At 35.2% G+C, this 61,406-nt stretch overlaps 2 protein-coding genes and 1 pseudogene across 2 annotated transcripts; all 3 read right to left on the minus strand.

Moving 5' to 3' along the window:
- Window positions 1–33,278: 33,278 nt before the first annotated feature.
- Window positions 33,279–33,981, minus strand: LOC145039706 (uncharacterized). Its single transcript, XM_078987728.1, has 2 exons — window positions 33,582–33,981; window positions 33,279–33,460 (listed from the first exon to the last, which is right to left on the minus strand). Exons 1-2 carry the CDS (start codon window positions 33,979–33,981, stop codon window positions 33,279–33,281), a joined length of 582 nt encoding a protein of 193 aa, XP_078843854.1.
- Window positions 33,982–34,092: 111 nt separating this feature from the next.
- On the minus strand, window positions 34,093–34,542 carry LOC145039707 (uncharacterized). The gene has a single exon (XM_078987729.1). The coding sequence runs from the start codon at window positions 34,540–34,542 to the stop codon at window positions 34,093–34,095; it is 450 nt and encodes a 149-aa protein (XP_078843855.1).
- Window positions 34,543–58,971: 24,429 nt separating this feature from the next.
- On the minus strand, window positions 58,972–60,196 carry LOC145039708 (uncharacterized; annotated as a pseudogene).
- Between the last annotated feature and the right edge of the window lie 1,210 nt (window positions 60,197–61,406).

A 61,406-nucleotide genomic window follows, 5' to 3' on the forward strand; every position in this document is an offset into this window, starting at 1 on the left:
AGAAAAGGACTGGGGATATTAATTAGGCAAAGTGGTGTGAGATGTGTAGGAAGAAACACTTCAGAAGATGCACTAATGAAGTGACTTGCTTCAACTATGGAAAGATTAGTCACTACACTAGTAACTGCACCCAGAGTGTGTGCTACAAACATAAAGAAGCAGTGCATCTCAAGAATGACTGTGTAACATCCACAAAATTCATGAAAAATTCAAACTTTTCATACAATTGCACAATCCATCATTGCTTACAAAAATAGTTTTCAAAATATGTTTATTATCAGATTTTTCCTAAAATAATAAAACAAAACATGAGGAGGTTCACGATCACGCATTTGCCTTCCCGCAATCATCTGAGGTACCTGAAACGTATCCCAAAACTGAAAGCCTACAACTTAGTGAGTTCCCCTAAAATATCAACACGATACAAAACCAAAATAATATCAATAAACATGCATACAGAGCCTTCAGTCTGACCGGAACGCCCCGTCGCCTTACAGTTTACCTGGACCGCTCACAGAACCTTCAGCATGACTGGTACGCCACATCGAACCTTCAGCCTATCCGAACCATTCTTTAGGCCTTCAGCATGATTAGTATGCTCCCCTGGCCTTCAGTCTATCCAGGGCGCCCTGGGTCTGTTGGCCTTCATCACAAAGTAGGACCGCCTCAACCCAACCACACATACACTGTGTCGAAACAGACATATAACAAAGAAGCATACAAATAACAAGTTAATAACAAATAGACAGTTCTTACAGAACACTACGCACGCAATCATCCTATCTACAAGGATACAATTCTAATAGAACACAACAGTACTCGATCAAATGATAAGCTAGGATAACAATCCAAAGGGTCGGCCTTGGTGCCTTCGACCATGAGTATAGTGAGGAAACTCACCTCACACTTTTGAATTACAATGAAAGTCTCCGAGTGCTTTCTCACTAAAATCCCCGCACTATCATAACAAAATAAACATCCATTTAATAATTAGATTACAATCCATGACTAATAATCAATACTTAGTGTAAATGGCCACTTTACCCTTTCCGTAGTTGGGCTAAGAGACAGGCCTAAATTTCGATCCAAAAAGGCCCAAACATAAATAATCAGTCAAGGCCCATAATTGGCCCAATTTTCCAAATTGGGCCCAAACTCCTTCTTAGGCCTTATCATAAGTTCCAACTCTTCACTTATCCCAACACACTCATACTCAGATAGTCCAATAAGGGCCCAAGCATTCAAGCCTAAAAGGTAGCCCAAAACTTGAATCCCAAACTCTTAAACCCAATAGACTGAGTACGCGGGGCATACCCAACTGTACGTCCAACATACTCCACATTGACCCTGAATCACGCCAATGACTACCTACGCCCAACGTATGCGGTGGCCATGCAAGACTTCGATTAAGAACTAATCCCATTCAGTCTAACGTGTAAATTTCAGATCCAAGTCTAAAGAGGAGTTACAAACCATAAAGTTTCAAACTATATGGTTTTGCATGTCTTAATAAGGCCCAACACCAAGATTCTAGTTTGTCTTAACCATTAAAGACCTTTACCACTAGCTTCATGCACCAAATGAGCCAAGATAGCATTTTTATGACTTATTGCACCTTATTTCTTTAGAAAGGACAGATCGTTTGGTCTTAGAGTAGCTCATACTCATTAACACCAAGAAAAGGGGACTAAGAAAACATAATTTCCACATGACAAGATCTAAAAGAAAACAAGGCAAGATTAAAGCTTTATACCTTCTGGAGCTTCTCAAGAAGGTAAGAATCTCAGATCCACAAGTTGATCCCTCACCAAGTCCTCTCCAAGTATCTTCTTCTTCCTCTTACACACCAAGAACACACCAAAAAGTAGGGAGGCAGGGAGTGAAGGATGATGTCAATCACCAACTCTTCATCAAAGTTAACATTCAACTTGAGAAGACGATCAACATATCTCTGCATCTTTTGCAGATGAGCAGTAAGGGACTCTCCACTACCCATTCGGGTAGTCATCATCAAAGTGATGATCTCCTACCTCTATTACCTCTCACTTTGGTGGTACCGGTCCAACAAGTCTTGATGTATCTCATAGGGATACATGTCCTCATAGGACTTTTGGAGTTTGAAAGTCATTGTCTCCAGCATGATATAATGGACTTTCGTGGCATCATACTTGTGGGCCTCAAAGGCAGCGATTTCTTTGGGAGTAGCAGTGTTCATGTCGATCTCCTTCAGCTCCTTATCTAGGACATACTCCTTGTCCTCATAAAGGGTGACCATTCTAATGTTAAGGATCCAATCGTTGAAATTGTTTCCGCCGAATATCACCCTCCCACACAAGTTCATGTGTGAGAAAGAGCTGGAGGACCTCGAGCCAGAAGCGTTGTTGTTGTTCATGTTCGACATCTGAAAAGGAAAAGAACAAAGTTGATTAGAAATGAATCCCTAATTAAACACCCAAAATGAGAAATTAGGGCTAGGATTCAACAACATTATTTACATATTAGAAAATGGATTTCGTAATCTAACATGCAAATAACTTGAAGATAAGTGAATGACGATTCACTAATTCTCCACCATGAAAAACGAAAAGAAATTAAGTTTTAAATGTATTGAAAACTCCAAGATTCTTTTGAGATTCATTGAACCTTTCAATGGCATGTTTAAATCTCGATATGCCCCTCAAGTTTATGATTGGGATGTCGAGGATCACAAAGCGGGTGTGAATAACCATGCAAATGTACATGGAGCCCTCATTGTTATAGTCACGTTAACCACACATGCTCCATCGAACTATGACAAACAATGAGTCACCCTTTGCCACCTTTTCTTAGACCCAATTAGTGTGCCTGTTAACAACACACGCTCCACTAATGTCTTAGCAAGGGTACAGCGTGTAATTTCATAGGATTGCATCAATACACTTTGCCTAAAGTAAATAAGATTGGGAATTATTTTTAAAAAACGTTTAGTTACTTTAATAATTCATTATACTTATTAATGAGAAAGGGTTACCCTATCCTACCCGTTCGGCTAACGACCCTCCACCAATCAAGGAAGCGGTGGGTGAGAGTGGACACCCATTAAATGGCCATTTTATAGGCCATAACCTTATACCCCCTTAGAGATTGGTTTCGTGAATGAGGCCTACTAACGACAAGACTAGCATTTTAGGTTATACATATATATAAATATTAATCTTATAATATTATAAAGTATAAGGTTGAATTTTAAACTTGTAAAATTCTAGGGTTTGAAATTTAAATAGTTCAAATTAAACATTTTAATCACAAAATTTAAATTTCAAAACTTGAGGACAAGTTTTGAACTTTTCAAAACACAAGGATCAAATAGCAAATAATTTTGAATTAAACAATTAATTTAATAATTATCTAAATTTGACCTAATCTATTTTATTTACAAGATAATTCATCAAATAAATTAAATAATCAAATATTATCACATAATTAATTTATTATTTAAATAAATGGTAATTATCTTTTAATTTTGTAAGGATAATCATAGCAAATATAAAAAAATTCGGATTTTAAAATTCAAAAACAATGTTGGTAATTATCTAAATACAAAAATAGCCAAAAATCTGAATTTTGAGCCATCTGATCCACAGACTCACTCACGTCGTGAATTACAGAGAGTCACGTCGTGAGTTTTTGATTTTTCAAAAACGATTTTCAAATCAAGCAATGAACGAATATGATAGCATAAAATACAATTGAAACCAATCAAGCTCTGAAACCACTGATGGGTTTGAGTCATAAGAACATTCCTATGTGTACATGCAAACCCTAAACACTTGGATCTAGGTTTCACTATTGAACATGCAATTCATCCAAGATTTGGAACCCTAGATCTAGCATACATATTACAAAATCAATGTAACTAATGAGATCTGGATGATTACCTTTTGAATATCTCTTGATCTTCTTCTTCCTTGAGTTTAGAGTCACAAGTGTAACTCCTCTAATGGCTTACAAACACCAACTAGAAAGAAGGTAGAATATGAGAGAGGGAGGAGGCACTTAAAATCGTCTCTAGGGTTCTAGGAGAAGCAAGTGGCAGTTTTTTGTAACCTAGGGGTCCTATTTATACTGTGAGCAACTAGGGTTTCAGTCAAAACCCTAATGGATAGCTTAAACATTAAGCAACCCATGGATCCTTCTGGAATAAGTCCATGGACGAATATATGATGGGTTCCCATCATAATTTCGTTCACCCCTTAGTCCATTAGGTTTCCCAGCCCAAAAATACAACTATCAAACATTTGACAGTTTCAGCCTCTTTATTCAATTAATCTCTTTTAATCACCAAATTAATTCCTAATTAATTTATGACTAATATTAATTAAATAATATCATTTCTCCTTTAATATATTATTCCTATAACATATTAATAAATCATAATATCTTCTCTCTCCCTATAAATCACCCTGTCAAGTTGCTACGGTGAAGGCAACCCAAAAGGACCATACACAACTGGGTCAGGTACTTACCAAATATAGTTACGGGCTTAGACACTAATCCAAAAAATCTCATACAAGAGGCACTCCTAGGCTATCACGCATCATACATCAGGAAATTCTATCAAGAAATTCCTAAAGATCCCTAGCCTATCACTAACATGTTGTTCTATGATAAACATCATACCAACAAAATCAAGAACTCAGCTCAGATAACAAGTATGGGTATTTTGGGAACCACTCTCCTCTTCAGGCTCTACCTGACTATACATACCGCATCTTCCTGTAAAACCAAAGTTAGATCAAGGTCCACGTTCCCAATCCCAAGCCAACAATCAAAAAAGAACATGAAAAGATACCAAACCTATGTCCTTAATCCAACCCTTTTATTATAAATTATTTATCAAAAACCTTTTGCAAAAACTCTCAGATCCTAGTTTGAGACTAGTGTTCCTCCAATTCGCTCAAACTAGGGCTATGATACCAACTTGTAACGTCCCGTTTTCACAATCAAAAATTTTCATTTTATTTAAGTAAATCTTCCCAATTATAAATTCGTTATGGAGAAAATCGTTTATTCCAAATACATTTATAAAAATCAGAGTAATATTAAAGCACAAAATCTTCATTGTTGTTGATGAATGTGTAATATCACTCCTTCACTTTCCCATGATGATCGATGATACGTGAAACAATAAAAAACTAGGTAAGCACAAATCTTAGTGAGTTTCCCCCAAAATATCCCATATGATAACATACAAGCATACATAACGGCGTTCTTCGGTCCTTCGGCCTAATCGGACCGCCTCGCAGACCTTCAATCTATCTGGAATGGAATACTAGGGTTTGTTGGCTTACCACCACAACCCAACTGCTCCTCCTGAGTCTCTGTGCCTTTGTCTTATATCTGGCCCGCACCTAGTATCTTATCCTACAACACAAAGAAGGACTGCCTCAACCCATCACTATCATATGTCGGCATATAAACAATCAGGATTAAGTAGGCACATACTAACAGGAAAACCACAATCATACAACTCACTACCGTCTACTAGTCCTCACACCACAAAGTGTCTTGCTACCAACTATCCTCCATGAAATGCATAACCATAAGTAACCATAAGTGGGATAGCCACCTAAACATACGATACAACTCTAGAGCCACAACCAAACAAGGAACATGTAAAAAAGCCTAGATCAAGATCAAGCTATCCTACATGACCATATATAGTCCCTAGGGCACTCCACCAGATAATAACCAACAAGTACATATAATGTACAAATCTACAAATCACTACCGCATAGCAACATCATATATACCAGGATACAGATCTAACAGATCACTACAACATACCAACATCCTATATACTAGGATACAGATCTAATAGATCACTATAGCATAGCAACATCCTATATACCAGGATAAAAGTCTAAAGGATCACTACATCATAGCAACATACTAAATACCAACAATTCAAGGGATACATAATTGTATATACTCAGAAGTGAGATAGACACCCGGACAAGTGGTCCTACTCTAGAACCACAACCAAACAAGGAACGGGTAAAAGAGCCTAGATCAAGAGTCCTTAGTCTATTGTACATGATTGTATATACAGTCCCTAAGGCATCCCTCTAATCACAAATAACCAAAACTAGTGGTCCGACGTTAGTGCCTTCGACCCATGGGTACAGTGGGGGGATACTCACCTGAAATGAAGAACCCGAGAACACTATGATACGCTCCCTACTACACTGCTTGCTCCTCCGGATCCACCAACATTAGAGCCCTATAAAATCTTAATCGCCAATCAAAACCCTCTAGTTTGACCTAAAGTCAAACTTGGTCAAAAAGTCAATGGTCAATGGAGTCAACAAAAGTCAAAGTCCATGGTTGGTTAAGTACGCCCTGCGTACTCAACTTATCCGTATACATGGGATGGCTTACTACGCCCAGTATCTTACGCCCAACGTACTCTAGTTGGTTCCATACTTTTCCATTAACCACTTAATCCCTTAAGGACTTTTCACCCAAACTTAGATGTAGCCTCCAAACATTGTCTTAAGTCATAAAGTTTCCACCATTATGACTCTCCATGGATAGGGAAGATCCAAAAGCTAAAATCCTAACTTATTAATCCATTAAAACATCACAACTCTTACATGGAAGGGATGGAAGGACCAACATCACATTTTTATGGTTCCTAATAGCTCTATAGTGGATAAAGTTTCCAACTTTATCCATTAGAATGGTCACAACAAACAAGATCTAGTCTTTAAGTCATAAACGGACCAAAAGTGAATCATTTTCAACTTAATCCATTAAGTCCAAGTATCCAACCTTCATATCTGAATCAATATGATCTTTAGATGGATAAAGTTTCCAAGTTTATTCATAACAAGGTCACAAACTTTAAAGATCTAAGCTTTATGCACTTAAAGTGACCAAAAGCTCATAACACCTAAAATTAGCTAGATCTAACAATTTCATCATCAAGATTCAAACTTTATACCTCCAGAAGAAAAATCAAGGTGAACAAGGTCTAGATCTACAAGCTCCAATGCAACCAATGGTTCTTTAATGAGTTCATTCTTCTCCAAGATGCACCAAAAACACTTCAAAGCACTTAAAAACACCTTCTTTTTGCTCACAAGGCTCAAACTACTGTTAGGGTTTCAAGAGAGTGTGTTGGAGAAGTGGAGGCTGAGAATGGAGTGGGTTTGGAGAAGTTAAGGAGCTTAAATAGGGCTCAAACAACAAAAATAGGGTTTGGGCACTGATCGTGTACGCCCAACGTACTAGGGATGCCCTAGTACGCCCAGCGTACGCGGCTAGCCCAAAAATCGTCATAATTTCAAACAGTCGTAACTTCTTCGCTCCAACTCCATTTTCAATGTTCTTTATATCCACAGAAAGGTGTTGAATAGCTCTACAATATTATATAAATATATTGGGCTAAAAAATTCTCGAACAAAAGTTCATATTTCATGCAAGAACCCTACCTATGACTTTTTCCTTTTTTTACCCTTCGACCCAAAACACAATTCAAGGGTTAGATCTCTCGACCATAATTATCTCCTTCTACAAGGTCTAATATTTACCTCTTTAAGGCCCAAAACTTTTACACAATCGGCTTCTGGCCCGCGACCCTGAAATACACTACTAAGTTATTTTTGTATTTTCGATACAATTTAAACATTTATAAAATCATGCTCAAATTGAGGGGTGTATTAATTTATAGCTGCTTTTATTCTTTTGTATAATAAAGGGACCCTATTGTAACATTGGTTTATATATATATATATATATATATATATATATATATATATATATATATATATAATACAGACTCCCGTAATTAAGATGACTTTTCGACATTTAACACTTTTTTTTTCATATCTACTCTCGTTTACTATATTTCTTTAGACGGGTGGGAGCGGGCAATGCACAAACGCGTTTTTCTGACATGACAAGCAAAACACGACATTATAATGCTTGCTACACCGCCACGGGGTGACGTTTTTAGGTGTTACGTTAAGGGTTGTTATGGTGGTAACGGGAGGAAACGACTGAATTTGGTTAGGAACGGTCACATTTTTGACCGTTTGCAAAGGGTCACAAACATAAAAAATAATAATAATAATAAATCATTATTTATATGTAATATAAATACACAATATTTATCTCAATTTTAGCTACAAACTCAACAAATTCATTCAACAATTCACATTTCTTTCAATTTCATTTCCTTTTCTAGTACTCTATTTAATTAAGCAATGCATCATTTTGATCTATTTCATCTATACAATCATGATATTGACGAGGATGATATATTTTATGGGTATGATGTATCGATATGCTACGCAGATGCTATCGCCAGAGCCAGCTCCACTACTGACCTGACGTGCGTCGTTAAACAAAGATCGTGAAGAGGACATAGATGTCTAGTACACGATTATTTTGGAGATAATTGTGTCTACCAAAATAGCGATTTTAAAAGAAAGTTTCGTTTGTGGAAAAATGTGTTTCAATGGATAGCCAATGCAATGGAAAACATGTACCATAATTACACTTGTTTTAGAAATTAAATATATGTTCTTTAGATTATTAAATAACTATTTTGAAAAATAAATATACGTTTAGGTATGAATATTTCAAATCAAGCTTATTGGTTTGGGGGAGTCGCTCGATTCTATTGATGACTATATGAGAATGTCAGAGCGAAATGCACGAGAAAGTTTGTATAATTTGACGAGAGTTGTTATCGAAACCTTCGGTGATAAATACTTGCGTAAACCTTCATTGAATGACATGCAACAATTATATGCGGCGCATGAAGAACGACATGGTTTTCCAGGTATGCTTTGAATCATTGATTGTACAAAGTGGATATGGAGAAATTTTCATGTGGCGTGGAAAAGCCAATACACAAGTGGCTATCTTGGATCATCTTCGTTAGTATTAAAGGCTGTTGCGTCACAAGACTTATGGATTTGACATGGTTTTTTTTTCGGAGTTGTGGGTTCTAACAACGACATAAACGTTCTTGATCAGTTACCAATATTTCAGGACCTTTTGACAGGAAAGGCACCAGATGCTTCTTTCACAATAAATGGTCACGGGTATAAGTTCGGGTATTACCTCACGGATGGAATATATCTTCCATATTCTACGTTTGTGAAGGCGTTAAGACAAGAAGGAGCATGTAAGGACGTGGAATGTGCTTTCGAAGTTCTGAAAACAAAATGACACATAGTTGAACATATGACACGATCATATGAGTTGGACACTCTACGAGATATTATGTATGCATGTATCATAATGCATAACATGGTGATTGAAGATAAATAACGAAAATTATGGAGTATTCACCTACGGAACCTAGACACATTCAATTTCAATCAAGGACAACAAAATACTTACATAGAGACGTTGACGTTCAAGACCAACGAAAACACAAGCAACTTCAAGAAGACTTGACAAGTAATATCTACGACGGTACCGAAGATGAATAATTTAGGTCAAAAAATGTAATTTTTCTCGTCTTTTTTTTTTGTTTTTAGGTTTTTAAATGTTTTTATCCTTTGTTGTAATTTTTTTATGTTGTTTTTAATTTAGGATTTATTAAAATTTTATTTTTACTTTTTAAATGTAATTTTTAATTTATGATTTAGTTTATATGATAATTATAAATATTATGACATAAATAAGAAATAACAAATTGGAAATATAGAAATTAAAAACATAAAAAAAAAATTAAAAAATAAAATAGAAAATAGGGTGGAGGGGGGGAGAGAGGGTGTTATCAAATGTTATTTGGTGTTTTCATTTTTGGATATTATAACACATCTATGAGTAGAATGAGGATAATATGTTGTATCCAACCACGTTTATTTTTTGATAGAATTCCATAAAAACATGAAGCAATAATTTGAAATTTCATAATTACTAATCAGATTTTAGGTTTGGTATTTAAATTTCGAATAGAAAATATTTATGGAAATCCAAAATTCCAATTACAAAATGTATGTTTTATAGAAAAAAAGCTATTTAAAATATAAAGTAAAATTAGTCTGGAACGAATGAAAAATTTATTTCTTGGTTATTATGATAATTTTTATTAATGTTGTCAGGTTCCCTTTATTCTTTATGTGTATTATTGGTCAAATGGTTTTCAACCCAACCACATCTAATAAAACTTATAGTAAATTGTACGAATTGTCCTTGTAGTTGGGTAATCTATGCTTTTTGGTTTCTAAGTTCTTTTTTAACTGAAAAATCCCACAAACATTATTTTTATGCATCTTTAGTCTCCATAATACATAAAAAAAACTATTTTACCCTTAATCTATATATATTTTTAGTTTTATATTATTTATTTATAGCTTTTAAATTAAAAAAAAAAAAAAACCAATCGGTCACCATTAATTAAACCCAACATTCCACCCATACGTTATGCCTTCAAAGATTCACCCACCACACCAAAATCATAACTGTTCAACAATAACCATCAATCACCACTAGTCACCGCCTCTAAATCATTTTCAAAGCTTAAATAACCTTAAACCTAAAACCAAAATGCATATATGAAAAATCTGAAATCAAACCTCAAAGTTGAAATCAAAACCACGTGTGAAATCAAACATCAAAAACATATCTAAAATCAAATATCATATTCAAAACTAAGGATGAGCATAGACAGCTACCCGTCTCATTTGACGAGAACCAGAATCGGGATCGGAACCGGCAGTTCCTAGAAAGTTAGAACCGGAACCGGGATCGCTCTAGGCAGTTCTTAATTGTTTGGAACCAGTCCCGGAACCGGCGGTTCCGGTTCCAGGAGCGGGTAACCCGGTTACATTAATTTTGTTAACTTTTGTCGATAAAAACGCAATTTAGTTGGATCCAAATCAAATCAATTCAGACCAAAGATGGATAAAATCGGATCAATATATTCTAAACCGTTTTAAGTAACATGCATATTTATATGAAATAATGTGTGTGTATACACACACACACATACACACACACACACACACATATATATATATATATATATATATATATATATATATATATAAACCGGGTCCGACGGATACCCAACGGGTAGTGGTTCCAAAAAAATGAGAACCGGATCCGGAACCACTTAAGGCGGTTCCATAACTTTAGGAACCGGAACCGCTTTAGGCGGTTCCAGTTCCAAAACCGGCAGTTCCGAGGCGGTTCTAGTTCCAAAAGCGGGTACTTGGTTCTGATGCTCATCCCTATTCAAAACCTTAAGAAACTTAAAAAACAAACCTAGATTCTAAACCCACATGTGAATCCCCTACTGAAATCAAATCCAGATGTTTATGCCTAATTGAATTCGTGATTAGAAATCCAAAAACATCAGGTGAAGAAATAGAAATCAAAATCCAGTCATCCTAGGTTGATCTTCTGCGAAGAAATCAAAACGGGGTTTCTGAAGGATCAATGGTTTCTGGATTACACCGATTTCTGAATAATGTTTGAATAATTAGAGGAATACATCGATGGTGGTGTGGTGGCTCCAATTCACATCATCGACGGTGGTGTTGCTCCAATTCATAATTTTTTGCAAAGTTTGTTGTGCTCGAGTGGGTTGATGTGTCGCTGGTGGTAAATGAACGAGGTTTTCGTTTAGTGTGGTGGAGATTTCTCTTGCCGACGATGTTATGTTGAGTAGCGGTGATACATGGTTTGATCAAGTGTTGATCGATCTACCATTTTCTTTTCTTCCTATTTCCAGTTTACTTCTTGTAGCCACCACAATCACTAGTTACCACCCCTTTCTCTAAATTGAACGGGGAAGAGAGAAGTGAGGAAGAGAGGAAGAAACCTTACATGGTCGTCGGTGGGGTGGGGTCCCTACCGGGAATTAACAACGGTCATCGGAGAAGTGATGAGTTTTAGGAATGTGATAACGAAAAAAAAGAGGGTGGATGAGGATGAAATGGGGATTGGTGGTGGTGGTGATAGGGGAGGTTTTTTGTTTTTTTTTTTAATTAAAAATAATAAATAAATAATCAAAAATCAACAAAAAAACTTATTAAGAGTAAAATATACATTTAATGTTTGATAGGGATTAAATGTGTAACAAAAATATATTTTAGGGACTTTTCAAGTTAAAAAAAATCTTAATAACAAAATATGAAGATTACCCAAAACCACAGGGACCATTCATGTAATTTACCCTAAAACTTACAATGATTGTGCGACAAGTTCAAATTAAAATCGAAACTGTATGTTTTTGTCATCTTCAATAGAAAATATATTTAATATATTTTTCAATGGCCAATTAATTCATAAAGTCCATGATGAATGCTCCTATTTATTCATATATTTTTTTATTTCTTCAAAATAATGAAAGAGATTCTCTCTTTAACCGACAAAAACATAACATTAATTACACCTCATATATTTCGAATTTACTTATGATGATTGTCGTAAAATTCGGTCAGCCGATGTCTATTTAGAACTCGTTAGTTTACTAAGACGATTTATGGGAATTTGTTAAATACAAACCAATTCTGTTAAATTCAACTCAACTCGATTAAACATTCAAACTCAGATCTCGGATAATTGGTGAAATTTTGATCGACTCAAGAACTTAGTCAAAGGATGAAAATTGATTTGTATTTGCTTCCAAATTTGATGAGACTATTGTGGTGAGACCGAGATTTGTCAACAATAGATTTGAAAAGATCTCTAATTGGGATAGGGATGAGTTGGAAAATACGTTTTCTACGGAGGAGATCAAGAATGCTATTTGGAGTTGTGGCAACGATAAAAGACAGGATCAGATGATTTTGCCTTTAAATTTTTTAAAGTTTTTTTGGGAGGTAATTAAAGTTGGTGCTTTTAGATATGTGAAAGATTTCAAAGTTTGGCTGAAGATTATTAAAGGTTGCAACACTTCATTTATTTCTTTAATTCATAAAAAGTCTGATCCATTATATTTAAAAGATTATAGGCCGTTTAATCTCATTGATTGTATGTATAAGATTCTCTCCAAGATGCTTGTTTTGCGTCTCAAAAAAGTGTTGGGTAAGATGATTAGTCAAGAGTAATCAACTTATATGGAAGAAATGAGTATTCTTGATGTTCTACTTGTAATTAATGATTTTCATGGGCCAAGAAAGTCGAAAAAAATTAGTTCATATTTTAAAGTTTATTTTGACAAAGCGTTTGACTCTTTCAATTAGAAGTATTTGGACTCTATTATGGATCAAATGGACCTTGGTAGCAAGTGGAGAAATCAGATAAAAAGGTGTCTTTCATCCGGTCGGGGTGAACGTTGGTGGGTACCGAAAGTGAACGGCGGGGTGTATTTGATGAATGATGCTAGTAAAAGACTAACCACAAAAGAAATTGAAACCATAGGGACCATTATTGTAGATTATAATAACTAGTTAACGGATGATCTGTTAAAAACTAACGAAAGCGACTTAATAGACATGTAAGTTGTAAGTTTAATGATCTACTGAGCAAAAAAAATACTTTAGTGACCAAATAGGATAAATAACGATAGTTGATTGAGCTACAATGATATTTACCATTTCTTCTTATCATTGTGATGGAGGGTGATTGTGATGGAAGGGCTTAGTATCTCTAAAAGAAGCTTGTGATCGACATATATTTCAAGGTATTTTCTTACCTCATAACATGCCTTATTTATCACATCTCATGTATGTGGATGATGTCACGTTTGTCGGAGAATGGACAGAAGTCAACTTTATTAACTTGAATAGGATTCTTAGGTGCTTTTATATTGCTTCCATCTTGAGAGTTAATCTTAGAAAGAGTAAAGTTTTTGCTATTGGAGTTAATAAATTGAGGATCAAGCAACTTGCAGGTATCTTGCATTGTGATCCCGCATAGTTCCTTTTCACTTATCTTGGTCTTCCTATTGGTGCAAACACGAAACTTGAAAAAAAATGGAATCCAGTTGTTGAAAATTTCAAGTCTAAGTTGTCCGTGTGGAAATTGAAGAACCTTTCTTTTTGGAGGTAGACTTGCTCTCGTTAAAGCTGTTTTAGGTAGTCTTCCTCTTTATTATTTTGCACAATTCAAGGCTCCCAAGAAAATTATTGATTTATTGGAAAGTATAAGAAGAAAGTTCCTTTAGGGTGGTGTGGAAAACCAAAGGAAAATCCATTGGGTTGCATGGGACGTTGTGACTAAGCCTAAGCAAAAAAGTGGTCTTGGGTTCGAGAGTCTTAGATCATTAAATATTGCACTCCTTGCAAATTGGTGGTGGCAATTAAAAGTGGATACAAACTCTCTTTGGTCTTGGTGTATTAAAGCTTTTCATAATGTTAGTTGTATAGATGGGAAGCCTTTTGCTAAGTGTAGCATTCCGGGTACATGGTTGTCAATTTATCAAATTAATCAAGAGCTTGACGATTGGGGCATTTCTCTGGATGATTTATTTTTTAGAAAAGCGGGGGATGGAAATAATATTAATTTTTGGAAAGATATATGTTGCGGAGATTGCACATTAAAGGATTCCTTTCTGAAATTATACATGGCCGAAGTTGATAAAAATTGTATGGTTTGTGACAGGTTAAATGTTAATGATGTAGTTGGTTTTTCGAGGGTTATGGGAGCGAAATCTGCGAAAAGGTTGGGTGACTGTCTCAATGGTCTTGTTAGGGCCCTCAACAACATCAAGCTTTCGCCTATGATTCTTGGTTGTGGAAAGCTGACGATCCTGGGATTTTTTCCGTTTGTTCTTTGCAATTATTTATAGCAGACAAGCAGGAGGATGTAATCTCGGCTTGAGGTTTGTGGTAACGAGGAGGAAAATGCCAATCATATATTTTTCAATTGCTTATTTGCTGATCAAATTTGGATCTGGTTCAATACTTAGAGTGGTGTGATTGGCTATATCCCAAGCAATAAAGTTGAGCTTGTTGATGCCTTGAATGTGTCGATGCAAAGGAAGAACAAAAAAAAGCTCCTTTTAGCTTTAATCTATTCGATGGTGTGGATTATTTGGAAGGCTCGAAATAATTTGATTTTCAAAAAGAAAAGATGGTCTGCTCTCAAAGTGGCGGATAATATATGGTTGGTTGCATTCAACTGGATTAAAGACAGATCTCCGTTTAATTATGTTTCGTGGTTTGATTAGTGTAGTTCCCCCTTTATGGCTTGTAACTTATAATGTCTTGCCTTTGTACTCATTTTTTCTAGAGCCTTGGTAGTTGTTTTAATACATCTACCATTAAAAAAAAGTAAGAATGTTAAGCTTGATATGTTAATTATTTTATTTTATCTAACATTCTAACCATAAAATTAATAGAAATCATAAAATTAATAGAAATATGTCAGATAAGCGTTCAATATATACTCCCTCCTCCCCCCCCCCCCCCCCCCCCCCCCATTCTGCAACCAACATTTCATTATTTTCAAAAGTAAATTGTTTATTATTTAAAATGTTTTGAAAATTTTGACAACCGAACTCTCGATTTAGTCACTTAACTTTTGATGATACTCAATCAGCCATTGAGTCTCATTTTTTTTTATTTGCACCTTGTGACCCTCTACTTAAGGTCATTCAAACAAAGACTAAGCGATGTGATTTTGTGTACTATATTCTTCTCGGTGAAACATTAACGCATGGCTTAATTAAACATTAATCTATGGTTGTACAACTAGTGGTCATTTGCAAATTTACGTTGATCAGTTTAATGAACCACTGTTTGACTATATAAGGGACAAAGCTTTACCAGAAGTAGAAGAAATGTCATTCTCATCTAATGAAGAATATCAAGAGAAAATTGATGAATCCCAACAAAATTCTAAATGATAAAATTTTAAATAAACTGATTCTTAGTAATGAGCCAAAGGAGGAACTTGATGAATCCCAAAATGCAAGTCCCCTTAAACCTACTAAGAAGCCTTATTTTCGTATCCATGGTCCTACCCAACGTGGGCTTCAGATTAGCAAAGGAACCCGACTAATAGGGAGATGATGGTCGTAAGGTCAATTCGAACAAAATTTGAGAGTTCAATGACATTTAACATCATCATAGCTTAAGTGACTAAAACGACACACAATTAAGATTTTGATGGTCATTTACGCAAAAACTCCTATTTGAAACTTGTTTAACATTCGAACATGTATATTTTATTGTTATTCCCCTATTTGTTTATGAACTTAATCTCTTTATGATATTTTCGTATATAAAATTTTCTGAAAATTATTTGCTTTACAATTTACCTTAGATGAGTACTATCTGTCTAGGTCGAGTACTCTTTCATCCCTAATCCACCAACCTAGTAAAACATATCTAGTTTTGCACAGAAAATCTATTTTAGTATTTCATTTTTTCTATTGGTCAAACTAATTCATAGTATCGACCATGAATGATCCTAATTACTCATAGTTTATTATTTTTAAGATAAAGAAATAGATTCTTTTTATAACAAACAACAATAAAGCTAGGAACACTAATTATACTTTATATGGTTCAAATCTTACTTATAGTATTAACAAAATTACACGATTGATCCTTATAGTTGCCAAAACTCGTTTGGTAAGGATAACTATAAAAACATCTACGAGCTCAGTACCAATGGTTTGTAAACATTGTCCGTCTAAAATTACTATTTTACCTATAGTTTATTGCTTTTATTAATTTTGATTTCTATTTTCATATTTAATATACATTTTTGAACTAATTTAAATTAAAGCCTATAAATAAATAAACCTTACCCCCTCCAACGTTACCATAAAACTCATTTTATTTCTCTCTAAAGAAGCGGCCATGCCACCGCTACCGCATTCAACTCCATGGTGTCACTAGCACCACCTTCAGTAGTTGCTTAAAAACCAGCCACAACCACCATCATTGTCGTAAAAATCAAAAGCTCAATGAAGGGATATATTGATGTCCAAAATGAAAATCTTATACAAAGATCTTGAGTTGTTGATTGTGTTTGTACCTGGAAACGAAAACCCTAAAGGAACACAAACACACAAAATCATAAATAAATGTTTAGATTAAGATTGAAATTTTGAAATTCACTTTTAGATTCTAGCCTAGAAAAAAAAACCCTTGATATTTAGATTCGAAATCTAAAACTGATTTCTAGAGTCAGATTCTAGGGTTCTATAAATGAAAGCCACTCACTAAAATTGATTTCAGATTTAGATTCAGACCCCAAAAAATACATTGATTGTATGTGTGTGTGTGTGTTGAGGAATAAAACCAAAAACAAGAGAGAAAGTCTAACACATATACTTTTTAAAATCTTTTAAAATACCATGGTTATATATTTATCATGACATTAAGCTATGATTTGTAACGTCCTTGTTTTCATAGGAAGTACACCCGAAAATTTTCATTTCTCTTGTAAAATTTACAACAAATTTTGGTGTACATTGGTACTCTAGAATACAAGTAGTTATCACTAAGGATTGTACTGGCCTCTAGTACAGGATTGAGATGGAGGTCACAATAATCTACCTGCAAAATAAATCATCATAACAACATAAGTCTCACGACTTAGTGAATAACAACTACAATAACATAATCATATAGATCATATAAATCACGTAATCATATAGATCATATAAATCACGTAAATCGTAAATATACAAAGTAATTCATTATCTCACAAATGTAGCAATTAATTTATATCAATTAGTGGTATTCTCATAGCCAACTTCTAATTAATAATCTATCACTCAATCATAATCTACCTCTCAATCGATGATCTATCTCTCAAACAATAATCTGTCTCTTAGTCAATAATCTATGTCTCAATCAATAATCTATCTCTCTCAAGCAATAATCTGTCTCTTTTAATGTTAATGTAACATTATGAAATAAGGTACATTTTATATTTTCTTGAATCTTTATCTAAAGTGTCATATTTGGTCCCTCATAGAAAAAGACTTGCAAAAGTGGTTGTATGCGGGGCGTACATATAAGTACGTGCATCGTACTCATGCAGCATGCATGGATGCGGATGGCCAGCTAGTACGATGGGCGTACATATAGTACGCTGGGCATATTAGCCCAGATGTTAAACCCTAACGTTAAGGATTTCCCATAAGCCATAATCTCGTGTGAGTTGCTTGTGTGTGTGTGTTATTGCAAGTTTTGAGTGTTATTGGCTTTTGTAGTAGAAGAAGGAGGTTAGAAAAGAAGAAGAATGTGCTAGCAACCTTGAAGATCTAGCAACTTCCCACCTTTGTGCATCATTTTCAGTTATAAAGTCTATACCTTGACAAGTGTTCTTCTAGATCTATTTGGTTTAAAATTTATGAGCTAAAAGTCCCCAAGTTCAGACCTTTATGAGTTTAGGACTCTCCAAAGGGTTTAAGTTGTCCTTTCATGCATATTAGGACATTCAGATTCATAAAAATGCTTGCTTGATCTTCCCCCTTGGCTCATGCATGAGTAAAGTAGGTTATAATGGATGAAGTGATGTTTGCATCCTTTCCTTTCCATGAAATAAATTAAAGCCAACAACTTTATGGATTAAGAGGTCTTAAATTAGTCAGATTTGTGGTTGGGTTGCTTGTCTTAAAGGATTAAGACACCAACTTAATGGAATTAGAGGCTAATGAAGTACGTTGGGCGTACTCCTAGCTACACGCAGTGTAGCCTTATCCTTCCCTCATGAGTGTTGACCCTGTTGTATGCCCAACGTAAGGAGTTGTACACTCAGCATACGTGCTGAGTGTTGACTTTTGTTGACTTTGACCCTTGGTCAATTTTTAGGGTTTTCGGACCATGAGAAGGGTAAAATGGTCCTTTTGACCTTTGAAGGTTTAGCTGTAGGATTTGGACTCGCAAGGGAGGGTTTTTTTTACCTTAATTATTAATTAGGGTTAAGTATTTTGGTGACTAGGCGGAGTCTAGATCCGGCAGTTCGGGTGCTAGGTTTTCGTGTCGTCGGTATCAGGTGAGTCTCCTCACTTACTCTTACATATATGGTAGGATAGTTGTATTTATAATGACCAGTCGGGTCTAGTTGTGATGACTATGTTATGTTATTTATACGTGATTGGGGTTGCTGATAGCCAATCGAGGTTGTTGATAACCCAATGGGCGTGCTGTTAGCTCATCGGGACTGTTGATAGTCCTCAGGGTTGCTAATAACCCATAGTTGTTTTTGTATGTTGTGTTGTATGTGGTATCTTGGGGAACTCACTAAGATTTGTGCTTATAGTTGTTGATTTATATGTGGCAGCCTGGCAGGTAGTTCTCACGACCGCAGGAAGGCAAAGGTCTGATTGTACACGCACACACTGGGGGATTTACTACCGGGACATATTTATGAACTCTGATAATTATGATACTGGTTATTTTGGGATAATTATGAATTTGATAACCTGGTTGTGAAAGTCTGATTTTGGTAATTTAAAAATTAAAAATTTGGTCTAAAATTTGAGGTGTTAAAGTTAATAAATCTCTCTATCCAGAATTATCCATCTTAATCATAATCAATATCTCAGTAATGATCTATCTCTCTCCTAATCATAATCGAACTCTCAATCATGATCTATCTCAATTATAATCTATATACCAATCGTGATTGATCTATCAATTATAATATGTCTACCAATATGATCAATTTCTCACTCGTGATCTCGATAAAATCTATCCCTTAGTAAAATATGTTTCTCAATAATAATCCAACTCCCAATCAAGATCTATTCTCAATTCTAATCTATTTCTCGATAATGATCTAATTTGTAGTAAAGAATAGTTTTTCAATAATAATAAATTATTTAGATCTCTATATAACTCACATATCGTATATCACAAATGTCATAGATATGGCATACATCAGAAATCTAATACAAACAAATAATAAAAAATTATCAATTTATCAATGTGATCTATCTCTCGGTTATAATATATCCTAATCAAAAGCTATGTCATCAAGTATCTATCTCATTTATAAATTATCTTCCAATTAATAATCCATCTCTCAATTTAGATTAATATTTCAATCAAATATTAATATCTCAGAATAATTAATCTTTCAAATATCATTCAGTTACTTAATAACAATTGAGCATATAAATCATGTGATGTGTATAACAGATAACATATCAATAGGTGTGAGAGTAGTGTTACTCACCTGGTCGGGTCAGCCAACAAGAAAATTTCCAGTCTCGATTCCAATCATTTGTTTCCTATCAGCTTGTCGCATTATAACACATATTCATCAAATAACAAGTTCCTTAGAACATGTCTCAACTCAATACTAGCTATACTCTATGACCTCTTTTCACAATAAAAATTAAATATCGTAAATATGATTTAACGGGTGAAAAATACCTCAATGTATCCCGTAACTTGTCCCTGTATCACCCGTACAACAGTATATCTCCACCATAATAATTCCCCGAGAACATCTCCCGAGCAACATCTTCGATCGAAGATGTCAGAATCTCTTAATCAACACAAGAACTCACACACACACACACACACACACACACACATATATATATATATATATATATATATATATATATATATATATATAATCTAGATGTACTGTGCCACACTAATGTACGCGACGCAACTTGGTGACACTGTGTTGCCCGATTTCGCCACGTGCCACTCTCTTCCATCACATATATCGGTGACTTGTCTTAGTTCCGAGGCGTTGTGAACACTATGCGAAGACGCGGTAGCCAAAATTTGGCCGTTAACTTTGAGTTCCATTGAATTTCTCGAAATAGCAACGTACTTTCATATCAAATTCAAGCAGTCATAACTCTCTCATACGAATCCCATTTTCGATGGTCTTTATATCAATGCATTCGTATTTAAAGAATATATGACTTTCTCAACTCCATTTTTCTAAATAACACTTATCCATTTAAAGTAACTCTATGCTTTATCTCACTTAGTCGTCTCACATCAATTTACATCTTTCAAAATAATACCTATTATGAAAAACTAGGTGTTACAAATCTTCCCTCCTTCAAAAGATTTAATCCTCGGAATTTATTGAAGTCTTGTATCTCTAATCTAAAGTATGGTATCTATTTTCATATTGTATATTTCGTCATACTCTCTTACTCTACTCTCATCTGATCTAATCTTATGCTCTTATTCCCATCACATCTAACACTCGTTTCATGTTCTATTTTCATCTCTTCTCATATGTTCTCATAGCATTTCTTTATTCTTTCTCAAACTCTTTCTCTATTACTTTTCTCTTAAAAGAATTATCATATAACTCATTATGCTCGATGTTATCTTGTAACATTCGACTTAATGGGTATGTTCCTTTTAACCCTTATGTGTAAAATTCATTTCAGTATTGGTCCCTAGCTAAGTATGTTGGGTGTAATCTATGAGTACGTTGGGTGTACTGAATCGAAGAATGGATGCGGAGGTACCGACGTACGCTGGGCATACGTGGGAGTATGTAGGGCGTACGCTAAGAAAGGGTAAAACCTAATTTTTAGGGTTTGTGCCCTATTTAAACAACTTAGGTTTCCATGGTTACATCTTCTGGTCAACCTCCACTCCTCCAAACCTTAAGAACGATATCCCAATCTTCATTGAGTGTCTGTGTGATCTTTTGTGGTGTTTTTGTGCCCATTGAAGGAAGTGAAGCTTGGTGGTGAGGCTTTAGTCGACTTGGAGCTTGAAGATCCAACATCTTCATCAACTTTGTAAGCGATTTGAGGTATAAAGCTCCTAACTTGATGGTTTCTTCTGCTATATCTATTTTAGTGCTTTGTTTTTGCATTTTTGGGTCCTTTAAGCCTTGTTTAGGAGTATGGGCTACTCCAACAACTTGTCATGACATATATCTAGGCTTTTCTGAGGTCCCTTGTACATAAAAATGATAACTTGATGGGTTTAGTTCAACCATGCAAGGTTTCTGTTATTCTTAATGGAGTTAAGATGCTAGAATTAGACTTTGGGGTGTTTTTAGCCATGCAAAGGCTTAAAGTCTTCGAATTTATGGGTCAGGACCTTAATATGATGTTAGTTTGTGGGTTAGAGGATAAGTTCTTATGTGTTTAAGATGTTTGACCATGGAATTGAAATCAGGTCAGTACGAGGGGCGTACTCCTTTGTAAGTTGAGCGTAGTGGGTGCGAGCCCCATCTCTGGAATCAATCGTGTATGTAGGGCGGACGATCCTAGTATGCTGAGAGTATGCTACTCAGTGGACTGAAGGAGTTTAGGCTTGGTTTATTTTGGGCTATGTTTTGATTAGGCTTGGATCCTTAACTTCTATGGATCATTTCTGGACTTTGGGTTATTGTTGGTTATTGGGCCTTCTTGGATTGGGCCATCATGGGATTTCGGTACCATTTAGGATTTTGGGGTATATTGGGCTTTAGGGTTGGGCCTTGGTTATTGGGCTAAGTGAGGAAAGGGTAAAATAGTCTTTTACCCTGGGAGTTGGACTGATCAATGAGATTCATAGCTTTGGTTTATGGCCCAACTTATTAATTGGGTTTTATTGGATTGGTTAGCGCGAGGATTTTTCGGATCAATGGTCGGAGCTTTTATCTGAGATATTCAGCAGCTTGAGGTGAGTTTCCTCACTGTGTTCGGTGGGTCGAAGGCACCAATGATGACCCATGGTTTATTATTATTAGGATGCTAGTTGTCTGCATGACTCTGCATGTATCATATCTAATATGTATACCGAGCAGGGCCCAATGCCAGGTGGGGCCTGATAACTATCTTCTATGCTATTTATCTTTGTGATTCTTGCATGTGTTTATGTGTTTGTATGTATACCGAGTGGGGAACGATTCCAGTCAGGGCCTGATGAATGTGATGTGGCGGGCCCCAACTCATATTACTGATAGACCTATTCTGAGCAGGTCCCGATGTCGGGCAGTGCACGATGACGGACGGGGCCCATTATGTGTTTGATATGTATGGTATGTGGTATTTGGGTGAATTCACTAAGTTTTGTGTTTACAGTTTATAGTTTATGTTTCAGGTATTTCCGGATCCAATGGAAGAGCTTGGGGTGATCGCATCACACACACCACATCGTTCCACATTTTATTTGACTCTGATGTACATTGATGTTTTGGTTACACTTTGATTCTATTATGGTTATGTGAACATGTTTGAAAGATGGTTTTATTAATCTAAAAATTAAAATTTTTGCTCTTGATTTTTGGGACGTTACATATCTTATCTTACTTAAAATGCCTTACCGCATCTTATATTTATCTCAATTCGTTATCATGTTCTCAATATAAGCGCATTATACTTTTGCACCTTAAACATATGTATCAAGGTTAACATGTTAGTTATCAAATTGCTTTTTTCTAAAATAATAGTGGATTGCCTTTACACTTAAAAAGATCTACATCTCATTTTTAAATTCTCTCTTAATCATTAACATTTTTCTTAAATATTTTAATCAATCAGTATTCCTACTATCATTCAGAATTATAATCACCCTCCTCATATTTGGTAGTGTTTCACGTATCACCATCCAATTTTGGTTATTTTCGTCTTATCATTTTCTCAGTTATCATCTTGTACTCGACTTACGCCACACTTTTTAAGCTATGAGCATGTCACTAGTATTCAAATATATGAACTAGAAACTCATCAAGTACCTCACATAGTGGATATTGACTAAGCCCTTAGTAGGCCAATCCACGGTAAATCACATCTCAAATACTATCACTCATTTCTCAATAACTTTACTAGTCTACAAATTACTCAAATTAATCTTATTAATCTCTACAATACTATCAATGTAGTTAATCCACTCAGATATCTATAAACCACTCAAATCGCTTGGATTAATCACTCAGATTTCTCTGATCAATCACTTAAATCAATTACTGGTTCAAATTAATTGCTCATATTACTCAAATTAATGATCAATTAATTAATTCAATTTCTCCTATCACTTAGATCAATCACTCAAATTAGTCAAGATCAATTATTCAAATTAATCAAATCAATTATTTAGATTATTCAAATTAATATTATTCACTCAGTTTAATCACTCATATCTATTGATTACTCAAATCAATTTCTCATATCAATTACTCGTGATCAAATTCAACTACTTGGATCAATATCAATCGCTTATATCAATATTAATCACTATGTTTAATGACAATCAATCACTTGGATCGTTCACTTAAATTAATTGGATCAATCACTCAGATTACTATTACTCACTCAATTCAATTACTCAAATCACTTGGATTAATATTATCTACTCAAATTGATTTCTCAAATCAATATCATTTACTTAAATCAATCATAACAAATCTCATATTGGGACTAGGTCTCGTCACCTATCGGAGACTCAATCACAAATATCGTCTACTCGAGTAAACTGAATCGCCTCTAATGGGTTACATGAAGTAATGTAATCACCTCTCATAGATCAATCATGTAAGTCTATCAATCGTCTACATCAAATAATCATGTAAGTCTATGATCTCGATCAGAATTCTCATTTATCTTGATCTTTTACATATTGAGATCTAATCTCCTCTCTTTGATCTTATGTAAATTTTATATTCTCAATAAAAGGTTCTCATCCTCAATCTCATTCTCTCTCTCTCTCTCTCTCTATATATATATATATATATATATATATATATATATATATATATATATATATATATATATATACACCTCCTTTTCTTTTTTCTTTCTTTCTTTCTTTCTCTCTCTCTCTCTCTCTCTCTCTCTCTCTCTCTCCATCTCTATCTCTATCTCTATCTCTATCATAACTAATCCAATCTCCTTCTATATATTAATCTCAATCATGCTGTCTCGACTAAGGAGTGATATTATCAGTTCTACTCACACTCTTATACTCTATCTTATCTCTTGACATCTCATTTTTCTTTTAATCTCATCTCTTTAATCTAATCATCTCTTATCTTAATCTAAAGCTCTCATTTTAATTTCTCATATCATCAACTTAGGAGTTATATCATTACTCCAATTCATACTCTCGCTTTCTATATACTCTTGATATTTTATTCTTTTGATGCCACTCAATTTACATCTACATCTACTCTCACTCGTTTTCCATTTACACACCGCGCCATGGTAAACTTCTTGTCATGTTGCAGTCTATCGTCATAAACAATCATATAACAATGTACTTTCACTCAACACTATGGAAAACCCTCGTGATGTCGAGGTAGTTCTAAGTAGATTACCTTATTGACCCATTCTCGTAACCGTGCCATGGTTATACTCCAATTGCACCGTGTTCTGCACATCTTAAGTATAACATCCTACTTTAACTCTACGTCACAGATAATCACTGCCCGCATTTAGTTAGCAAAGTACATTGCTAATTATCGATCTAACTGCATCGCGCATCTCTAATCACTACGTCGCGTATCTCTAGTCGTTGAGCCACATATTTTTCTATTGGTCTCGCAATCATACATCACAACTCTCTCTCTCTCTCTCTCTCTATATATATATATATATATATATATATATATATGTGTGTGTGTGTGTGTATGTATGTATGTATATATATATTTCAAAATACCTTCAATTAATATATCTAACTCATAGTTATCAGGTCAGATCAATTATCACCTCAACTCTATGGTTTAAGATTAGGAATTAACTATAAGAACCTAATTCACTTAAACGATGGCTCTGGTACCAACTTGTAATGCCCAAGTTTTCATACCAAGTATACCCTAAAAATTTCATTTCTCTTTTAAAATTTACAACAATTTTTAGGGTGTACTTGGTATGAAAACCTGAGCGTTACTTGAACAAACTATGTTTTTTTACAAAACTTTCTGATATTTATCAGAGTTTATAAACATTTGGTGTTACAAAACTAATAACACAACCATAGTAAAAAGAAAAAAGGTATACAAATCAAAGACTATGCTAAGTCTTCCATAAACATTCATTGATAATGCCCTTTTAGCCGTTAGCTTCTAAACATTTAAAAATAAAATATATAAGTCAAAATACGCGTGAGACACATGGGTTCAGATGCAGCAAGATAAATTTGAAATATACTTTTAGAACATTTTATAATCCTTGTTGACTCACAATCAGCTCCGTACTAGTCACGAGACAGCTAATCTCATTGGGTCGATAATGAGTCTATACCCCTTGGCACCTACTTCGTGATGGGAGGTATCGTCCAGGTAGTGTCTCTTTTGTCCTGTTATGGAGACTTTTCTAACTAAACCACTAACAATGCCCTTTAAAAAATAAACATATTGCACACTAAATTTTTCATAACTAAACCATTAGCAATTCCCTTTAAAACAATAAAAACATGGCATGCTAAAAACTTCCATGTTAAAACTACTAGCATTTCCTCTATTTAAATCATGAAACTTGAGGACATAAAGATTCAAGTTTTAAAACACTTGACATTCAACATACTCATATAGAAAAATTTGTTTTGTTATATACCCATAAATATCCACATGCATTCATCTTATTAGTTAGTGAAGAATAAAGGGTTGTTTTTTTTTCAATCACTTTTGACCACTTCTAGGTGCACCACACAAAACACATACAACACTTGGGCTTTCGTAGCTTTTTTGCTTTTTAAAAGATTCTGACTTAAAAATTGTTGTGTGTATTGTGTGGCGAAACACTGAACCTCTTCTTCAAACCACCCCTCCATCTTACTTTAGGTTATATTATTCAACATAAATTTGTTTTAATTTTTTCAACAACATGTTTATTATTATAATAATATTATGAAGAAAATTATAAATAATTCAAGTATGCTTTACATAATTTCAAAACCTTTTGGTAAAATTTCATATAGATACTTTTTCGTGTTACATTGTCTATAACCAAATATTAATAAATTATAAAGTTAATCAATAATATTACCAAATCTGATGAAGCTAATCGAAGAAATAATCACAGTCTTGGAAAATTTAACAAAATGAATACGTTATTCCCTAAATTAACAATTCCATTTATTATTATTTAACAATTATTATGTTTAATTATTTTTTATAGTAGTCTTTAAAAATCATATCATCTGAGTGATGTTTATTTTCGATTTGCATATGATTAAAGCAAAATAAAGTTTTGACTTACAAGTTTTTTTTTTTTAACTATTGTATGGTTAAGTTCAGTTTATTTTAGTAGCCTGCATACGTTAAAAAACAAACAAACTTCTTATTGCAGTCTGTATACATTTGGTCTACCTCTTCTATTGTAGAGGGTTGTATATATGATCTACAAGCTAAAGACATTTTAGTTTCGAAAACCAAACATCACCTAACGATAACCCTTGTCCTTTGATTGGGGCATTTTGACCAAAATACCTTCAATTCCTATTCAATCAAGAAAAAAAGTTCTTACTGACATGCCTTAACCCCTTAAGAGCTTAATTATATTTCATACACAATATAATCATTCACTTGATTATTATACTCCATGAATATTGCTTATATATGACATAATTAATTGAGTTCTTAACTCAATTTCTAGTTTCCACCCTTTTCATCAATTAAGGTTTATAACCCCTAATATTCATTTCAAAGATTTATCCATGAAATCTTCAAATAAATCTTAGAATCATAGTTGATACAATTACTATTACATCATAGTAAAGCTTTATAGCATTTAAACAATCTTCTAGAAATTCTTACACATTCCATCATGGATGAATTAAAGAGCCTCGAGAAGAAGAAAAATGATGATACCCTAACTCGCCTTCTAGATGGTAAAGCTCTTGATTTTCCTTCACGATTCTCTTGGTAGAAGCCTCAATCATGGATCCTCATCCGAAATCGCCTCTTATATATGTGAATAAGGATTGAAAGAATGACCCTCAACTCTTTTAATCGTGACATTGAATAGCAGCATACGCATAGCATACATGTCTTGTACGCGTTGTGTTCTTCATTTAACGTAATGTGTAGCATTCATGCATATCTTATTTTAGCATCTTACTTTCAACACATCACGTTTTACCTACTCATATGCGGCGTGTTGTCATTGTACATTGCCTATTTCGGAAATGGAAATGTATATCACTGTTCTACATCAAAACTTACTCAACACATCACATATCTACCCCAATACGCATCGTGTAACCTGTCGTTTGGCCGTTTGGCAAATTCCATTACTGCATCAATTCCCCAGCTTTACACTAACTGTTACCCATCTTTGCACTATCATAATTCCATCATGTTAACTCTAAAATCATGAACTATATATCAACACAAAAATGGTAAAGAGCTTAACAGTTTCATTAAGACACTTTTGACTAACATGAAGTTGGTATTAAAAATCATAGAATTTCCCATTTTACCCTTATAATTAAAACACACATCTCCATTGCTAAATTCACTTAATTCCATATTGCACCTTAACACAAAGGCTATTATAACTTACATTAACACACTTTAAGGACTCAAGAATTCAAAATTCATAATAATCATAAATTTACCAAATTATCCTTACGATCAAATGGTCTATTAACATAGACCATGATGCTTATTACTCACCCATTTAACATTACTAGTACATGAAACTTTATGGTCGTTATACAGATAGTGGGTGTGTATGTGTGTGTGTGTTCATGAGTATGTGTATATGTATGTTAAAAGAACAAACCTATGATCGGTGTTGATCGTAGAATCGAATCTTAAGACCGTTACTATTTGTTATTATTTTTTTAAAAAAAAAAACTCTAATATTTTTTTTGAACTAACTAAGTGCATTGAATATGAACCCTAGAAACCCTTTTGATTTTTTTTTTTATTGTTACATGATGTATTGAAAATGTATTTTTCATGTTTTTAAGTAATTATTGTTAACTACATGATTAACTAATGGATGGATTTTTTTTTTTTAGTTTTAAAATTCTTTTGATAGTATCTTATGACATCGAATCAATATTTTGAAACGATTTTACAAAGTAGAAAACAACACTATATGTGATCTGATCTTGACAACCTTGAATAATATCTTATAAAACAAAAAATTAAATCATTTTTAGAAGAAAGAAACTATATTATAATGAATATTTTCTGTTTAACAAAGAGAATATCATAATATGAAGTTGAAATAATACGATAAGCTAGAAAAAATATATTAAAATAATAAGATAATATTAAAATGAAATTAAAAATGTTATTTTAATTTTTTTTATAAATTTTTTGATCATATTTGTGGAAAGGCTCTCATGTTCGGTTGGTGACCGGTTTACCGAAATTGAAATATACAAATAATTATAATTTTTTTGAACTTAATTGTTAAAAAAATATTCGAGTTTAATTGAATACAAAGTCATAAACTAATTAAAATATTCAAAACATGCGATTTAAAGACAATATCTTTTTAAGATATAAAACTAAATAATAGATATAAAGTTAAAAAACAAATATCAAGAAAATCATATACATACTTAACTTAATTTATTTTTTAATAGAAAAATTATGATATTGTGATTTTTCTTTTCATTTAAACTTATAACATCCCACTGAAATTGGTTAAGAAGTTACAAATAATTATAATAACTTTGATCGAAATTGTAACACCTGATTCCCAGTATGCATTTAATTTAAAGTATTTCTGTATTTTCTCTAGGACTCGACGAGTTGGAGGCCCAACTCATCGAGTAGGGTCGTGATCCGCAGACATTTTAAGTGACCTACTCGACGAGTCAGGAGATGGACTCGGTGAGTAGGTGCTGTTTGACGGAAACCCTAAATCCGAGGGTTTGCACCCAATATAAACGCCTTATTGCAGCCTCCATTGTCCCTTATGCTCTCAAAACACCTCTTATTGAAACCCTAACCACTTTGAGTGATCTAAGGCCATTTTTGGTGCATTTTGGTGGATTGTGAAGCTTGAAAAGAGGAAGGAAGCTTGGGAGTTTGAGTTGGGGCTTAGATATCCAGAGATCTTGTTCTATTTCAAGCTCATTCAAGGTAAAATGCCCCTGTCTTGGTCTTCCATGTGTGTACTTATCCTTAGGGATTGGATTTTGAGTATCTTTAGGGCTCTTTAAGCCATTTTCAGAATTGTGAAAGGGCATTTGGGGTTTTAACTTCAGATCTGGGCCATTGGAGGGGTCTCATGGCATAAAGGTGCTAACTTTATGGCCATGAGAGCTCCATGCATCTTATAGAGCACCTTTTATGGCTTTTTGAGCCAAAGACCCCATGCATGTGTACCAAGTTTGGAACTTTACATATACAATGGAAATTAGGAGTCCAGATCTATGGTTTTGGTGTGTTAAGACCCATTTAAATCGACTGCATAGTAATGGTCAATGATGGACTTGCCGAGTTGCTCTTGGGACTTGGCGAGTCGAGGCGTAATGACCACCAAATCCATTCTACGAATGGACCAGTTGTTAGGGAGGAAAGTCCCGTAGCTGTTTAGATGCGAAAAGGACCTGAGAATCATGGGACTCGACGAGTGTATGAATAGACTCGGCGATTCCAAGGCAATCTCCCAATCTTTGAAGATGGACTCGAAGAGTTGTTCTACAACTCGATGAGTCATAGTTTGGACATGTTCTTATGAGGGAGATGAACTCGCCGAGTTGAAGGAAGAACTCGGCGAGTTGGATGGACAGCCCCGATGGTTTAAATAAAGGAAAACTCGGAGAGTTCTCGCTAGATTCGACGAGTGGTGTCGAGGTTGTATCAGATTTGTGGTCAATGGACTTGACGAGTTGGCAGGTCAACTGGATGTTAACTTTGACTGGTTAAGGCATTGACCCTGGTTAGGGTTGCATGTTTTGTTTGATGACTTGAGAATTGTTGTGTAGGGATTGAGGAGTCGTGGAGATTCGGTCTTCGCGCAGAGGACGGTTCAGACACTACACGACATCGAGGTGAGTTACCTTCCAGTAGGGGTGGGTGTAAGGCCACAATGCCGACCCACCAATAGGGGTATTGAGTAGATAATTATCTTTGTGATAATTATCTTGGTTTGGTTATGTGAATTTAGTCATGAGATCTGCCTACGTGATATGATATATGTGTCAGTAGTAGTGACAGGGAATAGTCTTTTCCTGGCATAGGTCGTTAGGACCAAGGGGTAGGTTAGTACCCGATATGCTTGACATTATGTTTATATCTTGCTACTGTATGCTAGTGGTAGGGGTGAAATAGTCCCCATTTACCGGTTGAAAGATACCGATGACGGTTACCAATTGAAAGATACCAATGACAGTTACCGGTTGAAAGACACCGATGGTAGTTACCGATTAAAAGATACTGATTGCGGTTACCGGTTGAAAGATACCGATGATAGATACCGGTTGAAAGATACCGATAGCAGTTACCGGTTGAAAGATGCTGACGATATTATATGGTATGCGGTATGATGAGGGAACTCACTAAGCTTTGTGCTTACGGTTTTTTATTTGGTTTCAGGTACCTCTTCGTCGAAGGGGAAGGAGCCGGCGGTGTAGCAGCGCATCACACACACGCACACACATGGTTTCCGCATTGGGTTTCTGGGATCGTACTATGATTTTATTACTTTCGATGATATGGTTTTCAGACACGTTGTTATGACTTTTATAAATTGATATGACATTGGTAATGTTTGTTAAACTATGTTATGAATTACTTAATTAAAAATGAAATTTTTTAACTTTGATTTTTGGGATGTTACAGATATAAGTTATACATTACATTAAACTATTTTTAACCGATTTTAGTGAATATTAAGTTGTTTTGGAGACGGTTTGTGTAATGGTAAATATTTATAACATGTTAATTGATGTTAGTGGATACATAATGGATTAAATAAAAGTTTCATATTATTAGTAGCTTTTTTGTTTTTAAATGAATATGTAATAATTTTTAACTAGTTACAAATAATTATAATAATCTTCCATCAATATAAGTTATACATCACATTGGACTTTTTTAACCTATTTTAGTGAATATTAAGAGTAATTTCAACCATTCCACTAAAAAATATCACTAAATTTGTGTATTTTTAACACTATTTTTTTTCTACTCTAATCATACATTAAAAATTTACACTAAAAACATATTTTCATGTTATAATATAATATAGAACAATTATTAAAGCTCTAAAAGTTATAAAACTAACCAAAATAGTATTAAACAATTCCAAAAGATGTTTTGGTGTGATGAATAGTATTACACCAAATATAAAGACCACTATTTATTCATATCATTTTTGTGTTGAGTTTAGTGGTTTATTAGAACATATTTTCACACCAAAACATTATTTTTGTGTATCAATTGGAGTTGGTCTAACTTGTTTTGGAGACGGTTGTGTAATTGTAAATATTTATAATATGTTAATTGATTTTAGTGGATAATATCATAATAGATTAAATAAAACTTTCATGTTATTAGTAGCTTTTCTTAAAATGAATATATAACAAATTTACAACAAAAGATTGAAAATATAATAAATTCTTAAATGTTTGTTTACGTTAAAACTGTGAGATGTGAAACTTAATTCTATCTTCATTATCTTCTACCATAAAATTTGCATGATGAGAATTGAAAAAGTTCCCTTTTAGAAAAACCACTGAGGATAAAAAGTGTAAGGAGTTGGTTTGTTATTTTTTTTATCTTTATCGATCCTTGTGTAAAATTATAATGGTCAGAGTACTCTGAAGCATTAATGCTATAGGTGTAAAAACCAAGAGGAGCAGGTTTTGGAGTTTTGCAAACTTTTTTGCAGGTCTAGTAGCATGGGGGCACTTTAGGGTTTTCCCGATATTCCATAGACCTTCCACTTCCCACAACGGTAATATTTTAGAAAATAATAAATGAGGCTACCCAAGTTATTTTACTGTGGTTATTTTTACGGCGTCATAATAGCAACTCTGCAAAGCCATTTTAAAGCTAGCCGTTGAATTCAAATATTCAAAAGTCTATGACGCCAATTTTATATACATAAAATTATATAAAGAGTTCCAATGATTTATTAAGGCTACAAGAAGTGAGAGGTGTTAAGGGATGCTAAGAATGCTACGCACCATTCCCCTACCTTGTGCTAAAGAAGATGATAAGGTTATCCGTTATACCTATTACATACCATATATGTGGTAGGTGCCACATCAGCACCACAATCATCTACTACTAACATGAGATACCTACCACTAACACACCACTCCACATCATTATTCTTATTTATTTTTAATTCAAAAATACAATAAAATTACATTTTTTATAATTAAAAAGCATTCATTTTTTTTAAACTAGTGTCTCATTAATTATAAAAATAAAATTACAACTTCAAACTACATTACTTAGTTAATTTCGAAAAAAAAATTACATTAATTAAAAAAAACAAAGAAACATACATATAAAAAAACCTAATCGTCGTTCATGCTATGTTGGTACAAATGTTCTGCAACATCTTCTCGAATATTGAAATACGTTTCACTGTTATGAATTTTAACAACTCGCTCTAAAAACACATTCATTCCCGGTACGAACTCCTCAATTGGAACGACAACGTCGTTCGGATCATACGTGCAAATCACTCGATCTTCATCTTCAATAACATATTATGCATTATAATACATGTTAGGACAATTTCATTTAATTCTTTCTTTATCCCAGAGTCGTGTAGCATATTTTACTACATGCCATGCTTGCTTAAGGACTCCAAATGCCCTCTCGATATCCTTTCTTGCCGATTCCTGTTTTTTTGTAAAAAAACTTTGCCTTTTCACTTCGAGGAACCGAGTAGCCCTTCATCAATGTAGAATAATCCGGGTATATCCCATCACCAAGGTAGTAACCGTATTTGTACGCGTGCTCGTTCACCGTGAACATCATATCAGGTGCTTTGCCGGTCCAAATATCGTTGAAAAGTGGAGACCGACCAAGAACATTAACATCGTTGTTAGACCTCGCTACTCCAAAAAAGGCATGCCATATCCACAAATCTTGAGATGCAATAGCTTCTAGGATGATAGTTGGTTCACCTATATCTCCTCGAGTGAACTGACAACGCCATGCAGTTGGACATTTTTCCCAAACCACATGTGTACAATCTAGACTGCCAAGCATACCCGGAAATCCATGCCTCTCTTCATGAGCTGAGTATAATCTCTCAATATCACGTTGAGTAGGTTTGCGCAAATATTCTTCGTGAAAAACCTCATAAACACATGCAGAAAACTAATCCACACATTCAACAGCGGTCCTCTCGGATACTTTCAAGTATTCGTCAGATGCATCGAATGCTATATCGTATCCCAAATACCTAAGAGCAGCCACACATTTTTGTATACTACTAAAACCCATTCTTCCTCTAGCGTCAGGTTTTTGTTTGAAATAATCATAACGAGATTCTAAAGCATTACTAATACGTAAAAATATAGCCTTATTCAAACGGAAACGACGTTCGAAGGAGTTGTCATTATAAAGACAATTATCGGCAAAGTAATCATGTACCAATAAGTCGTGTGCGACTTGACGATCACGATTGACGACTGCCCTTATACGAGTTGCATTCGAAATTTCTTTGTCGTGAATGTGTTGCACAACGTTGAAGAATGTGTCGACGAATTTTACGTTGTCATCCGAGTCAAAAGCTTTTAGAAATTCAATATGTTCTGTGGAATCCATGTATATGTGTTTTGTGGTTGTATAGAATGAAGATTAGAATGAGGTGTAAGTTTTGGTGAAAATAGAAGGTTTATTTATATAGTGAATTGAGTTTGAAAAAAAAGAAAAAAAAATAGTCGTCGGGAGCACAGAAGAGCACGACCACGCCCCACCACGAAATGTCGGGGTGGTGTGCACGAAAAATTTTCGCGGCCAGCTAGACCACGTACTGCTTCGTGGTATGTATACCACAAGGTCTAAGAAAAAGTTATGAGTGTGGGATAATGACTTAAAAGGGTAATGTATACATTTAGTCATTGAGGTTTTTTTTTTCGTCCACATTTACCCATTTAAGTTGTTAAACTGTACACATTCAATCCTTATGACCGGTTGCTTCAGGTTAGACGAAAAAAAATGATTTAATAAGGTAATATATTTTTCATTTTGTACACATTTAGTCCTTAATATTTTTGTACATATTTAGTCCTTAACATTTTTTTGTTTCAAATAAGTCATTTTTTGTATTCATTCAGTACTTATGAATGATTTGTTTATGTTTTTCTCATTACATCTTACGTGAGACAATCATTGATAAGTTTTTTGGGGTTGTTGATGTTTATGTCCAACATGATCTCGACTACTTGGTTGCGTAGGTCTAGTGGTTTGGCTTAGGTCTTGTATTTTGAATGTCGTAACTTCTTCATACGACATCAGATTTTAACGATTTTTATATCCACGTGTTCATTTTTCATTAAGATTACTCCCGTTAAAATATAATATATTTTTACTTACGATTTTATAAAAAAAAAACATCTAAACATGCATTCTTAAAAAACGTATGGATAGGGGAAACGCCGTAATACATAATTGGTGTTGCTGAGATGAAATACGTGTTGGTAATACATGAACACTAGCTATAAACGAAAAAAAATCGAAAATTCGAGATCGTATGGATATAAAGATCGTTCGCATGGATATAAAGCTTGTTAAAATCCGAGATCTTATGAAGAAGTTATGATATTCAGAATACATGACATAAGCAACCAAGTAGTTGAGACCGTGATGGACATAAGCATCAAAAATCCCAAACACTTCATTAATGAATTTCCTATGCAAGATTTCGTGAGAAAAAACCTAAAAAAATCATTCATAAGTATTTAATAAGTACAAAAACAAAAAATAACTTATTTGCAAAAAAAATATATATTAAAGACTAAATGTGTACAAAGTGTGAAATATATTACTCTATTAAATCATTTTTACCGACTAACCTGAAGTAACCAGTCATAAGGACTGAATGTGTACAGTTTAACAAGTTGAAGGAGTAAATTTGGATAAAAAAAGAGTCAATGACTAAATGTGTACAAATCGAAAATTACATTACCATTTTAAGTCATTATCCCTTATGAGTGTAGCTAGAGAAGAGGAAAGAGAAAGTATGAAGGAGTGTTGTGATTGGTTCATTTGTATTTCTTTATATATTTTAATTTTTTTTTCTCTAAAATCAAACCTATTAAATTGTTATACTACCACTCGTTACCTTTTTTGTGCTAGACATGCTAAGCTTATTTGATATTAAAAAAATCTAAAAAAATCAATGTAGCAATGTGTTAAAAGTGTTACCACTATCTCCGGTCTAAATGTCACAGATTCAGTCTTTATTAATTATTAAACATAATCTTTATGGTTTTTAAAACTTGCATCGCTGGTCCTGATCAATATAAAAAAACTTCTTTACCCTTATTATTTCTTTTACCTTTAGTTTTGTTTAAATACAATTTATAGAAAAAAAACTCCACACAACCCTACTCCTACCGGGTACCCCCATCCCACTCGATTTTTCAATTAGAAAAAACTTAGAGATGTCAACGGGGGAAAACGGGACGAGGGTTGCATCCCCCGCCCCCACCCCCGAAAAACGAAATCTTAATTAATTTTAAAAAGGAGTAAAATTGTCGAAATGATATAAAAGAACAATGTAACATCCCAAAATTTAAGACCAAAAATTTTATTTTTAATTTAATAATTCATAAAGCGGATTATTGAAAACATCATGAAGTTATCTCATATCATAAAAACCCATACGTTATATGTCTAAAAACATGTCATAATATAATAATGTCAGAGTACAAAATCCTAAGAACGTCATAGTGCGGAAAATCGTGTGTGCGATGCGATATTATCTTGTCGGCTCCTTTCCCTTCAAAGAAGGACTTGAAACAAAAACCGAAACTGTAATCACAAAGCTTAGTAAGTTCCCCCATCATACCACATACCATACAATAATCATACTGTCTAGCATATCCGGGTACTAGACTACCCCTTCGGTCTCTTTCAACAAGTAACTTCCTAGTATATTAGGGTGTTGGCCTACCCCTTTGGTCTTTTCGACCGGTACCCCGCCTAGCATATCAGGGTGCTGGTAACCCTTTCGGTCCTTTCGACCGGCATCGGGGACTATTTCACCCTGTACTTCTACCATATAACATTCTAGCTCATAAACACATAAGTCAGTCATATACTTCCTAGCTTATCCAGGTGTTGGCATACCCCTTTGGCCCTATCGACCGGTACTAGGGTCTATCCTATACCTCCTACCACTATCACATAATATCATAACATAGTAGCACATAAAGCATAACAAATAATGACATACCAGATAATTATCACAAAGACAATCATCTTTAGTATAACTCTTACTAGTGGGCTGACATTGGTGCCTTCGACCCACTTCTACTGGAAGGTAACTCACCTCAAATGGCGTGTAGTAGCTGAACTGTCCTTGGCTCTGGGATCAACTCCTCTCAAAATCATACACATAAAAATCTCCTTTAATTACCCTTTCATACTCATAACCCCTTTAAGGGTCAACTCTGGTTAATGGTGTAACATCCCCAATTTCACGATCAGAAAACACCGATTTTCTTTTATGCTTTTAAAATAAAATCAGAGTAATTTTTCAAAAAGTATTGTGAAATTTGTCCCCAAAACAAAATATGATAAAAATATTTATCAAAGCATTACTTAAAGAAATGTATTTTCATTTCATTACAAAACTCGGGGTTTCCATATCGATACACACCAAAAGCATAAACTATACAATATAGGCATTTCAACAGTTATTTACATCTATTGGCCTATAATCCAGAATCTCTCTTCATCATCCAACTATGCCCTTGTTCCACTACCTATAATACAGAAAGCTGAGTGGTTCAGACTTAGGAGTCTGGTGAGCATATATGGTTTTCAACCCATAAATAATAAATTTATTAATTTCATCAAATAACAATAAATTTATTAATTTTATCAACCAACAATAACCCTGATTATCGGTTCCCGTTATCCTCACTTTACGTTCCTAAATACCTATCACAAGGGACCTAGCCTAAGGATCATCATCGGGATGGACACTACTGCTAAAGGGATTCCTTAGCCATACATGTCCTTAAGGCAACCATGAGTGTCACACCCCAAAACCTGAACGACGGAAACGTTCTGGGGCAGAGGATGTCATGTACAGTATCACAACAAAGCATAATAGTAAACAAGCAACAACATCATCCATTGCATTAATAATATAATTTAATACAAATGTGTTCTGTATATTTTATAAGACACAAAAATATAAATCAAAATAAGAGATGAGTCTTGAATATGATCCATCTTCTTTGAAATTTGGCATCGGTACCTATCTACTGATGATATGAGAATACAAGTTATTTTGAAAGAGTTTATCAGCTTTAAAGCTGGTGAGTTCATAAGCATTTTAGTGTCATTATTTGTATGAAAATGTTTGTAAGTGTTTGATGTATAAGTTTGTAAAAGTTTGTAGTTAATGTTTGTATCTCCTAGACCGTTGGACTACTATTGATGAGATCTTCGATTCTCATTTAGATCGTTTCGGCTAGAAATCACTCGATCTCATATTCGAACTTCGGGCTACATACTCCTAATGCTGAAACTTTGAAAAATCATAACTTCCTCATACGAAGTCAGATTTAGATGTTCTTTTTATGCACACTCTTGGGTTAATGTATTCTACGACTTTCATTTAGATCGATAAGGCCAAATATCTCTCTAACTTAAATTCACTATTTACATCGCGTTGTGTCGTGCCGGTTCTGTTGCGAAACTTCGACTGGTCATAATTTCTTCGTTATAACTCGGATTTCGGCATTCTTTATATGTACAGAATCCTTGTAACATATACTATAACTTAGTTAAGATTAATCCTTATAAATAATCTTCCATCAAAAAGTCATTTTTGATGCTTATCGTCTCTAAATTTACTAGCCCGGATACACAGGCGTTACAATTATCTCCCCCTTAGGATAATTACGTCCTGGAATCATCAACGAAATAGGACTTGTATAATGATTCCATACGTTATCTCTTCATCCTAGGTAATAACTATAAGTTCTATGTTTCCTCGAAATAGTATCTAACTCTTGGACTTCTTGATAGCAGGTAGTGCTTAATCCTGCATCCGCTCTTCGTACTATGTTGGACTTTCAATCGTAACCTTTGAGTTAAAAAATAAATCCTTACTGAAGACTCCTTCTTCTTCTTAGAACAAGTACTTTACTTTATCTATAACTGACCGATGGGTCGTCTTCCAATGACCTCTCATCGTATGATGCAAATCTTAGACTCAAGTCTCTTAGAGTCAAATTCTAGAATGGAATATACCTCCTTCATATTCTAATGTGATATAATCACATTTTTACATATAACATTTCTAGCTACAAGCTTCCTTAACAACGAGCGCGATGTTATCGATCACATTGATTTCAATCTTCTGACTTGAGTCCGATGCTACCTCGGACTTGGTTCTATGAACCACGTAACAAACTCGTCGTAGTCGGACTCAATTTGATATGACCGCTAGGGACAAAATATCAATCATATTTTTAGTCATTACCAAAACAATGGTAACGACATTCTTAAAAAAAACAAACTCAATTACAAGCTTCTTGGTCACCTTGTGACTTTCGGTGATCCAAGTGTCAGTCTTGTGCTTCCGGTAGTATAAATCTCTACTACTATTCACACCTACTCATAATCGTCGCAAGTATTATCTCGCAGTTAACCAGGTCACCATACAAAAATTACACAATCATTTAACCATCAGATAACAAAACCAGGGTTTATATTATATCTTGAAACGACTACATAAAAGTTCAAGTTCACCCTATACTATGCCTCTAATAGGCTACATCATAAGTTACTATTCGTACTGCTACAACATAACTTGATCCTTGGATATAAAATCCTCATCCTTGTTTCACTTCGTCGTGGATCATGTGGAATGACCTTGGCTGTGGCGATGCGTTTTTCTTTGCAGCTTCGTCCTTCTTTGGGCAGTTCTTCTAAATATGCCCACCATCTTGGCATTCGTAACACTTGCTATCGTCGAACGTACAATCTTTGGAATAGTGATCGGTCCTACCAGACTTATATCATGTCACTTCTCCATCGCATCTTCCGAAGTGCTTCTTCTTGCACTTCTTGCACCATCTTGCTTCACTTCCTCTTTCTCCTCCTGACTTTAGAAATTTTCTCTCCTTGTTGGATCTTGAAGATCCTTCAAACTTTCTTTTCTCACCCACTACAGCCTTCTTCAGATTCTTTTCCTTTATCAGGGTCTCGACATTCTTAGCAGCCCAGATGGCGGCTTTCAGAGTGGTCGCTTGCTTGACTATCGGACCAAAGTCCGCTGGTAGTCCATTCCCAAACTTGTTGACCTTGGAAAGTTCAGTTGGAATTAGGTATGGAATAAACTTCATTTTCTCCGTAAAGCTTGTAGCGTATTCAGTGACGCTCAATTTTCCCTTCTTTAGATTCTGGAACTCATTGTTGATTTCCAGAAGATCCTGCTCAGAGCAGTATTGCATTTCTAGTTGCACCACAAACTCTTCCCAAGACATCTTGCTAGCTTCCCCCTTGGGCATTGAACCAACCAGTAACTTCCACCAGCTCAGTACTCCAGATTTTAATAGAGGAATTGCAAGAGCGGTCTTCTGTCCATTGCTACACTCGCAACTTTTAAACATTGTCTCCATCTCAGAGATACAGTCCATGACTTGCACCGGTGTCAGGCTCCCAGAAAGACACGGTGGTTTGGTTGCCATGAAATCCTTGTACTTGCATCCATGTCCGTCATTTCCTCCATCCTGATTGTTTCTTCTATCTATCGGTGGGTTGGCTTGACCAACGGTCCCACTATAGTTCCCTCCTTCTAACTGCCCATCATTCAACTCAGGTTGTTCAACTGGTATTGAGGGTTCACTCCTGTTGTTCAGCAATAATAGTCTCATTTTCTCCTTTTGTTCAACCATCATGGCTTTAATCAAGGTTCGCACTCTAGCCATTGTGATTGGTTCAGGTGTTGTTGCTACAATAGCAACTCGCTCAACCACATGTGGTTGATTCTTGTTTTCGTTCACGTTTCCAGCTCCACTCATGGTTCTTGCCATTATGATCTATACACCGAATAAGGTCATTTTAGATCTTCATTCACGGTAGATATTCAAATCATCCTTATCACTCCGAAACGTTTACATGCTAGTTCTAATATCGTAGTCGTATGCTTAGAATCCTAAACACATAAGGTTCCTAGATCCGGTCGGCGGCAGACCATAAATCCAAACAAACAATTTCATATATGGTCAACATATATCATTTAGCACATAAAAGCATTTTAGGTATCTTTCCTAAAATATAATAGTGATCGTGCCTAAAATATGGCAAATACTCACCTCACAATCTTCACTTAGCATTCTAAGTTTAAGTCTAGAAATCCTACAAATTCCTAGTTCACTTAAGCTAATGCTCTGATACCAACTTTGACATCCCCAATTTCATGGCCAGAAAAGACCGATTTGTTTATGCTTTTTTTTTAAAATCAGAGTAATCGTTTACAGAAAACAGTTGCGGAATTTGTTCCCAAAACAAAATATGATAAGAATTTATCAAAGCATTTCTTTAAAGAAATGTATTTTCATTAAATAACAAAATCTCGGGATGCCATGTTCCGATACAGATCAAAAGCATAAACAGTATAAAATAGACCTTACAACAGTTATTTATAACTACTGATCTATAACCCAAAATCTCTCGTCAAGTCCACCAACTTATACTCTTGTGCCATTACCTATAATGCAAAGAAAACTGAGTGGGTCAGGCTTGGGAGTTTGATGAGTATATAGGGTTTTCAACCCACAATAATATAATTATTATATTTAATCATCAAACAATCATCCCAATTACCCATCCCCATTATCTTCGTTTAATCTTCCCTAAAGATATTATCCTAAGGGTCATCTCCTATATCATATTTACCTCTCATCTCCTTACATCTTATTTCCTTATATGTTTGTTCCTAAGGATCATCGCCTACATCGCATAGACAATACTAATTCAGGGATCACTCCATCAATATATGTCTAGTAAGGGTTAGGGTATCATCGCATGATTACGCATCCACAATATCGCCTGGACTCGTAAATTATAATAAGGGTTAGACTATAATCGCATGAATACGCAGCCACAACATCTCATGGACTTGTAATTCATTACCTATCTATCATCACCTAATTATCATCACCATGATATCCTCACTTATCTCTTATCACATTATTTCATCACACACCAACTATTTCATCTACCCATGTTCTACCCAACATATTAGTAGATATAAATTACATATATAGTTTAAAACATATACAAACCTATATAAAACATTCATCCAACATCCACCTCAAATAAACAAACAATATACAAACACATAACATGTATTTCATAACAAATACTTAATATCTATGTGTTAGAAGAAAGTAACTACACACTCACACATATAAACAACAATATATATGCACATAGCACGTATTTTATAAAATACTTCATATCTATGTGTAAGATGAAAGTGACTATACACTCACCTGATCATAAGATGATCGGACAACACTACGACTCTAAGAGTAGTACTTCTTCGGTGAAACCGGGATCACTTCGCACACCGGGCTTCTCGCGGGCAGAGCTTCAGCTCGGAAACTCTTTTCTTCTCGGGATCTTCGGGCTTCGGGTCTCGAGATGATACCAGGGCTTCGGGGGGTTAAAATAAGGCTTAGAGAGGGAATCGAGAGTGGGGGAGAAGAGATTGAGCTACCAAACTCTGCTACCCCTTGAATTCTATTTGTAGGGCTATTTTTATGGATTCACGTCATGAATCTCAAATATTCACATCGTGAGTTCAATAGTCATTAGGTGCGTCATCACAACTTGCGTCTGTCAGGCTCCAGAAATCATAAATACTGAGTCCACGTCGTGAACTCTAACAGTTTTGGGGTTTCGCGCCCCGAACTTCAAAATTTCATAAATTTCGCATACGAACTCTGTTTTCGACGTTCTTTATATCTACGTGTTGGTAAAAACAAGATATAAAACTTTCATTTAGACTATGTCAGCTAATTTTGACTTTATGTTTACTATATTTTTATTATATTATTTTTAGTAGGTCGGGATAGGAAAACTCCGTTAGAAATCCATAACTTCTTCGTCTAACGTCGGTTTTCATCTGTCTTTTTACCGTTGGACTACTATTGACAAGATATTTGATTCTCGTTTAGATTGTTTTGGCTAGAAATCACTCGATCTCATATTCGAACTTCAGGCTACATACTGCTAATGCTGAAACTTCGAAAAATCATAACTTCCTCATACGAAGTCAGATTTAGACTTTTTTTTATGCATGCTCTTGGTTTAACATATTCTACAACTTTCATTTAGATCGCTAAGTACAAATATCGCTCTAATGTAAATTCACTATTCACATCGCGTTGTGTCGTGCCGGTTCGGTCGCGAAACTTCGGCATGTCATAACTTCTTTGTTATAACTTGGATTTCGGCGTTCTTTATATGTGCGGAATCCTTGTAACATATACTATAACTTAGTTAAGATTAATCCTTCTAAATAATCTTCCATCAAAAAGTCATTTTTGATGCTTATCGTCTCTAAATTGACTAGCTCGAATCTACGGGCGTTACAGTAACTGCTATTGTACTAACTACCTTAAGCCAATTGTTAATTAAGGTATAATATGATATAATTGTAACCATACTTAATCGACTTAGTAAAACATGACGCTCGAAGACGTCGAAATAGTATGGCATTCTTCACCCGTAGACCTGCAGGTCCCACTGTAGCTAGCAACAAGGTGTAGGACAGTCAATCCTGTAACGCCCGCAGATCCGGGCTAGTCAATTTAGAGGCAATAGGGGTCAAAAATGACTTTTCGACAAAAGATTATTTAGAATGAATAGTCTTAACCAAGTTTTAGAATATGCCACAAGGTTTCCGTACATATAAAGAACGCCGAAATCCGAGTTATAACGAAGAAGTTATGGCCCACCGAGGTTTTACGGCAAAACCGACACGGCACCGGAAGACGTAAATAGTGAATTTACGATAGAAGACTTTTTAGCCTTAACAATCTAAGCAAAAGTCATAGAATATGTTAAACGAAGAGTGTCGATAAAAAGAACGCCCAAATCTGATTTCGTATCAGGAAGTTATGATTTTTCTAAGATTCGGCTTAGCAGTGTACAGCCCGAAACTCGAATTTTAGTTCGAGCGGTTTTTGGCTTACGTGAAATAAATGAGAGTTGAAGATCTCATTAATAGGAACTCAATGGTAAAAAGACAGACGAAAACGGAGTCCGTATGAAGGAGTTACGAATTCTTCGCGGTCATTTAACAGTCTAAACGCCTCGTACTGTTAAATTTAAGATCGGTCGAGAATTAGCCGACGGAGTCAAAATGAAAGTTGTAGATATTATTTTTACCTACGCGTGGATATAAAGAACGTCAAAAACGGAGGTCGTATGTAAAAGTTACGGATTTTAGAAGTCGGAAGTGTGTTGTGCGAAAATGGGTGATGTGGCACAATCTTGGCCATTGCTTTCTCCCCAAGTCTTGCCACTAGATGGTGACATGTGGCACCAAGTTCAGCTATTTTCACCCTATAAATACCACCTCTCCCACCCTCATTTTCTTCACACCTTTCCCATTCTTTATTCTCTTTACTCTCTCTCTAGAACCTCTCTCTAGCCCCGAAATCCCCCGAAAAGCCTAGGGAACCTCCCTAGCACGAGGCGGAAGCCCCGGAGTGCTCGACGGCTCCGAGAAGAAGAGCTTTTCGGCTCGGAAACGCTGCTCCAAGCAAATCCTGGTTTTCTATAAAACCCGCTGTAAGTGAGCTACGCCTACGCTATTTTTAATATAGTTTTTATTTAATTATATTAACGTTATTAAGAACATATAATAAATACTTGGGCTATTATTACGGGTTATATAAGTATTTTTTTAACGCTTATATAATAGTAAAAATAGCTAGACTATTAATTAGTCTCGACGAATAATAGACTAAAATCTATTGGTGATAATACTAGGTTTCGTCGAAGGAAATTATTTTAAAGTAAACGAAGCGCTGTCCGAGTACCGAGTCACCACCTTCTCAGGTGAGTGCATAGTCCCTTTCATGAACATGATTTTAATACAAGTATTGATTGAAGTATTAATTATATGTTTATGTGCGAGTTAATTGATGTTGCTTGAAATTCGTGTTAAAGAACATACCTGATTATATTTGATAATTTAGGATAAAGAGTAGACCTAAATTAAATATGAGGAATATTGGGTAGTATATTCTTACGAGTACAAGTGAGTTAAACTCAGAGAATAGAAGTTAGTATATGTCACTTATCCGGGAGTATGGATTAGACATAGTCATTGTCCCTAGTCCGAGAATATGGATTAGGCATAATCATTCGTCGTTAATCCGAGAGTATGGATTAGCTATTGTCCCTAGTCCGAGAGTATGGATTAGGCATAATCATTCATCTTTAATCCGAGAGTATGGATTAATCATTCGTCCCTAGTCCGAGAGTATGGATTTGGTAAATTCGTTCATTTCTGATCCGAGAGTATGGAGTAGGTAAAACGACTAATCTTAGGTCCGAGAGTATGGATAGCCTCGTTGCGAGGATCGACGGGGTGGGATAAGAATTGTTTATATATATGTATGGTGAAATTGTATATTTTGTGAATTTTAAACTATATATATGGTATAACATTATGGGATTGAAATCCCTATGTGCTCACCAGGTTTCCCAACCTGACCCACTCAGTTTATTTATATCACAGGTGTTGATATGAAGTGACATTACACTGAGAGATTTAAAGAGATGTATTGTAAGTTCTGTTTATGCTTATGTTCCTGTATTAACGATGACATCCCAAACGTTTTAAAATGAAATAAATACGTTTCTTCGAAAATGTTTCAATAACGTATTTACCATGTTTTTCTGGGAACAAATTCCGCAACCTTTTTATAAAATGAAGTACTCTGATTTTTATAAAGCATAAACAAAATCGGTCTTTTCTGGCCGTGATTTTGGGGATGTCACAAGTCCCGTATAGGTCTATACACAAATTCACGCTCTCCCTCCAGGAGACTCTGGTTACAAAACCAGCCATAACAGTGATGCCATGCCCCGAAGTAGTGACTCACATTTATGTTATAGTATTCTTGTATATGTAATATACGTACTAGTGTAATGTATGTCCTCTTTTTTGTAGTATGTAATATGTTCTCTTTTTTTTCTCATCATAGTATGTTCTTTTGTATAGTGTATAGTATGTATTGTTTCTTGTTATAGTATTCTCTATCTGTTTCTCTTTATAGTATATATTGTTTCTCGTTATAGTATTCTATATCCGTTTCTCTTTATAGTATATTCGTTATGTTTCTCATAATATTATATTCTCTTAGCTTCTCATCATATTATATTTGTATTGTTTCTCATAATAGTATCTATTGACTCATGTATGAATTGACTCTTTATATTTTTCATTGTACTAGAAATAGTGAGTAGTGACTTCCTAAACTTTACCTATTATAGTTTACTAGTAGAGTTGTTTGTATAAATGAACATGTTTGTATACCTGAGATAAAATATTTTATGTCTATACATATATACATAATATATAACTAAGGATCAAATGACACTCAGACAAACAACAGGGTACTCTAAGTTAACAACCAAACAAGGAACAAAAAATAAAGTGAGTTATCAGTCCTAAGTCCTTTCAGCCTTACTTATATAACTATATAGGCATTAGACATGGTTTTGACAATATATAAGTTTAAAGTAGTTAAAAGAAAAGGTTTAGCATATAAAAACAAGTTTGGTAAAGAGTTTAGTATGTAAAAGAGTTTGATAAACATTTTTAATTAGTTTGTTTGATAAACAGTTAGAAGTATAGTAAATCCATTTGTTTGATAGTTATTAATCACATGTGATTGATATAATAGCTATAATGTTCAACTTGTATTCCCCCTATAAAAGCATTTAAAATCATTTAAAATGTAGATTAAGGGGTATGAACTCACCTGCAGTGAGTGGCACAAATGAAAGATCGGTTTGCAGGATGCTAAGTGCTAAGTGAAGACTTGAGCACAATGGATCCTAAATAGCATATAATGACACATATATGTATCTAATTAGTGTTTACAACATCTAATCAGGAAATGGAACAACCTTAGGGATTAGGAAACACTTGTAATGAAGTCTTACACCACATAGGGTTGCATATATGGGATGTAGGGCCTCACATAGGAGTTTACGGCCCAAATAGTAATACCCCCATGAGTTTAGGGCCCATGGGTTTACGGCCCAATGAGTTTATGTCTGTAAACACATGGTATTTTTGTACCATTTTGTGTGTTAAGGTCTAATGGTCCTCCAAGAAGCGTTCTAGTTCATTAACTTAGCTCCTAGAAGAGTTTAGGGTCAAGATGGCACCATTTTACGGGTTTATGGCCAAGGGAGATGTTCTTGGCCATAAACTCCTTTTGTTCATGCCTAATGGATGTTTTCTAAGTGTTATTCATGTGTTTCTAGCACACAACAAGTTAAGGAAGGAGCACTTATGATATAGAAGCTTGTAAGGGTGATTAAGGTTCAAGAACACAAGTGTGTGTTCTTGGTGTTCTTGGGGAAATGAATAACACTTGAAGATCTATATAAATGAAGTGATTTCATGGATGAAATCAATGATCTATACTAGATAAAGTATTGTATCAACAAATCAAATGGAAGCAATACTTAAAATCTTGAAGATCTAGATGGAAATCGGATGAGAGTTTGAGAGAGAAGTTGAGTTCTAGAGTTGAAAGTGATAAAAGAGTTGAAAAATGGCCAAGACTCTAATATATAGCCATGAGTTTACAGCCCACATGAGTTTACAACCGTAAACTCAGGTTAGGGTGGCCGTAAACTCCAAATGATGGAGTTAAAACTTGAATAGTACACTAGTGGCTTAAGCAGATACTTCGTAACACTTGATTCTTGAATGTACTATGCATAGAACACTCAAACAGACTCTAAACACTGCTAAAAGTTAGCAGAAACAAATCTGAATTTGATTGAAGTGAATGGTTGTACAAGATAGAAATTTCGGGTTGTCACAATGAGGGGGATGGAATACACCGGTGAACACATCGTTTAAAAACACCTACAGGTTGTGAGCCTGCTAACGTTTCACTGGACTGTTTAGAAAGGTCTGTAGTCGTCATCTATACTCTGCTAGATGACTAGAACAACAACAACATCGAGACCTATCATCATTTTATTTCATCACACATCAACAATCTACCCATGTTATATCCAACATATTTGTAGATAAAAATACATATACAGTTTAAAACCTGTATAAAACATCCATTCAACACTCATCTCAAATAAACAAATAATATATATATACACATAACACATATTTTATAGAAAATACTTCATATCTATGTGTAAAATGAAAGTGACTACACACTCACTTGATAAGATGGTAATTGGACAACACTTCGTCCCTTAAAACAATTTTCTTTGATAAAATCGGAAGGTTTGCTAAAAAACCGGGCTCTATGCGAGCAGAGTTTCGACTGGAAAAAATCTTTTTCTTGAAGACTTCGGGGCTCTGGGCTTTCTTCGGGTGCTAGGATGGTATTCTAGGCTTCCGGGGGTATTAGGATAGTTTGAGAGAGAGTAAAGGGTGTAAAAGTATAAGATTTGTAAACAAAATCCGGACAGATTCACTTTCTATTCATAGTGGCCGAAGCCTCGCATTACGTAGGGCGTAATCTTCATGTACGTGGGGCGTACTGCCTTGCGAGGTTCTACGCTGGGCGTAGGAAGGGATCATCTCGGAAGCGTCAAGGATACGAACACATGTGCACGTGGCTAATCTCGGACCATGAACACGAGTATGCTGGGTGTACATACTTCGTACATTGGGCGTACTTCCAGTCTCGAAGTTTGTGCCTGAAACTTCAAAAATTCATATCTTTCTCATACGGGCTCTGTTTTTGACATTCTTTATATCCACGCGTAGGTGAAATTATATTCTACAACATTCAATTAGACTTTATCGCTAATTGTTACTTTATTTATAAAGTTATATTTAACAGGCCAGAACAAGAAACGTTCGTTAAAAATTCATAACTTCTTCATCCGACGTCCGTTTTTGTCTGTCTTTTTATCATTAAACTACTATCGATAAGATCTTCGATTCTCGTTTAGGTTGTTTCGGCTAAAAATCACTTGATCTATAATTTGAATTTCGAGCTGCATACTACTCTGTCAAATCTTAGAAAATTCATAACTTCGTCATACAAAGTTAGATTTGGACATTCTTTTTATGCACACTCTCGGTTTAACGAGTACTATGAATTTCATTTAAAATGCAAAGGCTAAAAAGCATTTTATAGTAAACTCACTTTTTACGTCACACAACATCGTGTCGGTTCTGTCACAAAACTTCGACAGGTCATACTTTCTTCATTATAACTCGAATTTCGGTATTTTTATATCTCTGGAATCTTTGTTTCAACAATTACAACTTTCTTCATATATATCGAGTTTATCTAACATTTTTTTATGCTTATTTCTTTATCCTTAGTTTATTATAATAATTAAGTATAAAGTATATAATACTCCAATAATACATCTTTATTACTTTAAAAAAAGTTACAAAGGTTGACCTAGACTATTACATCATCTTTAATGCTTTGTCCCAGAAACACGGGCGTTACAATTCTCTCCCCCTTAAGATGATTTCGTCTCCGGAATCATACATCAGCAAACAAATGCGGATAGCAACTCATCATGTCACTCTCCTTTCCCATGTGAGATTTGGCATATTCGTATGTTTCCATCGCACAAGCACTAAATCGACCATCTAGCGTCGCAACTTCTTAGTCTTACAGTCAACAATTGCCCCCGGTTCTTCAATTAACCTCTTGCTTTCATCCAACCTTAATTCAGAAATTGGAATGATGTCGGGAAATTCTCCCGCGAGCTTCCTCAAGTAACACACGTGGAAAGTGTTATGAATACCATCTACTTCTTCTGGTAGTTCTAGCTTGTAAGCTTAGTTCTCAATCGTTTGAAGAACTTTAAACAGTGCAATAAACCTTGAACTCAACTTTCCCCTTTTACCAAATCTTATAAGTCCCTTCCACGACGAGACTTTAAGTAAAACTGAATCTCCAACTTCGAATGCTATCGGTTGTATTTTCTTGTTAGAATAGCTTTTTTGATGATCTCGAGTTGCTAACATCCTTTCCCTAATCACTTTCCGCTTTTCAGCAGTCTGATGTACTATCTCGGGTCCCATAAATTGCTATTCTCTAGCTTCAAGCCAACATGATGGTGTTTGACACTTTTGTCGATACAAAGATTGATAAGGTGCCATCTTGATGCTCGAGTGGAAACTATTATTGTAGGAAAATTGTACAAGAGGTAAATGTTCATCCCAGTTACCTTGGAATTCCAGGGTACATGCTCTCAGCATATCCTCCAATGTTTGAATTGTTCGTTCGCTCTGACCATCGGTTTACGAATGGTAGGTTGTACTTAGACACAGTTTCGTACCCAATTCCTCTTGTCGACTTCCCCAAAACCTTGACGTTAAACGACTATCACGATTTGATATAATCGTAGGGGCAACACCATGATCTTTCACTATCTCTTTCACGTAAACCTTTGCAATATTTTCCATAGACCACTTCTCATTGGTTGCTATGAAATGTGCACTTTTTTGAACCGATTAACAACCACCCAAATCATGTCGTGACCGCTTTTCGTTCTGGGCAGTTAAGTCACAAAATCCATGGTGATATCTTCCCATTTACCCATGGGTACAGCTAAGGTTCTAAACTCTTATACGGTTTCTGATGTTGTGCCTTAACCCTCGCACATGTCACACACTCGGCCACATACTTTGCAACATCAAGCTTCATCGTCGGCCACCAGTAGTAGGGTTTCAGATCCCTATACATTTTTGCAACATCAAGCTTCATCGTCGGCCACCAGCAGTAGGCCACCAGTAGTAGGGTTTCATCTCTTTTTTCCTCCCGTTTAGGTACTCAAATCCTATCTTGGAATACCTTAATTCCTTGACCATTTGTATCGAACACTAACATTTTGCCCAAACGTTCTTCCTTTTGGTCATTTTTCTCTAAAGCTTTTTCTTGAGCTTTCTTGATGCTTTCTACAATCGTTGAGACAACTTCGATTCTCAATACTCTTGGCCTTTTCTTTTCAAGGCTCACTTTTCTACTTAAAGCATCAGCTACGACATTTGCTTTACCAAGGTGGTAAAGTATTTTACAATCGTAATCCTTAGGAAACTCTAGCCAGCGTTATTGTCTCATGTTCAATTCCTTCTGATTAAAGAGATATCGAAGACTCTTATGATCAGTGAAAAGTCTGTATTTGGTAACATAAAGATAATGCCTCCATATCTTTAGGGCGAATACTACCGCTGCCAACTCCAAATCTTGAGTAGGGTAGTTTTTTTTTTTTTTTTTTTTTATTTTAATTTTTTTAATTTTTTTTATGTTCTTTCAATTGTCTCGATGCATATGCTATCACCTTATCTCTTTGGGTCAGAACACAACCTATCCCAACTCCAGATGCATCACTATAAACTACAAATTATTCATCTCCATCATGTAAAGAAAGAATCGGTGCTTCACATAACTTCTTCTTTAGCTTCTTAAATGCTTCCTTATGCTTCTCATTCCAAGTATAAGTAGCTCCTTTATGGGTTAAAGTTGTCAATGGAGCAGTTATCGAAGAAAAGCCTTGGATAAATCTTCGGTAATATCTGGCTAATCCCAGAAAGCTTCGGATCTCCGTGGGACTCTTTGGTTGTCCCCACTTTATTATAGCTTCAATCTTAGCTGGGTCTACCAAAATCCCTTCTTGGTTAACCACATGACCCAAAAATTGGACTTCTTGAATCCAAAAATCACATTTGGAGAACTTTGCATACAACTTCTCCTCTTTTAGAACTTCTAACACTTCTCGCAGATGCTTGTCATGCTCCTGCTTGCTTTGTTAAATAAATCAAAATGTCATCTATGAACACTATCACAGATTTATCGTGGAATGGTTTACAAACCCTGGTCATCAAATCCATGAATGTTGCTGGAGCATTGGTTAGTCCAAACGACATAACCAAGAACTCATAGTGTCCATATCTTGTTCCGAATGCAATCTTCTCAATATCCCGCTCTCTCACCTTTAGCTGATGATATCCTAACCTAAGATCGATCTTTGATAAATAGCTCGAACCTTGCAACGGGTACTTGTTCTTTATTGATGCCTTGTTCAACTCTCTGTAATCTATGCATATTCTCATGATCCCATCTTTCTTCTTTACGAATAACACTGGAACTCCCTAGGGTAATGAGCTAGGTCTAATGAAACCGTTGTCCAACCACTCCTGAAGTTGCATCATAAGCTCCTTCATCTCTATCAGTGCGAATCGATATGGTGCCTTTGCTATTGGTGTTGTTCCTGGTAACAAGTCTATTCGAAACTCCACTTGTCTATCAGGGGGAAATCCAAGAAGATTTTCGGGAAAGACTTCCAGATAGTCACACACCATTGATATACTTTGCATATACTTTTTCTCCTTCTTAGCATCGATTGCGAATGCCAAGTATGAGGTGCATCCTTTAGATAAACTTTTTCTGGATTTCAATAGAGAAATGATTCCAGAATTTACTCTAAACTTATCTCTGTACACCATAAATGACTCTTTTCCAGATGGGTTTACCCTTACTATCTTTTTCTTGCACATTATTTCGGCATCATTGGCGCTAATCCTATCCATCCCTAGAACGATGTCGAAACCGTTCAACTCTATGGGTAACAGCTCCTCATGGAATTCATTTCCGTTCAATTCGATGCCAATATTCTTAATAAAATCGCTAACAACTATGAATTTTCCACTAGCAACTTCTACAATAAGGGCATCATCAAGTTTTTCTATAGGCAATGCTAGTCTTCCACCAAATTTATGTGATATAAAGGAGCAATTCACTCCGGAATCAAACAATAAATTGGCAGGCAATCCATTTACAAGAATGGTACCTGAAACGACATCTGCCACATCCTTAGCAGCTTCCAGTGTCATCTGGAAAGCTCTGGCTTTTGGCTTTGGTGGGAGATTGGGTATTGCTGCCTCTTTCTTCTTTGGTCAGTCCCTCAAAATGTGCCTCTCTTCATTGCACCCATAACAAACTTTCTTATTGAAGGTGCATTCATTGGCATAATGCCCAGGATTTCCACATTTATAACAAGTGACCTCCTCGCCACATTTCCCAACATGTTTCTTTATACATATGTCACACCATTTAGCTTCGCCTCCTCTTCCTCTCAAACCAAACTTCGAGAACTTCCTCTTCTTGTTGGAACCTGAAGTTCCTTTAAACTTTCTCTTTTCTCCAACTTCAACCTTGCTGGAGGCTCTTCCCTTGATCATATCTTCAATTGACTTGGCAACCCAAATAGATGCCTCCAGAGTAAGTTCCCAACATACTGGCACTACATACTCCTATGGAAGTCCCTTTGCGTACCTGTCGATTTTTGTCAGCTCATCTGGGACAATACGCAAAGCAAACTCCATTTTGTCTGTGAAGTTATTGGTGTATTCATCGATGGACATGCTTCCCTTCTTCAATGTCAAAAATTAGTTCTATAGCTCAAGCAGATTTTGGGTTGAGCAATACTTGCGCTTTAACTGCACCAAGAACTCCGCCCAAGTTAGTTGCAGTGGCTCATTAGGGCTTAGGGTCTTCCCCAGAGTGTTCCACCAACGAACAATGCCACCTCTGAACTGACACACTACAAATATGGTTTGTAGTTTACCTTTGCAACCACATGTAATGAAGGCTAATTCCATCTCCGAGATCCAATCCATTACTCTGACGGGATCTTCCTTTCCAGTGAAAGTTGACAGCTTGCAAGTCATAAAGTCTTTGTACTTGCATCTATTTTTCTCCGAGATCTAATCCTTGGCCCTGGGATCAAATCCTCTCAAACTCCTACACAAAAAAATCTCCTTTAATTACCCTTTCATACTGATAACCCCTTTAAGGGTCAACTCTGGTCAATGGTGTGACATAGCCAGAAAAGACTGATTTCTTTTATGCTTTTAAAATAAAATCAAAGTAATCTTTGAAAAAGTATTGCGAAATTTGTCCCCAAAACAAAATATGATAAAAATATTTATCAAAACATTTCTTAAAGAAATGTATTTTCATTTCATTACAAAACTCGGGATGTCCACTTTGATACAGACCAAAAGCATAAATTGTACAATATAGGCATTTCAACAGTTATTTACATCTACATGCCTATAATCCAAAATCTTTCATCATCAACCAACTATTCTCTTGTTCCACTACCTGTAATACAGAAAGCTGAGTGGGTTAGGCTTGGGAGACTGGTGAGCTTATATGGTTTTCAACCCACAAATAATAAATTTATTAATTTCATCAAACAACAATGAATTTATTAATTTTATCAACCAAAAATAACCTTGATTACCCGTTCCCGTTATCCTCACTTTACGTCCCTAAATACCTATCACAAGGGACCTAGCCTAGGGATCATCATCGGGATGGACACTACTGCTAAAGGAATTCCTCATGCATACATATCCTTAAGGCAACGATGAGGGGGGTGGAGTACCACGGTGAACACATCGTTTACAAACACCTACAGGTTGCGAGCCTGCTACCGTTCCATTGGACTGTCTAGAAAGGTCTGTGGTCGTCATCTATACTCTGCTAGATGACTAGAACAACAACATCGAGGCTTCTCATCATTTTATTTCATCACACATCAACTATCTACCTATATTATATCCAACATTTTTGTAGATAAAAATACATATACAGTTTAAAACCTGTATAAAACATCCATTCAACACCTATCTCAAATAAACAAACAATATATATACACATAACACACATTTTATAGAAAATACTTCATATCTATGTGTAAGATGAAAGTGACTACAAACTCACTTGATAAGATGGTAATTGGAAAGCAATTTGTCCCTTAAAACAATCATTTTCAATAAAATCGGGAGGTTTGCTCAAAAACCGGGCTCTGCGTTGACAAAGTTTCGACTCGAAAAACTCTTTTTCTTGAAGACTTCGGGGCTCCGGGCTTTCTTCGGGTGCTAGGATGGTATTCTAGGCTTCGGGGGGTGTTAGGATAGTTTGAGAGAGAGTAAAGGGTGTAAAAGTATAAGATTTGTAAACAAAATCCGGACAGCTTCGCTTTCTATTTATAGTGGTTGAAGCCTCGCATTACGCGGGGTGTAATCTTCATGTATGCGGGGCATACTGCCTTGCGAGGTTCTACGTTGGGCGTAGAAGGGATCATCTCGGATGCGTCAAGGATACGAACACGTTGCACCATGCGAAGGAGTAGGCGACATGGCCAATCTTGGACCGTGAACACGAGTATGTTGGGCGTACATACTCCGTACACTGGGTGTATTTCTAGTCTCGAAGTTCGTGCCTGAGACTTCAAAAATTCATATCTTTCTCATACGGGCTCCGTTTGTTACACTCTTTATATCCACAAGTAGGTGAAATTATACTATACAATTTTCTTTTAGATTCCGTCGGCTAATTTTGAATTTATTTTTAAAGTTATATTTTAACAGGCCGGGACAGGAAAAGTCCGTTAAAAATTCATAACTTTTTCATCCGACGTACATTTTTCTCTGTATTTTTATCGTTAAACTACTATCAATAAGATCTTCGATTCTCGTTTAAGTTGTTTTAGCTAAAAATTGCTTGATCTATAATTCGATTTCCGAGTTGCATACTGCTCTGCCAAATCTTAGATAATTCATAACTTCATCATACGGCGTTAGATTTTGACATTCTTTTTATGGACGCCCTCGGTTTAACGATTACTACGACTTTCATTTAGATTACTAAGGCTAAAAAGGACTTTATCATAAACTCACTTTTTATGTCATACATCGTCATGTTGGTTCTGTCGTGAAACTTCGACAGGTCATAACTTCTTCGTTATAACTCGGATTTTGGTGTTCTTCATATCTTTGTAATCCTTGATTCAACCACTAAAACTTTCTTCATAGATATCGGGTTTATCTAACATTTTATTTTGACGCTTATTTCTTTATCCTTAATTTATTATAATAATTAAGTAGAAAACACATAAATACTCAAATAATATATCTTTATTACTTCAAAACAAGTTACAAAGGTTGACCTACACTATTACATCATCTTTAATGCTTTAGCCCAGAAACACGAGCATTACAAATGGTCAAAGTCCAAGTCAACATCCTGGTTGACTCAGCTCGCCGATTTGGTCCATCAACTCGTCTAGTTCCATGATCCATAAAACCCTGGAAATCTCAATCCACCTCGTCGAGTTCTTTCATGAACTCATCGAGTTCCTCTTCATAATAGAGTCGGGACAATTCACTCACAACTCGTCGAGTTCCTCCTTGAACTCATCAAGTTCTTCAATTTTCCAAAACCCAAAAACCATGTCCAACTCGCTGAGTCATCTCATGGACTTGACAAGTTTTCCCAGTAGCAGAAAAGGTTGGGGGACCACGACCCAACTCGCCGAGTTGTTTGAACAATTCGTTGAGTCCCCCATAGTCTAAACCCATTCAGTCGTTTCCAGTTGGGTTGAACGCTTCCAAACCATAGATCTAGTCCACTTGGACTAAGTTACCACGTAAAGTTGCTAACTTTACGTCCATGCATGGTGTCATGAAGCTAGAAACACTAAAACTAAGCTATATAAGATGTCTAGGGCATGGGGAAGGGCCTAGGCTTGATAAAGCTGGCAACTTTAAGCCTCATAAGCTCATGAGTGCCTAGATCTGAAGTCAAAACCTCATGATACACACAAATCTCGAAAATGACTTCAATATGGCCCAAAAGTAACAAAATACTAAGCAAAGGAAAGCCAAGGTATCAACTTTATACCTCAAATGATTCAGAAATGCAGCTCAACTTCTGGATCTACTGGCTTCCTCTTGAATCCCCAAGCTTCTCCTTCCTTCTCAAGCTCAAAATCACCAAGAACACACAACAACGACTCAAAAACACTCAAAGGTGGATTAGGGTTTCGTGGCTAGAGTTTGGTGTGATGGAGGCTGCAAATGAGGCCACCCTTTGGAGGTTAAGGTGCTTAAATAGGGTGCAAAACCCTGAAAATTAAGGTTTCACTTTGGCAGCCCTACTCGTCGAGTTGAGGCTTCTCGACTGGTCGAGTAGAGTTCATGTCCCACGTCCGAATTCCATTCCTACTCGATGAGTTTGGGGCCTCCAACTCGTCGAGTCCCTTTGCAAAAATGACTAATTTGATTTAAAATACATACCATGATCCGGACGTTACAAACAAAGTGAAAGATAAGTTGATATCTAATATTTATATTGCTTTGAAAACATGTTAGGTATAGAAAGTTAGTAACATGACATGCTAATTGTTGAGAAAACACATCTTAGGCAAAGTAGGATGTCTAAATGAGAAAATGGTCAAAAAGTGTCTAAATGAAAAGTAGTTCAAAAGGTCTCATGAATCTTTATACCTATTATAGCAATACAAGTTGTCGTTTATTTGGATGCCGTTGATATAATGAAAAAAATAAATGCGAGTAACAATAGGATGCTATAATCAAACAATAAATGAGAGTATGTTGTTATTCATGCATTTACCCACATTTCTTCCAAAACACATTGCGTTTAATCATTAAATGTCGTTCAAAAAAATAAATAAAATAATCATTAAAGTATCATTTAAAAATATAAATTGCCATATTAGTAGGGCTGTTCATTATTTGGATAAAACCGAATTATCTAATTGGGCAATTTGGACTGAGCTATTTGGTTCGGATAGTTTGGATTTCACCAAAACCGAATTATTATTTTGGATTGGTTTTGGTTTATAAAATAAGCACCGAATAGTTCAAAAAAACCGAATAACAGTTTATTATTTATTTATTTTTTAATATATTTATAATTGTTTATTAATTTTATAAATTATTTTTTTCAAAAAAGTTCAAAAAAGTTTCACCTAAGAAAAAAATTAATATGATTTTCTCTCAAAAGCGTTTTATCTAATAAATATTAAATTATAATATACCTTCTTAGTAGTTGTTTATAAATTATAAATTACAACTAAATAATTTGTTTTTGCTTCTTCTATAAAAATGGGATAATATTGTAATTATATATCGTTTTAAAATGTTATGCCTTTTGAAAACCGAATTATAAAAACCGATCCAACCGAATTATAATTGGATTGGATCGGTTCGGATTTGAATATTGTTTGGACAATTCGGATCCATATTTTGAAAACCGACATCAATTTGGATTTACTTAATTGGATCGGATCGAACCGATCCATCCAAACGAACACCCCTACATATTAGCCTTCATAACATTTAGAGGTATTTTTTGGGGTTTTTAAGAGATATTAATTAAAATGATAATATATGAGAGCCACCGTCTTTTTCATTACGTATTAAATTGATGAAAATAACCTCCTTAATTAGCAAATACAACGTTTTCCAAGAAGTTCAAGACTGTCTTCTCTAGTAATAGGTTTAAAAATTATCTATCGAAGAACACTCCATTCTCTATGCATTCTTTACCTTTGAAGAAGTGAAAGAAATGCAGAGACTACAAGGCCTCGACCCGGTTGCTTTACCTTTGCATTTGTTAAGAAACAGTGGGATACAATTGCAAGGGACATCTTGTTCGCTATCAAAGACTCCATACAAAAACAAGAAGATCGATAGGGGATGTAATTTCTTTCTTTATTATGGTGTTGAAGATTACATATTCTACTACTTTGGGTGGATTCATACATATAAGCCTAATTCGATGTCGTTACAAGATGACAAAACTACAAATTTGGTCGCTGAGGTATTCAAAAAACTTTGGATAAGGTCCAAAAAGTTTTAAACTTGCATGGAAGGTCCAAAATCAAGGTTTTTATTGGTTTTTGGTCCAAAAAAACTTAAAAAGATGGTTATGCCCTTTTGATTTCTTTTTTCCTTTTTCTATAAGTATTTTAATGCTATTTTGACTTTAATAAAAAATAAAAAAAGAATTTTGCACCCCCACCCCCACTCACCATACTCTCTCTCTCTCTCTCTCTCTCTCTCTCTCTCTCTCTCTTTCTCTCTTTCTCTCTCTCTCTCTCTCTCTCTCTCTCTCTCTCTCTTTCTCTTTTTATCGCCTCTCTCTCTCTTAGACTCTTTCTCTCTTATCTGCTTGATCTCCTCAAGACTGGAGTCTAATGAAGAATCCTCATAATACCATTTTTACTTATCATAATTCCCACCAAATTCCTTGTAAGAATTACTCAAGTTGTTACGATGCTAATCATATACACCAACAGTACTACGATACTCATAATGCTAGCTCCCATTGGAATTAGAACTGCAACTAGCTTGATGACCTCCAAAGAAGAAAAGGGTAGAACTATCTTTTACCTCCTGCTGGTAAGACTCCGTGGAAACCAAACCGAGAAATCCATGATCTTGTGATTGGAGAACTGAATATTGATGATTAGCAGCATTATTTCTAGGGCTAGATGGGATAGATAAGGTTTGATCATGGTAGCTAGAAGTATTTATATTGTACAAATATGATGGAGACGATGGTATTTTGATGATGATAATGGAGAATTGACATTGATATTACTATTTTGAAAAATCGATTGTGATGGGTAGCTGTAGTTTGTTGAAGAACTAAAACATTGAAGATGTTGAAGAGGTTTTCTAAGTTCGGGTAGGGTGATTAAGTTGTTCATCATCTTCTTCTTCAGGTTTGTGTGCCTATAGTTCTTGATATCATTTTATGTTCTTCCTAGTAATTGTGTTGCCATTATTGACCACCTGCACATTAAATTATTCAAACTTCTAGATTTCTGCATATAAATTCACACCCGAGACAAAAATCTCCATTTTTGCGTGCTATATACCACAAAATCGCCCTTAATACAGAATCTTGAAAGAGAAAGTGTACTTGCTACCAATGCTAGCAAAGAGTACATATATAACTTTATCTTCATCATCATAAAATTAGCCATGTTTAATGTTTGGTCTCAGATAGTTCAACCATTGAAATGAGAGAGAAAGAGTAAAAAAGGGAGAGGGATAGAGAGAGAGAGAGAGAGAGAGAGAGAGAGAGAGAGAGTACGGTGGGGTAGGGGTGGAATTTATTTTTCTTTTTTTAAGTGAAAATATCATTAAAATACTTATAGAAAAAGGGAAAAACAAATCAAAAGGGCATAAGCATCTTTTTAAGTGTTTTTTGGACCAAAAACCTAGAAAAACCTTGATTTTGGACCTTCCACGCAAGTTGAAAACTTTTTGGACCCTATCCAAAGTTTTTTGAATACCACAGGGACTAACTTTACAGTTTTGTTTTACAAGATCATCTTGAAGGTGCTCAACCCAAACAACCTACATAAAAAAAAACATACTTGACGACCCACTAATTGTAAATGAAGTCATCTCGGCTGGTGGTAAATCTCTAGCGCCAAGAATTTAATAAGAATCCTACGTTGTTATGAACTAGCTTCGGGTCATAAGGTAAACATAACAAAATAAGCTCTTTGGTGTGGGTATAAATAATCTCAAAATCGAGTTATTGGCTAGAAATACCAATTGCTTAGTTGGTGACTTGCCATTCATTTACATAGGTTTACTTGTGGGATAATGACTTAAAAGGGTAATATATTATTCGATTTGTACACATTTGGTCACTGAAATTATTTTTTGTTCGCATTTACCCCTTCAACTTGTTAAACTGTACACATTCAGTTCTTATGACCGGTTATTTCAAGTTAACCGGTAAAAATGTCTTAATAGGGTAATATATTTCTCATTTTGTACACATTTAGTCTTTCATATTTTTGTACACATTTAGTCCTTAATTTTTTTGTTGCAAATAATTTATTTTTGTTTTTGTACTCATTCAATAGTTATGAATATTTTCTTTAAGTTTTTCTCATAACATCTTACATGGAACAATCATTAACGAGGAGTTTTAGGCTTTTGATGTTTATGTCCATCGCGATCTCAACTACTTGGTTGCTTAGGTCATGTGTTTTGAACGTCATAAGTTTTTCATACTATCTCGGATTTTAACGATTTCTATTAGGGGTGAGCAAACCCAAACCAAGAAACCAAAAAAACCGACGAAAGTGAAACTGAAAAAACCGAAACCGAAGCAAAACTGACGGTTAGGGTTTGAATTTTCTAGTAATCGAAAAGTCGGGTTCGGTTTCGGTTTTTAACTAGAAACCGACCCATCCAACCCAAGAAACCGACCCATACTTAAAACCGACTAATCGCCCCAATACACCGCTCCATCTAACCCAAGAAACCGACCCATACTTGATTGTGTTTTTGTTGTAATAGACTATTTGGGGCTTTGGTTGTAACTTATAATAGA

The sequence above is a fragment of the Lactuca saligna genome, chromosome 4, assembly GCF_052625555.1.
Source record: "Lactuca saligna cultivar CGN05327 chromosome 4, ASM5262555v1, whole genome shotgun sequence".
In the NCBI taxonomy this organism is placed as follows: domain Eukaryota; kingdom Viridiplantae; phylum Streptophyta; class Magnoliopsida; order Asterales; family Asteraceae; genus Lactuca; species Lactuca saligna.

Bases quoted from the DNA above. Each gene is read 5' to 3' on its own strand.
- LOC145039707 (XM_078987729.1), bottom strand. From the start codon at position 34,542: ATGGATTCCACAGAACATATTGAATTTCTAAAAGCTTTTGACTCGGAT.
- LOC145039706 (XM_078987728.1), bottom strand. From the start codon at position 33,981: ATGCTTGGCAGTCTAGATTGTACACATGTGGTTTGGGAAAAATGTCCA. The intron at 33,461-33,581 runs GCATTTGGAGTC...ATGTTATTGAAG, and splicing joins CAAGAAAGGATATCGAGAGG to ATGAAGATCGAGTGATTTGC.